The following is a 60,488-nucleotide window of genomic DNA, read 5'->3' as shown; positions in this document are numbered from 1 at the left end:
GACTGTTCCTGATCACTTTCCTCTCCTCGAAGTGCTTCAAAATTGATTCCTTGAGGACCTGCTCCATGATTTTTCCAGGGACTAAGGTGAGACTGACCCCGGATCCTCCTTCTTCCCCTTTTTAAAGATGGGCACTACATTAGCCTTTTTCCAGTCATCCGGGACTTACACCAATCACCATGAGTTTTCAAAGATAATGGCCATTGGCTCTGCAATCCAGTTGGGACGAATCCTGTGTTCTAGCCAGCTCTCTGCGAAGCACCCAAGTTTGGGAACTTGGGCAAGGGCCTGTGTTTTGTCCATTTAGGAAAGAGTGAATCATAGTCTAGTTTTGCTCTTTATTTCACCTCTCCCTCCCATCTGTGTCTCCTCCACCCCACACCCCAGTGCTTGCTCCCCTTTTCCTCTGTGCAGGTTTCCGGACACTTTGTTCCCTGTGGCCCAGAGCATTGTGTGGCCCAGGATTAGCCCCGGCTAGGCATTAGGACCATGTTCTCCAAGGGGTTTGGTGAACACACCCACCTCTGCCAGCTGCCCGATTTGTGTATGGGGAAAATTCTCCCTTTTGGTTGGCGGCTGGTCACTTGCCCTTGGAGCACATGTAAATGTGGGTGTCATGTGTGTGCAAACAGACATGCCTGCAGCAGACTTTGCCGTTGCACTGTCGGAGGCCCTTTGGAAACACGGTGCCACATTTCCCATCTAGCACTAATGGGAGAAATCAAATTGCTGGTGTCTTTGGCCTCCAGCAGTTGCGGTATAATTTGAAAGCATTTTCTGTGGCCCGGCCCTGCAGTTTGCGCGAGGCTTTTAGAAGAAAAAATAAGGTGAGGAGCTAGTTTTCAATCTAAAAAATGGTCTCAGGTTCGATTCCTTCCCAGTGGGGGTTGGTCAGGGGATGAGCTCAGCTGCTAGAAGCCATCTGTCGGCTCAGGATGGCCAGCCCTGCTTCCCCTTAGATGCTGCAGTGAGGAACATGCGCTGCAGCTTAAAAATGGGACCGACCTGCATGGACACACTGTGTGCTTGTGGGCCCCGAATTCATCTCAGCCAACGAAACGGAAGGTTCCTGATGCTTGGTGCAACCTGGGGCACTCCAAAGGCAAAGGGTTGATGGTCACGCGTGTTTTTGGGAGCCCTATCCTAGCAGGGCTGATTGAGCAACACCCAGACAAGGGGGGGTAACGCCATCAGAGGCAGGGACATCACCCCAACCTTCCTTTCAATCTGCTGTCAGAAAGGGGATGGAGGGGCCCTTCAGCTCATCGCTAGCCCCCTCTTTAACCTTGTTTATTTTGGCCAGTTGAGAGAGTGAAGGAGGCAGTGCAAGCCGATTTGCCCTCGGGTAAGAGGTGTCATGGAATGACAATGGATTGTTTTTAATATGTATTCCATGCAGGTGAGACACTAAGCATTGGCGAGAGCCAGGGAGACTGGACATGCTCCTCAATCCACCTCTGGCTATTTATACTGTATCACCTCCTGCTTTTCTCCCATGCTAAATGCTTTGATCTCCCTCTTTCTTTGCCAGGGACTGGACTGTCCATGCAACAGGGTAACATCGGCAGTTTCCACTCTGTCCCGGGTAAAACTCTGTCACTCTCGCTGGAATATTGGTCAGCAGTTGGTGGCTCTCCAAGAGCAGAATGGACTTGGGGAGGCTTGGCGGGTATTTAAGTCCAGCAGGAATTCCAGGTAGGAGGAATTGACTAAATGTGCACCAAGTGGCATGAAGTTTAACTCCTGGAAGCAGGTGGGGGGGGGCAGATTCCTGACCCCCTACTAAAGGCAAATTCTTTGCCTCTCTGTCTGCCAATGCTAGAGTCCTGAATATTCTAACAACGTAATAATAACGCTGCTATCCTGTCACCGTGCCCAACGTCCCCCACCCCTGCAGTTTCAATGGGATATGGTGTCTTCCTTCTCTTCCTGTCCTACAGCATTGTGCATCGTTACCGTGGACTGCTAAACCCTCCGTGGTGGTGTGATCTGTATATGCAGTAGAAGGGCTGATCCTGCAGTCCTTATATGCAACTTCTTGGGAAGTCAATGGGAGGTTTTGCATATAGACTGTAGGATTTGGGCCTTATAGACCCAGTCTGATGAGCCCTCCCCGTGGGGAACTCTTACCAAAGTCAAGGGGAGTTCCATGCACTGGGAGCATGTAGGATTGGGGCCACACTTTGTTGAGCATTTTGGAGCACTTTGAGGTGGAAGCTGCTGCATAGATGGAAGAAGGAACATGCGGCTGCTTCTCAGTTTCTCAGAGGGCGTCTCAAAGAGCAAGAAATAAAACCAACTGCATTTGAAAACCAATTACATTCTTCTTTATTTCTTACATGTCAGGAGAGTTACACAATGGGCTGATAAATGATGACAATAAAGCAACAATGATAGTATGGAAATGAAGTATATTACAACACAGCGTCAAACCAGCTTTATGGGCCAAACTCTCCTCTCAATCTGGAGAGGCAGCACAGTTCAGTGGCTAGTGCACACAGCTGAAAAGCAGATGTGTGTCCTAGTCCTAGCTCTGCTACTGATCTCTTGTGTATCTTTGGACAAGTCGATACAAATCACTGTGTGCCTCAGTTTCCCCACCTGAGACCTAAAGACATTTCTACTCACACACCTTTGTAAAGCACTTTGAGATCTTGGGCGGAAGGGTTCCTTGGTATTAATTATTATTATTATAGGGTTGCAGAGCTGTAACAGAAAAATGTAGCCCCATATATAATTTAGGAGGCATTTTCTATTGCACATATTACTCTAATTTTATTAACAGATTTTTTTGGCTGATGTACCCATGTCTAACTTCAAATAAGTAAAAGCGGGAGGGCTGCACATTAGAAATAAAAAACAAAACGTTCCAAGTGCACCTCAGAAAAAGCCAAACGCAGCACCAGGCCCCAGCAGAGGATTCATAGCTTTTAAGGCCAGAGGGGACTGTTATGATCACCCAATCTGACCTCCTGTGTAACACAAGCTAGAGAACCTCACCCACTAATTTCTGCATCAAGCCCAGAATTTCTGGCTCAGCTGGAGCGTATCTTTTAGCAAGCATCCCCTTTTGATTTACAGACTTTAGGTGACAGAGAATCCACCACGTCTCTCAGGAAGGCGTTCCTATGGTTAATTACCCAGCATAGCCCTCAAACCAGAAGCTTGGTGTGTCACTGCTAACTCCTTCTGGGTTTTACATTAAAGACTTAAAGACACTTCTCTACGTTGCAATGACTATTTCATCAGGGAGTTTTTTAAAATAAAAAATCCTAAATGGTATAAAATGATCAACTAAAAAAAAAACTTTACAGCTTTTCCTGGGCTCGCCATGAGTTTTCTTTCCACGGGCAAAATCTCTTGTAGCATGTTTTGCGGGACAAATCATCAAACCAAAATTATTCTTATTTCCTTGAACAAACTGTTGTGGGTCAGATCATTAGCTGATGTAAACTGGTGTAGCCACCAGAGCTTACTGATTTACACCAGCTGAGAAACTGATTCTGTCTTTGCTTCAAGTTCCAGTGTCATCTGGGAAGCAGCACTTGGCCTCTGCCATTTGAATTTTAACACACGCCCAACCACTCAGATACTGGGGGAAGAAACACTTTTTGCTTCACTCTGTGTCATTCAGGTGCATCCTACCTGCTGCCTGCAACCCAGGCAAGCCCCACATAAAGACTGGGTTATAACATCACACCTGCCAGGCAGGTTCTCATCTAGCTGGAGCTCCACTGTAATTAGCAAGCTTCTAATTACCAAAATATATATCTATATGCCAATTCCCAGCAACAAGAGCAGCTGTCTGATTTCTGGCAAAATATCTAAGTTGGAGACTAACATAATCCCTGTTGTTTTAGCACCTGTATAAGGATTGCGCAGCTGCATCAAATTACACCATCTCGCAAGCTTCTAGTCAAGTTCAGGCTTCAATTAAGATCTCACCAGCTCATGCTGAGGATAATTTTTTGCCCAGACACTGAAACACAAGAGCTATTCTTTTTTTATCTTTTCCAAATCACTGAGTCCACGTAGGTGCCTTCGTTTTTTTATCTGTACCCACTTTCCTGCCTACAGCAATGACTCCCTACTGTTTATGTCCAATTAAGATCATGACAATGTCATCTTCATTAAACTAATCCTAGGATTTCTCTCTGTCTTTGCTGCTAAAAAAGGAGGAGAAGTCATTGTAGGTCCGATAGCCTATAGAACTGTTAACAATAACAATCATTCACTTATGAACAATTGCACTTGGGAGGAAAAACGGCCAAAAGGACTCAATCAATGGGACTGCAAATACAATAAAACGAACTTTCTGGCAGCTTTCCTATCCAAGCGGAGAACATAAATCACAAGGAAAGGATCATGCTTTCACTGTTCCAAAGTCAAAACCACCAGCACCAGATAATACTGATTTCAAGAATTAAAAATAAAGGCCCTGTTGCTACACAAAGCTCTCTGGAAAATGTTTGCTTCCAAAGAGCCGAGCCAATCTGGGACCAGCTGGCATTTAACGTAACCCCTTTTTAAGGTCACCGATGTAAACTGTTGCCTTGTTTCCAAACAAAAGATTACAGTCTATAAAATCTTAACTACCCTACCAGGCACTTTGCATTTGCTGCCATCAACTTGCTTCAGAACAGGGGAAGCAATCAGCAGACAAATATTAAGGGGTTTTATTATTATTATTATTATAGTGAAATGTGTTTCTCAGGAGTCAAAGGAAACTAGAAGGGTGCAAAGCTTGACAACAGTCCATAAATCAAAAGGGAAACCTGTCTGCTAAAGATTAAATGCAGCATCTGCTCAGTGCAGTCTTTTTTTTTTTTTTTGCACTGCTATAGAGACATGCATTTAAGGTTCTCAGAGTGCTTTACAAATATTAATGAATTGCTCCTCTGTGAGCGAGGAATTATTATCCCCATACACTGATGAGAAAACAGAGCTGCAGAGACAACAGCCATATTCCTTCAGGCCAAGGGGAAAGACCAACAATATACAAGAGCAAACATGCAAAGGAGCTACAGCTAATGGGCTGCTCAGTGGTGTCAGAGCTGAGAGCGGTCTGCCCTCTCATCACTCCTCTACACCATCCAACACAAGAACCTCCCCCTGCTGACTCCACTTAGTGATTGAACAGTGCTACGAAAACACTAACCAGATTGTCCTGTAGTCTTGCCTGGATCGCTTTACCTCTGGCCTTTGACCTGGTAAATCACACACCTGGCACGTGTCCCTGTAGTAGGGCAGCAATGCATGCCCTGTCCGGCTTGATTTTCTCATTGATTAGCAAAAACCAACCTTGCACTAAACCTGTTCAGATCTATACAGGACACTTGATGTGCCAGTCTTTAATGCTGCCATTTCTGTCGGTTTTTCTTTGAGAGGGTGCAGTCCTCCAAGAGACCCTCTTTATAAAATCTCCTCCCCCCGCCCCACCACGGCCTGGGAACTTTTTATTGTTTACTATTAAGCTTCAGTGGTGTGCCTGGCTCTGGACCAGATATGGTCCCTGCCCCAAGGAGCTGGCAGTGGAAACATCACAGTAAGGTCTCTGTCGGGACATGATTCCTTCAAGAACCATCACCTCTCTTACCACGCACGCGGAAAGGAAGGGGTTGCTCTCCTGAGTGCTCCTAGACCCTGCCAGCATGACAACCTCGGATCTTCCCGTGGCAGGCCAGAGATAAAGGAGGAATTTTGTCCCTCCATGTGCAGCACAGTGCAAATGGCCAGGGAATTGCACCTTCTTTTGAAGCACCAGGTAGTGCCTGAGGCAGGTTACCAGACAATGGCCTGATCCATTATGGCAAATCCTTTGTTCCTGTGCTGTCTGGCGAGACGTCCAGTCTGGCCCTTCGTTTGTTTTTTCTTAAAGTGGCCTGGACAGTGAGGGACGTCTAACAACTGCCGGGCACAATTTTCCCTGGCCAAGTTTTTGTGTAATTCTTCTCAGCCAGCTTTGGGCCCAGGCTGAAACTCAAGTCAGCTGCACCACGTGGACTGTGAGAAACGCAGTTTGCTTTGAGTATCTGCATGTGCAGAGATGCAACCACGATACATGGCACAAGCAAAATTCCACCCACAGACGTCACAGGAGTCTGCACGGAGTCACACACAAACACCTCTTCCGAGTTACTGATTCATTTGCTTGCTAGGCGGGCCCAGTACCACCTCGAGCAATGTAGGGTTACACACACCCCAGGCTCGACTGCTACCCACATTCACACTGGAGATCAAAGCAAAGATGGGGAGCTCTCGAAGCCCTGTGCCTAGTTCAGAAAACATGTTAATTTTTTCCCCTTAAGCTATTTTGCAGCCTAGAAGACAAATGAAATATTTAAACTCCTCTGGAGCTTATGAGTAAGTGACCCCATTTCTAGCCTGTGTCTATATAAGCTGCGCTAAGCAATTTGAACCGGCAAGTTCAAGGTCCAACCTTTGACTCACAGACGTGAAAGAGAAAGAGAGAGACACATTAATGCTGATTGCTTGAGACTGTGCCGTCCTGATTGAATAACCAGTGCTTCCTCCTGCACCTGCAGAGGTGTGGGTTGGATTTCACTCAAGCCCCGCAAAATGCAAGCCAAGAATGGCTCTCTGCTTTCTGAGGCCGGGCAACTAGTGGAACCTAGGGCCCTGATCCTACCAGCTGTGTCCCGCGGGATCAGGGGTCTGCCTTCACCGAGCAGCTTGCAGGAAACGGGACTAAGCGAGGATAAGGGAAGTTTCTCAAAAATCACAGGATCTCTATATGGGGCCCTTGGATCTCTAGAGGGGTCCAGAATAACTGGAGGTTAAAGAATTACCCTACTATGTCGCACCAGTGTTTTTTCACACGTCTGCTGTTTAGCTAATGTTGCCCTAAGAGGCTACATTAAAGTAGCACTCTCCCATAGAAAATGATTCTTCTGTAAGGAGACGCCCACCATCAGTGAGAAATCAGAGCCTACGTGGGTACTCATGATGAACCATTTTCCTTTACACACTCCTTTAGGTACAAAAAGCCTCTCATCCTGGCTTCTAAGTATGTACGAGGGCCCCCCGGCATTGTGACAAGATTGGTTGGGCACCATCCATGATCCCTCTGATGGAGCTTGAAGAACTAAATTCAGCTTTGGTGTAAATGGATGCAACTCGACAGCAGTTGAGTTGCTTACTCCAGGCCCAAATTTGGCCTGAAATGCATTCTTGCTGCAGCCAGGCATCTCCAGAATTCAGCCTCTGCCAGGGAGGAGAAAATGGAAACCGAACTATGGCAGAATCCACCCTGTGATTTCCAACATGCAAAGAGTTGACTCAGAAAGAGATTCAGTTTTAAACCTGAAATACCAGCCCAACAGGCTATTTATTTGCAAAGGGCTTCTCAGCCTACGTCCCCTACTTCCAAACGTGAAGTCAACATCCACAGAACTGATCCTGTTTCCTTTCCCTCCTCAACCTTCCTGCCTAAGAATTAGCACCCTGAAATGGCCCTGTAGCCTGTTTTGAGAGTTTGTTGACATACACACCCTGTAGCCCTTCTGAATCTGTTCCTCCTTCGCTGGGACCTTCCAAGTCTTATGGAAAAACAAAGAATGCTCCCCAGAGCAACTCTATGATGATAATTTACCAGTAGGAAACAGACGGTGGAGAATTTGAAATGCCAGCCAAATCGTCAACTGGATGATCAAGGTGCTGAATGAGCACTCAAGGAAGACAAGGCCATTGTGGAGAAGATCAATGAATTGTTTGCATGAGTCTTCATTGCAGAGGATGTGAGGGAGATTCCCACACCTGAGCCATTCTTTTTAGGTGACAGATCTGAGGAACTGTCCCCGATTGAGTTTGATCTCAGTTGCTAACCTAAGGTCTCCGTTCACCCCCAGCATACTGCCTCTCTTTACCTCAGTGGGAGTTGTGCTTGGGGCTGGGTTTGGTCCATAGTGAAAAATTCTCCTCCCTGATCCATCCTGCAGCTAAGAGACCTATAGGGTGGAGTTAGGTCTGCACTTCACTGGATGAGTAGGACCCACCTGGCAAATGCAGGACATGCAGCAGAGAACCACCCGACGGATCCAAGAATTTTGCCTTGTTCATAGTAAGATTTCTAGTTCTGATCTAACTTACACTGGTTTTCCAACAACATAATGCATTGACTTCAAAGGAAGCTGTACCTGCTCATGCCAAGGTTGGATTTGGTCTATAAATTTAAAATAATAATAAAAAAATCAGGCAAGGTGGCTGAGAGGAATAAGACAGAGCTAGGTGTCCACAGCATCTGGGATCTAATCCTGGTGCTGCCACTTATCCTCTGCAAAATCACAGGCAAGTTTCTGCACTTATATACCTCAGTTTCCACACCTGGAGGAGGATGATAATATTTACTCACCCTCCTGGCAGGGCATGAGGATGGATTAGCTAACATTGATACCACATCTTGACTATGGAAAGTGCTAAGTGTCATGACTGTTCCTCCTGATTTACGTCAGCATACGGGAGATCAAAAACAGACCCTGTCTTATTCGCTGTTAAACACATTGCACGGAAAAGTACCTGACATACGGATGGCTCAGGGTCATGGTGCAGGTGGGGTTTATTTAATGCTGTTAAGTTAAAGCTAAACATCTGCTGGGGTCAGCTGAAAAAAAAACATTGATGCAAAAGAACAAAAAAAATCCAGAAAAGGGAAGGAAAAATAAACAGGAAAGGGGAAAAAGAAGCCACCAAAAACCATCTCCAAGATCACACAGCCAATCTAAACCTTTTTGTATGCAGCTGCACACACCTTGGCGCCCAACGGGAAGAAAGTCTAAATGAAAGCTCTACGGTAACTGGAAGGATGTTGTAATAAGGAATGCATCTCGTCTATTTTTAATTGCAGCTTCTGGTCCAGCCAGCAGCTTCCAAATGTCTTCATTTACAGTATTCCTTCCTGAAATCTGAAAGCACAGGAGGGGGCGGAGGTTAGCGTTTGCAGACTCATTCAAAATCACGCAAATCAAGCCACTGTGATATATACAGATGGGCAGCAGGGTGCTCACAGCCTGCCCGTCTGGTAAAAATCCTCTTTCTGAGACCCAGCTGGAGCTGGGGTATGTGTGTGCATGTTGTGATGGAAATGCCTCAGCTGAAAGGAGGGTCTTGTATTAAGGCACCTGAGTGCTGCTTAGAACACCTGAGTTAAATTCCCTCCTCCCAGGGCTCAGATCCCCAGATGGGAATAGCATCATTTCCCCACTTCGCTGGTTGAGCCAGATTTTTCCGCTCATTGGCAATTCAAACAAAAATGTCAGATTGACTCAAAACTGAATTTTTTCTAAATTTCTGGTGACTTGAAAGATAATAAGAAGAAAAAAGAATCATTTCAGGTCAAACAAAACATTTTGATTTTTTTCAGAATTTATCTCTCTATTAGGGTTTTTTTCAATCAAAGCTCTTCACCAAAATTGACGTGAATTTGCCACATGTTTTGGTGTCGCCGAATCTGCATTTTGCACTGAAAAAAAGTTTCAGTTGAAAAATGTCACCCCATTCTACTCGCAGGAGAATGAGGAGGATAAACGCATGCGTGAGTGTGAGGCACTCAAGAGTGAACAGAACTTTTTCCCTACTCTGTGACAGTGACTCACAACTTCATCCAGACCTAGGCGGGAGGGGGGAGGATTTGGGAGCTTTCCATCCACCTCTTTTTCTGGGGGGTACCTTCTCTCGTATAATTTCATCTCCATGCTTCATGACAGCCACCCGCATGATCTCATTCAAACAGAAGCAGAGCCAGGTTCCCTTTGGGAAAACTCTCCCCGGCTTTATACAGGGAATATTCCATTGTTCCAAATTACGCATAATCATTTTACTAGAGAGCGCAAAATGTCTCCTTCATTTGCTAGCAACTCCCCCTGGACTCTGCTTCTTTCAGTGACCTGGTATGGTCCTTTCACAGATGGGATCCAGACTGGTCCCAAGCTATTTAAATGAGATGCTCTGCAGAATCTAGGCAGTAGCATGGCAACACTTGCAGCTCCAGGGTAACTGATGTGATCACGGTGCTAATAAAGTTATAAAGCTGAATTACAGGAGGCCCGGGCCTGATTCCCTTCTCACTGGCACTGGTTTTACACCAGTGTAACTTTGTTGATTTCAGTGGCGTTGCAGGAGAGGAGATTCCGACTCCCGGGGGGTTTGTTTGCTTGCTTTGAATCAAGTGGATGATGTCCATAACTAAATTAGTCCATGGTATTTTCTTCCAGAGAGGGGTCATTCCTAACCTCCATGGGAGCACATTTCTGCTAGGAGGAGCTGGGGAAAGTACTATTTAAAAGACTGGAATAAACTATTCTAGCTCTGTGACATACTGGAGTGGGAAGAAAATTCTCCTCATCTGCTGCCAAGAGCTTTTAAGGCTCCTAATCACCACTTGTCACTTGTGGCTGCATGATGAGAGAACAGGAGCAGAACCAACTCCTCATTCCAGCGGCCACGTGTCGGGCTGTTTGGACATTCCCCCTTCATCTGTGGCTTGGGCTGCTGCAATCTTAGCACCATGCTCCCCGCCTCCCCCTAGCCCCCACAATAAAGAGCATCCAACCCAGCATTTAGTGGGTGGAGTGGGTCATCGGTACCTTTGTCTAAATCGATGATCTTTGCTGGGAAGCTCTTGGTCTGCTCGGCCCGCTCCTTCAGGATGTTGTTTTTGAAATCTGCGTGAGGAAAGAACGCAATTCAGAGGCCAGCCTCCAGCAGACCGTTAAAAGAAAGCTATGCTTTTCCGATTAGAGGGATGTGAGATTGTTCCTGACGGGCACTAGGTGCATCTCCAGATCGGTCATATTTGCAGAACTACTCAGATACTGGCAGGGAGGAAACATGTTTCCCCAGCTTAATCACTTCACTGGCATGGATCAAGTCTGAATACTTCAGCGTGCTGCCTTCAGTAACAGCCATGGATTGCTTAGGTCTGTAGCGAGATGCTCTGGATTAGCTGGGTGAAGGGCTCCCGGGAGCCTTTCCTGATGTCGTTATTTAAAGAATTTTGCTCCTAGGAAAACTCTCAGAAGATGCTGGCCCTCGGCAGGATTTTATCAGAGTTGTAGGAAGCCACCTGGTGCAGCCTGCCCCACCCCCCTGCACAGAATTATATCCCATCCTCTGCCCCCGGGGAACTCCTCTATTCTCTGTTGCTGCATTTCACACGCCTTCTATTTTTCTGGGGCCCATCTTGGGATCTCTGAAGCTCAGCCTCTGACTCTGTACCCCATGATTCTCCAAGCAGTCCCTCCCTCCAGAGGATAGACTATGGGTAGGCCTTTATTTGGACTGCATAGAACAAAACAGAGAAAGGGCCAAATTCTTCCCTGAGGTACCAGTGAGTCCACTGACATACCCTGAGACACGCTGGGGGTGAGTTTGGCCCCCTATGCTCAGCTTGGTACACCAAAGAGGAACAGGATGACTTTAAATGCAATCTTCCCCAAGCTTGAACAATGAGAAGGACCTCGTCTGGGAGGAGGACCTGATTAACCACCCAAACCAGGAACTCCAGGCTTCCATTTCAAGCTCCTGTAAAAAGAAGGAGGATCTATCTCCAGCTTTGTTACGGGATCCCCCGGGTATGCCCACACGTCCATGCAGTGACCCTTATGTAAGCCATCACTGAGCCTGGCTTGCATCCCTTTACTTCAGCATAGAGTCATAGACTTTAAGGTCAGAAGGGACCACTATGATTGTCTAGTCTGACCTCCTGCACAACTCAGGCCACAGAATCTCACCCACCCACTCCCGCAACAAACCCCTAACCTACGTCTGAGCCATTGAAGTCCACAAATCATGGTTTAGAGACTTCAAGGTGCAGAGAATCCTCCAGCTAGTGACCCGGGCCCCACGCTGCAGGGCTCTGACCATGAGATCCAACACTGGTTTTAGTCTTCTATACTCTAGGGACCCAAGAATCAGCCACTCCCAACTTCACCTCCTAGGATATTCCTCGGGGTCCTTTTGCCCCTGTTTCTCCTGAACCTCCAAAGAAGAAGCCCATGTCTCAGCATGATGGTTTGCAGCATCCAGGGAGGACCTGATTGCAATGGACTGAATAAAATTTGCTACAGTGGAAGATGGGAGGCAGGGAATGGGGCTGGCTCATGACCTTCCTCTTTCTCCAACTCAGTCAACTGCTGTTCATACCCTCTTCTGGGAGGGGAGCAAGGTCAAGTGGTTAGAGCAGGGACCTCAGAGGCTGGATTTTGGGATTCTATTTCTATCTCTCCCAATGACTCACTGCGTAGCATTGGACACGTTATTTAGTTGGTCTGTGCCTCAATTTGCCCATCTGTAACATGGGGTTAATGACCAAGTGCTTCGAGACTCTTTGATGGTAGACCCTAGAGAAGTGGCTTCGTGATTATCATCCTTATAACACCCCTTCACAGAATGTTGTGCAAATTTTTGTCCTGTTTTTGCATCACATGGCTTCGCATTCCTGTCCATTTTGCTATGAACTGCAGGGTTCAAAGAAGCCCAAAAGTTCAAAGGGAAAGTAAAGAGTTTTGCCCGGTTTCCCCCAAACCCATAAATCAGCCCCGAGGTCATCCCAAAACTCCCAGTCACCCAAAACTCAAGCCCCCAGGTTCAGTCCAACATTTTTGGCAAACTTGGCCCAAGTTTTAGGTTTGTGGGCTGAGATTTCCAAAGCTGTGTACAGATTGTGGATGGACAACTCTCACAGAAATGAATGAGAAATCGGACAACCAACCAAATCCTTTAGATGGCTTGGGAAATCTCAGTCGTAATTCGTTTTGATCCAAGGGTTGAGAACTGCTGCAGGAAACATCCTGCTGATTCAACACATACCCAGCCTTATGTCTTCGCTTTTGTACTGGGTCAGGTCGGTTGTGTCAACTGAAAACTCTTTGAGGTTCATGTCCTTCCTGACAAAGGGAACGAGAAAAAAAAAATCACAATTTGCCAGATATTTTCTACACTTGGTTCCTTTAACTCTCTTCATTTTTGCAGGTTGTTCCCCATTTCTCTCACATCTTTCCCATCACCTCTGCTCCCAACATTCCAGCCAATTCCTGATCTTCAGAGGGGGTAATTTCAGAGCAGTGTACTGGGGGATTGCTGCTGTACCACGCACATTAAAGCTAAGGGGAGCGCTGTGATTAAATCATCACCCACTGCTTTGAAGATTTATCCTTTAACAATAAAGACCCAAATCACTAAGTTTTAACTGTTCTCTTTCATCACACTTTCCTTTAGGTGTAACCCAGATGGAAAAGCCCAAGGAGATTTCATAGGCAATGGTAACCTTTTCTATAGGTGTGACGCTCTGTACCTCGGGGGGACACCCTACACCCCCATGTTCATCTTTATAAAATGATTGTGTGGGATCCAATGCCAAGTTTGTCATGTTGGGTGTCTTCGGAAGGCTCGTGAGGCCCTGAGCATGGTTGTTATAGTGATGTTTTAGTAATTGTTACAGTGATGTTATAGTAAGGTTACAGGTTATAATTTCATGTATATAGTTATGAGGCTGAAAACGTATCCTCATGGCTTAAAGCAAGCCCAGGGAAAAACTCTCCAAGAACAGAGAGTCAGTTCACACCTCATCAGGGCATGGATGGGACAAACCCAGCCCAGCCTCACAGGAACAATGGACACTGGCTCATGCAGCAACAAAAGAATCTGTTAGACCCTCAAGGGAGTCACCACCTTCCTTCGGGCAGTATGGGACTGCGATGAGGTAATGCTCACCTGACTCTGAAGGCGGAGGGGGGGGAGAACAGAGGGAAGAAAGGACATGATAAAAGAAGCATCTAAGTCTGTAAGGACTTTTAAAGTGTTAAGATCAGCTTAGAATGCGTTTTGCTTTTAGTTCATTTGACCAAATCCGACTTGTTGTGATTTGACTTATAATTACTTACAATCTATCTTTATAGTTAATAAATCTGTTTGTTTATTCTACCTGAAGCAGTGCGTTCGGTTTGAAGCGTGACAGAGACTCCCCTTGGGAGAACAAGCCTGGTGCATATCAATTTCTTTGTTAAATTGATGAACTCCTATAAGCTTGCAGCGTCCAGCGGACGTAACTGGACACTGCAAGATGGAAGTTCCTAGGGTTGTTTCTGGGACGGGAGATATTGGCTAGTGTCATTCGCCTGCAAGTAGCTGAGAGCAGCTGACATGCCAGAGGCTGCGTGTGAACAGCCCAGGAGTGGGGTTCTCACAGCAGAGCAGGGTAAGGCTGGCTCCCAAAGTCAAGGATTGGAGTGGCCTAGCAGATCACCAATCTGGATAACACCAGAGGGGAACATCACAATAGATTTTTGGGTGACCATTCCAGAGAATTTAATCGAAAACGTTGTACACCTTTAGAATGGTAGGAAAACCCTGCACAAGGAGCTCATTCGCTATTAAATAGTAGAGGTTGTAGGGTATCTTCTGCAGAACCCTACCAAATGTCTACAGAACCTTATTGGTTGCACTGGAGGCAGTGTGATCTAGGAGATAGAGCACAGCATTGCGAGTCAGGAGACCTGGGCACTAATCCTGGCTCTGCCAGGGTATGTCTACACTGCATTGTAAACCCAGGTTTGTGGGACCTGGGCTTGTGGACCTGGTGTTTCCAAGCCCATGCTTGAGCGTCCAGACTGCATTGTAAACCTGGGCTTACAATCACCAGACTCAGGTCTCACAGCTGTGCTAACGCTTCCATACTGCACAATGCTGACCGTCTGATTCGGGTCTGAGGCTGGAGCTGAGTCCACACTACCGAATGACAGGGCTTGGACCCAAGACACAGGGCTCTGACTCACACCCCTAGCAGGGTCCTAGGACCTGGGTCCTGTGTGCTTGCTGGCCCGAGGCAGACTGGTTTATGTCTGGACAGAAAGGGGGCTTGAGTTCAAACCTGAGTCAGAGCCCAAGCTTAGTGTGAAGTGTAGACGTATCTCCACTGACCTGCTCTGTGACCTTCTGCAAGTCACTTGGCCTTGTTGTGCCTCGTTTTCCTCCCACCCTTTCTCTGTCTTGTCTATGCAGACTGTAAGATCTCTGGGTCAGGGATGGTTTCTTACTATATGTAAGTACAGTACCTAGCACAATGGGGCTATGATCTCAGTCAGGACCTTGAGGTGTTGCCTTAATACAGGTAATAAAATCCCTAATACATTCTATCAGACTTTTCTCATAAAGGAAGTGAACACACGACAAAATGGTCTCACACAAGGGAATCACGTCTCCCACTGAAGTCAGGGGAACGTCACCACCTCTCTCGCTCTCTCTGGCCAAGGGAAGAGGCACCATCCTCTCCCACAGCATGTCAGCCAAAGGTCTCTTCCTTACAGAGAAATAAACGGAGAAGCACAAGTCCCAGAAATGGGACCAAGATGCAAAGAAAGTTGAAGGGGACTTAGGCACAGGCGTGTGTCCAGGACAACCGCAGCAGTGTTTGCCCCAAACCTGTGCACTTTGTGCCTTTAACATGAACTCCTGGGGGTATCTTTAATGAAGCGCTGTTTATTTTAAGGCTCAGTTCCTAGCGTGTAAGCAGAGGAAATCCAGCTACTGACCCAGCGCTCCAACGACCGCTTGCCCATTTTGGTAGGGTTCAAGCTGCTCACCAGGGATGGGGATCCCAATTCTTGTGTACAGCACCAAGCACATAGCAATGGCCATAATTAGGGAGTGAGCTGCAGGAGAATCAGCGGGAAGGCAGTGAATAAAGCCTGTCAATCAACATGCTTGTTGCATGACTATGCACTTCACAGAGACACCGTCAGCCGGTGGACAGCCCTGGTGGCATTACGGCACGTGACAGCACTGAGAATCTGGGCCCATATTCTTCAAGATGGAGCCTTTCGCTTTGTTCAGTGCTCATTTACTACAGATCGGGGATTCCTACTTACTCTTCGTATTTCTTCACGTTGTACTCGTAGCCTAGATGGGGAAAGAGACACGCAGTGAGCAGGAGCAATGACGTCATTCTACCCAACCCTCGGACTGGGGCTGAGAGGACGGCTCACCGTGGGCCTGGCTTTCACAGCCCAACCACATGCCCGCCCGTGTGCATCCCAGCTCCATTGCCCCAGGACGCCATCCCAGCTACCCCTTCTCCCAACCCACTGACCAGTCATGTTTTGTTCCTAAATCTTCACCTGTTGTTCCACCCTTCCCAGACCAGCAGATGACTGGCGACCAAAAGCTTTGGTCTTCTTTATTTGTCACGTCTTCCTCTGGTATTTCAGCCATGGACTTTTCGGGGGTCACTCCCTGCCCCATGCCGCTGCACTCACTAGGTCCATGGTACATCCTCCCAGGTAAGACAGGACAGCCATTGAGAACTGTGTCTATCGTGGGCCACAGGTACCAGGCTACAGCCATTAGGTCTGTGACCTTTCCAAAAGGTGGGTATCAGGCTAGATTTCTTCACCCTGCCTTGGATGGAACTATGATCTCAGGGGTCCTCTTCTCCTTAGGACGACCTTGGCCCAGATTCTGTTCTCATTTGACACTGAGGTGAACCCAGTGTAACTCCATTAAAGTGAGTGGAGTGGCTCTGGATTTACAGCAGTGACACTGAGATCAGAATCTGGTCCCCTGGTGTTTGGGTCCCTACCCCACACAAAGACTGGCAATCCAAGGGCACCACTGAGGAGGCCGACACTGCTCCCCACCCCTGCTCGCCATAGTGTACGTGGCTATTTCTGTAGGCACGTATCTCCTTCTGCAGGGGGAGAGTCACCCACGGCATAGGGTCCACACAAGGCCGAAGACACCAATTACACCTCACTTCGCCCCTAGGTGGTGCATTGGGTTTTACACAGTTTGGGCAGAGGCAACGTGTAACTGTTGATTGTATGTGTGTGTGTGTGTGGGGGGCAGTTTAAAGGTTCGGAGGGGGACGTGTGACCGCCCCATGCTCTGATGACTATCACACCCATCTTACTGAATGGTCTCTCTTCAGGCCCATTCCTGCAAACCCACCACGAGCCCCACTGCCTTCAGCACGATGCTCAGCAGCAAGTGCTGGGTCCTTAAGCCGGGTAACACCCCTGGAGACTTTCCCATTGGCGCCCTTTCCCTGCCGGCCAGGCGCTTACCTCTCCTCCGGTGTTTGCGGGTAACGAGCACCACAATGATGAGGAGGATGAGGAAGAGGAGCAGCGTTGCCAGGATGTAGCCCAGCTGCTGGAAGAAATGCACCCGGCTCTCAGGGATGATGACGTTGATCACGTTATGGCCCCTGCCTAGGTTTGGATCTGGCGTTGGCGAGAGAAAGCAAAGCAGAATAAAATGGTAGCGCCCACGTGTCTGGAGCAAAGCAGAACACGGACAGGGTGGTGCCTGGTTCAAAGGTAAATCCTTTTTGGTAACGGCTTTGGAACCTAAACGTGCCCCAGCGTGGGGAAGGAGAGAAGTTATTCTTCACACCCTCTTTTAAATGCTGTTGTGCATCGGGGCACAGAACGGCGGCCATTTCCACCCCAGAAATGGCTGCATTTCAGTGAGGAATGAGTGAGCCCCATAGATACAGGCTGTAACGTCCAGTGGGAGCCTTTTCGATGAAAGGGGTCCCGTTAGAGAGAGGCCTGAAGCTAGCCCTACCTCCGAACAGCCTCTCATCACGTTGGAACTGGCTCCAGCGCTGGCTCGCCTCATTTCCATGAAGGGACGAACTAAAACCCCAAAGCAAACGCACTGCCCCTGTTGGGCCAACAGATTTACCTTCCCTGGGAGCAAGTTTATGGAGTGTCACAATAACCGCACATGCTGATGGAAAAGGTGCAAAAAGGGGATCAGGGAGACTGAATGAGTCCAAACTAAAAGGCCTCCTGCTATAATTTAAGGGCTGCGTAAAGCTCATGCCTGGTAAACGAGAGACGTGTGGGACTAGAACTCAGTGACCCAAAACCGGGGTGCTGGAAATTACGTCTAATTGGTGAACAACATAATAAGGGGTGGGGCCACTCCACCATCACTCCCTTTTGGGGCTCTTAACAAGAAGAGACCTTTGTGGGGAAATAAGTGCAGAGACGGATGGGCAGAGGGGGCTACTGCAACATGGGTTGATTGAAAGAAGGGGACGGAGCAAGCTTCACCACCATGGCTGCTACCCCCTCCACATCTCCCCCCACACCCCTTCTGTGTAATAAGAGTCTGGCTTAGCTGGCCACATTTTGCAACACTGCTGTCAGCCTGTGACCAGAGAGGCAGATAAAAGCAATCCCCGAAACGGACCGATGCTCATTACGGTTCGCCAGGTCTCGGAGTGGTTGGTAAGACCATGCACGCATGGTGCCTGTTTTTTCCCAGCAGTGAGATTGCAAGTGAAAGTCAACAGAGGTGCTTTTTCTGTCTGTCTGATTCTTCTCTTTTCCTCCTAGTACAAGTTTGGCTTGTTTTGTCTTCAAGAAGCCGGATCGGACTATAACAGCAACAACCGCTCCAACCCCCCTCAACAGGGCCGGCTCCAGGCACCAGCCTGGCAAGCAGGTGCTTGGGGCGACCGCTCCGGAGAGGGGCGGCACGTCCAGGTATTCAGCGGCAATTCGGCGGACGGTCCCTCACTCCTGCTGGGAGCAAAAGACCTCCCGCCGAATTGCCGCCGCAGATCACGATCGCGGCTTTTTTTTTTTTTTGGCTGCTTGGGGCGGCCAAAACCCTGGAGCCGGCCCTGCCCCTCAACTAACTTCTTCTCTTTCCCCCACAAGGACAGTTATCACCATCTCTGTCACCATCTCCGACTGTCAGACACGGGCGGTCCCTTTCTAAGAGCTCCCTTCAGCTACCGGAAAAGGGAACAAGGAACGTTCCCTTTCCCTATTCAATACGGTACATTTCAAATGCATTAACCGTCTTTCCTTCTTCTCTGGGTCTTTAATGAAAGGTTTCCATGGATAATTAGTGGTGATTGCCATGCTGCTAAGCAGGCTGAGGTCTCTGGATATCAAACCCTGACCCTGTTTCATGTTGGACGGTGGCAGGGTCATAGGCTCACATTAACACCTTGGGCCCCTTGATTCCATCTAAATTAACACCACACACCCCTCTGGACGTGTGGATTATTATTTCTCTCTTCTTCTGAGCTTGGAGGCTCCCAGTTGAGATCAGGACCCACGGGGCTGAGGACTGTGCACACCCATGGTAAGAGACAGCCCCTGCCTTTAGGAACATATGATCCTAAGGATTATTGATCCCAATTAACAGAGTGGGAACTGAGTCACAGCGAGATTCAGTGATGCGAGCAAAGTCAGGCAGGGCCTAGAGAGCAGAACTAGGAAGTGAACCCTGCTCCCCCGAGAGTCTGGCCAACTCTCTAATCACTAGAGCATCTGCCCTCTCTGCTGCACAAGGCATTAATAATCATTCTTTAACATGTGCTCATGTTTAACGTTCCCAAGCCTTTCCAGGGAAGCAAACATGCTGTTAGTGACTCTTACCGATTATCACTGCACTGCTCCTGTCTAGCAAAGAGGGCGAGTCCAGGGAGCAGCAAGGAGAGCCCCAGGTGCCTCTGCATGAGAGCCGAGCGAGCTTTTCTGGTCGCTTTAGACATGCTCTGCACTGCTCCGGCTCCAGACGGCTAACGGGTGAAGCAGCCCGGCCCTGCCAAGTGGTATAATTTATGGAGTGGAAGGAATTTGCAATGCCGAAGAATGAATTTTCTTTTAAATAAAACAAAATAAATAACTAAGAACACAGCGAAAAAGCCAGAAATCCATTCCATTTCTGGGCGCAGCAGCTTGTCGATTCCAGTTGCTCGTCTTCCAAGCAGGGAAGGGAAATAGAGTTTGTACATGGAACGTTTTTCTAGAGCCTGAATAATTGGGTCAATGCTCTCTCCCTCCCTCCCCCCGAAAAAAGAGAAGGAAATATTTGTTTGCAAGAGTCGGGGGGTTAGATAAATCCTGCTGAAGGATAGATAGCAAAGCCCTGAGACATACCATGCTGTGGGGGACTTCCCTTTGAAGCAGAGTTCAAAGCAATGCCGTCTCCTGGAGACTGGGAATGTTCACATAGCACCAGACAAATGCCAACTGGGAATTCTAACCTGAAAGCTGCTTCAGAGTTAAATTCCTATGTTAGTGAGAGAAAGTAAGGGGGAACATCTAAAGAGCCATCGTACCCTGCAGTATATTTAGGCAGAATTCCCTAATGGTTAAAGCAGGGACCAGGAATCCTGGGTTCTATTCCTGGCTCTGCACTCTCATACTCAAACTTCCTAAGTGTTCTGGTTCCTTAGTTTCCCCAGTGTCTATATAGTAATTAAAAAGGCTCAAATTCTGCTCACTGTTATACCAGAGTCAATCCATTACTTTGGATTTACACCAGTCTAAAGGAGAGCAGAATGTAGCTCCCTCTTTTCTTTGTAAGTGTATTTTGGTGCTCATGAGAGTGGGGGGCTAATAACAGAGACAAATGGCAGGCACTGAGCAGCAGACTTTTCCCCCACCATCCCCGGCCCACCATGCACAATATTGCCAAGAAAGAACTTCCATCTTTCTGCCAACACTCCTGTCCTAAGCAAAGGCTATGCTATGCCAAACTGGAGGGTGATTTTGCAGTGTGGACCAAATGACCATCGAGACTAGAATGAGACCACCGGGGCCTGTCTCAGCTGGGACACGATTGCCCCTGGTTTGAACCCAGCTCTCCGTTTGTGTCAACCTTGCCTGTGCAGCCAGATCTCCCCAGAGCCTTTTTAGTCATTCCCCGGTAAGTGACGTGACACCTCCAGAGTATCGGTTAAGCGCAGCGATGATCGGCTGTCAGAGGAATGTCGCTGCTGAGCGAAGCCAGCGAGTTCATTATGACTCCAACAGCTGGTTTTGCTTTTCGGGCCATTTGAGAATGTTATAAACTATTCCGTTCCATCAGTACAGGAACGCAAACGCAGCCAGGGTCCAGAAACTCCACATTCCCTACGATCAACGAAGCGCTGAGCACCCTGACCCAAAGGTCCAGGACCCCAGTTACAGAAGGGCTAATGGGCCAGAGCAAATAGCCCATTAAACCAATCAGCCAAACTTCAATTAAACACTTGAGTGACCCAGGACCCCTGGGCATTAGGAGATGCTAAACTGGGGATCAAAATGAAGAATTGAGGCAGCTGCTCAAGAACAGGTAGGAACCAGGAAACCCTCCAGCTGTCTCTGGGTTGGGTCCTGCTCTGGGAGGAGCAGGAAGTGGGACTAGAGATACATCCCCAGTGCATGTACTGTGAAAGTGACTCCTGCCAGCCAGGCCAGGATTCCGCAGGGCAGGCCCAGGCCGAGCACTTTGCTGCTGCTCCCAGCAAGAGTGAAATGCCAGTGCCCCCCGCTGATCACAGCATGTGTGATTGGACGGCTGGACACACCCCGGCCAGAAAAGCATGGCCCCCTGCGGGACATGGTGCCTGGGCTGGTATGTCCGTTGGTCCTGTCCCTTCATGCTCTGCTGGTTGTACTGGGGAAGAAGCTATCTATATCCTTTTCCTGTCCTCGTAGACCTGCATAGCGCAGGGCTGGATTCAGCCCTCGCTGTGAAGTCTTTTTGCCACGAGAGTTTGACAGCTATAATACTGGAACACACAGGAGTGGTCCACCTGGGAAGCCATTTGTTACCAACTTGGTAAGAGCAGCAGGGCATTCTGGGAAGGGGAGGTACAGCAGGGTGCAGAGTTCTGAAAGCCTGATGGTGTCTTCGCTAAGCTTTGTGGAAGAAACCCAGTTAGACCCGGTTCAGAACCTGAACACTGGATCTGAGCCCTCCTGAACTTTCGAGGAGCTTGGATCCAGATCCAAACAATTCAACCTGGGCCGCTCTCTTCAATGGGCCGGACAGAACATCCAGAACCCTCAGACTGAGGAGAAGTTCAGCTGCAAAGCCAATGGATGTGAAATGCACAACACGGCCCCGTCATTAATGAGGGGGAAGGGTCTTTGGTTGCCATGGGGTCAGTGTACATTCAGGGAGAGGAACAAGCCCCCGATAATAAGGCAAAGAATCTATTTAAACCACTCCCGTGCCTCAGTTTCCATATCTGTAAAATGGCAAAAATAACTGACTTGCTCCACAAGGGTGCCGCGCGTGTTAATTAATGACTGTCGAGTGCCCACGATCCTGCGGTGAAAGGCCTTGGTTATGTACATAGAGCTCCTGGCTTCGGGGCAGGTTGTTTTGTTTGTTTTTTTAAACATACACATCTTGGGAAACTGAGCCAAAAACCTAGAGCCAAAGATGACGCCCTGGAAATGCCAACATCACCACCGGAAAATCGAGAGGCTCGGCAAGAGCCCTGCGTGGTCTGATGGGTTTGTCCTCCAGCCCAATCGTGTATCCCTCTTTTACTACCATCGCTACCCACTGCGCCAACTGTTGCTGGCTGGCTCTATTGGGGGTGAACTCTTGTCACCACAGCCAGGCTTAAAAAAATATTAAAAACCATCAACATCAACTACTTGCTGCAAATCTCCACGTTGTTAAAGGCGACAGTAGCTGCCACACAGAGGAAGCAACCACACGGGCAGAGGTTTAAACCAGCGGACAGCATCCACAGCATGGCAGCTTACTGGTCTTTTGCCTTCCCCTGACATCGCTTGCTAGAGAGGGTTGGAGTTGGCTTAGCCTTTTGTAAACACTGGGGATTTCACTAACAGAACAAAGAATAGATCTGAAACAGTTTGGGGCCTCTTGTGGTTTATTTTATTAAGTATTATTTTTATTAATTATTATTATTATTAACACCTAGCTGTTATCTAGTGCTTTTCACCAGTAGATCTCAAAACACTTTACAAAGGAGATCAGCATTTTACAGATGGGGAAACTGAGGTACCAGGCAGTGAAGTGACTTGCCCAAGGTCACTCAGCAGGCCAGTGGCAGAGCCAGGAACAGTATCTCTATCTAGTATACAGTATCTCTTCCCCATTCTAGTTTTCCACCAAAGTGTAAGCTTAGGTGATGCTGCTTTATGCTACAAGCAAGAGCCAAACCTGCAATATTTCTAAATATCACATCCCCGTCTGCACTCAAGCCACTGCACTAAAGTTCCCTAAAATAGTCAATACTAGTTAACAAAAGAGGTGAGCTCTAACATAGCCAGCAATGCAAGAGTTAAGGCACTGATATTCCCACACACATGCTCACAAATCAGACTATAAATCACTGAATTCAGTGGAGTTACACACCGAGGCCTCAATCCTGCAATCTGATCCATACAGGCGGACCCTTAGACCCGAAGTCCACAGGGCTCGGCATGGACGTGAGGGTCCACTCGCATGGATCAGGATACAGGACTGGGGACCAGGCATGCACGCAGCCATAGTCAAAATCCTTTCCTTGTTTCTCGCAAATACGGTATAATCCCATTTAGTTCCCTCGCTCCCATACGACTCCATTTAGGACAAGGAGGAATAATTAACAGGCTTGTGTTATAAAGGCGAACCTACCTCACAGGCATGTGAGACTTGAGGGACTCAATGTTTGTAAGATGCTCTGAGACCTTTGGTTGAAATATATGACAAACTTGCATTTTCAAAGGGCTGCTGCTTTATTTTAACCCACTGATTTTTAGTGCAAAAAATTAAGTAGGAAACAGCCTCCCGACATTCCTGCCACCAAAATACCAGGGGTCGGATCCCCGGTGCTAGTGTAACTGCGTCTAGCTTCACTTTGCACCAGCTGAGGTGCTGCAGGCAGCAGAGGACTGAGCATAGTTCTGTGAACTGTGCTACAATAAATCCGTCATTGAGATAATGGCCGGATTCTTCTCTCAGTTACGCAGAATCATTCCACTAAAGTCAGTGGCTTCCCTCTAGATTTATGCGGGTGCAACCAAGAGCAGAATCCAGCCCAGGTTTCTATTTGCAGCAGGATGAAGTTTCCTGTCTGGAAATGGCTCCAAACCTTGGAGCTACGCCTGAAACTGGAGCTGGTCATTGAGAAAGGTCAGCGCTTTGGTTCTGTTATCGCCTGACGTTTTCCTTTTCTTTCATTTCTCCCGGAAGTTTTTTTACAAGGGTGCGCAAGGAGTGGGGAGGTTCTGTCACGGCCACTCCCGCTGCTATTGAAACAGGAGCCGCTCTGGCATGCTGCATGGTGTCGATGGGTTTGGAACAGGCACACGAGACATTCCAGCTTCTCTCAAATTCCCATTGATTCAACAAATCCTTAGCGTGGCGCTTTGCAGGCCAGATGAGCACTCACCACCCAGAGGCCCAAAGGGGGCAAAGCTTAGCAGCTGAACCGACTTGCTTTGCTTTACCCAAGGCCCACTAGGGCCTGATCCAAACCCCGCTGAGATCCGTGGTCTTTAGATCAGGGCCCGAGGGCACAGCAGCCAGCCCTCATGGACCTGTTTAGCAAAGGCTCTGAACAGAAAAAATCCAGCTTGTGTGTTCTTCAAATGAGGCGTGTGTGGGGGCGGTGATCCTGGGCCTGATCCTTCTCCCACGGCCATCTCTGCAAATTTTGCCATTGCCTTCAAAGGGAACACGTTCCTCTGTGTCGTTTTTTGCTGTTGGCCAGAGGAGACCAGTGGGGGCTATTCGCATGAGTCAATATTACCGAGAGTTGCAGGATCAGGACCCAGTTTGCCAAAATGGCAGAAGGCTTCTTCCCTTCTTGTACTAATGCTTTGCACACAGGGCACAGTTCAGGCTCTGTACCCTTCAATAGCACCTGTCATCGGAGGATCTCAAAGCACTTTATGAATATCAACCAATGATGGCTCATGTCACTGCTGCAAGACGTTCTCTCCATCCTGTGCAGGCACAAAGCGATTACCCTGCTACTCGTGTGAGTGCGCGCTGCAGGACTGGACCCTACTGGATTTGTCCAAAGTCACAAAGCCAGTCACAGAGACTCAGCCAGAAAGAGAACCCAGGTGTCCTGACTCCCAGTTTCCCTGCGCTGATCCTTAGACTTCGCTTTCTCTTAAGTTCCTCCAGCACACTCTGACCTACAAGACTGTGTTTATTAATCCAGCTGCAGACATTGTTATCATTCAGTTAATGGAACATAGTCGCTTTAATTTATTTAGTCCTGTTCACTCCAATGAAATGTAAAGGAGTAAAGAGTAAAACCTCTGGCAAAAGTTTACCAGGGAGAAACAAAAACCACTGAACACAGGAAGAACAGTCGTTTGCTGCTTAAATTTAAATTAGTGTAAGGGACGAGAGGGCTCCCGAGACTGCTTCTTTGATTGTAGTAATTAATCCTTTCATTCTTTTTGCCAGTGACAAACCCTGGTGCAGGACCCAGACTACTGATATTATTTTTTTTACTGATATTACTGATTGAGTCAACGGTGTGCCCTTGTTGCCAAGAAGGCTAACGGCATTTTGGGCTGTATAAGTAGGGGCATTGCCAGCAGATCGAGGGACGTGATCATTCCCCTCTATTCGACATTGGTGAGGCCTCCTCTGGAGTACTGTGTCCAGTTTTGGGCCCCACACTACAAGAAGGATGTGGAAAAATTGGAAAGAGTCCAGCGGAGGGCAACAAAAATGATTAGGGGGCTGGAGCACATGACTTATGAGGAGAGACTGAGGGAACTGGGATTGTTTAGTCTGCAGAAGAGAAGAATGGGGGGGGGATTTGATAGCTGCTTTCAACTACCTGGAAAGGGGGTTCCAAAGAGGATGGATCCAGACTGTTCTCAGTGGGACCTGATGACAGAACAAGGAGTAATGGTCTCAAGTTGCAGTTGGGGAGGTCTAGGTTGGATATTAGGAAAAACTTTTTCACTAGGAGAGTGGTGAAGCACTGGAATGGGTTACCTAGGGAGGTGGTGGAATCTTAGCAGTTTTTAAGGTCAGGCTTGACAAAGCCCTGGCTGGGATGATTTAGTTGGGGATTGGTCCTGCTTTGAGCAGGGGGTTGGACTAGATGACCTCCTGAGGTCCCTTCCAACCCTGATATTCTATGATTCTATGATTATCTTGCACGTATCCAGCCCCTTGTCTCCCAACGTGCTTGATAGGCTCCATTAAACTGAAACACACTACACTGGGATCACTTTCCCCACCACTGAAATACAGCCATCGCTGGGGTGAAACACAGCAGCTATGGGACAGCCCACAGCAATACTAAGCCAACAGTTTTGAAGTGCAAATGATGAATATGTACTCTATTGAAAGCCAGGGGGCAATGTAATTACCCCACATTAGAATGCAGTCAGCATACTGAGACTCTCTCTCAGTGCTATTTCAAATTGACCAGGACATTAGTTAGGTATTTCCCCTAGATGGCAAGAGGGGACAGTACCGCTTGAGCCGTTTTGGGGACTTGATGCAGGATTGAACGACTAGTGAGCTAGTCTGTCTATATTAAATTGGTTCTAGCTCCTCCCATGTTTTGTCCACCTCCTGCTCAGGTGGTTACCAGTTCACTGACTGAACAAACAAAGAGCAAATCTGGATTCCTAGGGGACCCCCCCCTGAAATTGAAATGTAGATCTGCAAAATGGCAGCTGAACGTGACTCCCCAAGCCAAGGGATGGCAGCAAAACGGCCATAGGCAGAGAGAGTAATACATCTCTACTCCGATATAACGCAACCCGATATAACACAAATTTGGATATAACGCAGTAAAGCAGCGCTCCGGGGGGCGGGGCTGCGTGCTCCGGCGGATCAAAGCAAGTTCGATATAACGCGGTTTCACCTATAACGCGGTAAGATTTTTTGGCTCCCGAGGACAGCGTTATATCGGGGTAGAGGTGTATTTGTGTCCCAGCCTCTCCGTAAACTCAGCCCCCGGGCAATCTCTGTTTGATAATGCCTCTCTTTTCTGGATGCCGACCTATGGCCCAATGGGGAGACGCAGGCCTCCGTGGCTTGGAAAAGCCTCTTGCTGAAGCAGAACGGAGTTACTTAAAGATTTATGAAGCACGTTTAAATTCAGTATTAAGCAGCCAATAAATATTAAACCATGATGAATATTTTAAAATGTTAATAAAGAACAATAACCCAGAAGGCACAAAAATTATTAAACTGGGGAAGGGGAGTTGCCTGTGATGAGTGTGATGGTTCAGGGTTTGAACAGGCTTCAGAGAGCAGCTCATCCAGAGAAGAAAATGCGAGATATGGTAAAAAAAAAAAAAAAGGGGGGGGGGGGGAGGGGGGATCTTGGGGCCTGATTCTCCACCGCCTGGCATGGACACCTGTTCAGAGCGGGTGTGAAATGCTCCCACACCAGAATAGTAACCTTTGACATGCACTTTGCACCAGCGAATATAGTGGCACTAGATGCGAGGCAGAGAAGAATCAGACCCATTAGCTCCAAAGGTGCTGAGCATCTTTAACTCCCACTGACTTCAGTGTGAGCTGGGGGCAGGATCAGGCCCTGTCCAGAGGTTCCCAGGGTTTACTTTAAGACTGCTCTTTGCAGATGTTTTTCCCCTCAAGCAATCAGAGCACCCATCACCCGCACAAAGACACCAACCACCCCTCAGAACATAGGGGCAGATTCATTCCTGCATTGACAGAAGGGACGTTGTTTGAGTCTCATCTACTCCTGGCTGCAGGGTCATGTGTGGACCCTGGCTCAGGCTGGGGAAGCTCTCAGAGCATCTTGAAGTTGCTTCAATGGCCTCTGCGGAGCTTTGCAGGGATGCGGTCACACCTTGGTCACATCCCCTCCCTCCTTCCGGCCTGCCCCAGAGTGTCTCCTGAGCCCAGCGCTGTTGTGAGGGCAGAGCCATCTCTGCTGGCTAGAAAACCCTCTGGAACTGGAGGCATTTCCTGAGGGCAGGACCCATAGGCCTGCTCGATAGCCCCTCTCAGATGGCCTAGCTCAGCCCTAGGGCAGGGCTGTAGCTGTTCACCTCCTCCCCGGGAGGAAGGACCCCCCACCCTCGGAGGGTAACCTACCTACAGCTGGCACGATGTTGGGGTTAGTGAGGTTCACCACCTTCTTCTCTCTCACTGGCTCCATCACGGAGACCCGGAAGATCCTGCGCTCGTGGAGGCCGCAGTAGTGATGGTGGAGGTGGCAGGAGTACGTGCCCTCATCGGCGTTCTCCAGGGCTGAAATCCGCAGCGAGAAGTCGCCCAGAGCGAAGGCCGTCTCGGTGATGTTCATCTTCTGCCGGATGAAGAGAGGCCCGTAGGAGCGGCGCTCGCCGGAGGCGTACAGGTCTATGAGGCGGTCGGCCCGGTCGTGCGGGACCCCCGGGGGCTGCCTGTCCCAGTGGACCACTTGCTGCTCCTCCTCGCTGTGCCGCTCAGTCCAGATCTGGTTCCGGTTCACGCAGGGGAGCACCACGGTGCTGTCCTGCAAGGCAACGATCACGGCCTTCTCGCCATCCCAGTACCTCTTCACTTCCCTGGCTGCAGAGAGGACACAGGAGGCAGTTGGGTAAACATATACAGTCCCATTTCATCTAGAAACAACTCAGCACACACACCTTATTATACCTGATTGCCCCCGGCAGCTCTGCGGTCTAAAGACACCAGCCTTTCCTATGCTAGGAACCACCGAGAATGCTTTTCTGCTCTGCAGGACCCAAGGATCTCAAAGTGCTTCACAACCTGAGGCACATGGAGGGGAAGTGACTGGCTCAAACCTCACACAGAGAGTCTGTGCCAGAGCTAGGAATTGAACGCAGGACTCCTGGGTCCCCGTTTAGTGCTTTAACTGTAAGCCCATCCTTCCTCCCTGGTAGCTGAGAGTCCGTGGCTAGGTCTGCAAAGAAGGAAGAGCGGGCGCTCTCCAATGGCTGAAAATGGAATAGCAATAACAGACTTTATCTTCAACGTGCTAGGTCCCATCCTCCAAGCGTCTTAGGCAGTCTCCTTGCAGGAAATGCCCCCAGTGCCCTAATTACTGGAGGAGTTACAGGATCACTGGCTTGCAGGCTGTTCATGCTGACCACTAAAAAACAGAAAAGCAGCCTGGGGACAGACTGGGCGTTTCTATTCTACGAACAGAAACTTTCAGGGAGCGAGAGCAGAAAGCAGAAGACGCTGCTTCCTTCCCATCCCACCACCCACTTATACGAGTTTACCCGGACGCTTGCTGAACAGTCAGCCCTTCGCCTCTTCCGCAGCACAGCCGGGCAGGGCAGCCTCAGCTCTTCCCCAGGGCTAAGGAGACGGGGACCGGCAGGAAAGCCAGCCGGCTGCTCAACCTGGACAAGATGGAGGTGAAGCTAGCGGGCAAGGGGGAACGTCTCCAGCCAAGTGGTGCCGTCGGTGGCAGTCCCTAGAAGAGCCCCCCCGGTCTACCCCAGAGGCTGTGACACAGCAAGACTCCAAGAGTAGAGAATGAAACCTCACAGCTGCATGGTTGCTAGAAGCTGCAGTGAGCACGGATGTCTTCTGAGGTGCAGCAACATTCAGGTGCAGCTCCCGTGACCCTATCCTGCATGGTGTTCTGCCTCTGTACAAACCCCCCCTGATTTCAGTGAGGCAGTGGGTGGGAGCAGGGGCTCAGGGCCCAGGGTGCTAGCCCTGGGTAGTACACCTGTGAAACCAACAAGGCTCTACGTGAGCCCAGAGTTCTCGGTCAGCCTGGGGCCCGAGGTATTGGGCATGGGACGTACTTGCCCCCCGCAGAGGGACCAATACCCATCATTTGCATCAGCATGCGCCTTTACCTTTCTCAGTGACCTCCAGCTGGATTTTCACCGTTTCGTACAAGTGGCAGTAGTGATGGTGGAGGTTACAGGAGTACGTGCCTTGGTCGCTCTCTGCAACATCTAGCGCAGGAGGAGAAAAAGACCATTTAAGAGCAAGGTGACGATTGTTTGCGGTTGTTTATGCAGCACGCCCCCAGGCAGGGCGGCACAGAAGGAGCTTTAGACGAACAGGGCCAACGTCTCACTGCAGTTACATGCTCATTGGAGCTCATTCTTGTTTGTTTGAATTATTATTTGGCATTTCAGTAACACCAGCCCCAGCCAAGCTTGTGCGAGGCATTGTAAGAGACCCAGAGAGCTCACAATCTGCAGACAAGACAGACAGAGAGTGGGAGAAAGGCAAGATTCTTATCATGTTACAGGTGAGGAAAACGAGGCACAGAGTGATTAAGTAACTCAACCAAGGCCACACAGAGAGTCCATGACAGTGCTGGGACTGGAACCCAGACCTAGTCCAGTGCTTTACCCAGAAGGTCATCCTTCCTCTTGACACACTGTGATTAAGACTTTCAAAGTGGTTGCAAGGCCCATTTCTCTTAAAAGGTGGTTACTTTACTAGTGGTTAGAACACTGCATTTCCTGAGTCTCAGATGACATCAGCCTGCCCTTCCCCTTAGGAAATCTCAGTACAAGAGCATGGAGCTGCAGCTCTTTAGAAGCAATGGAAGGAGAGATCCCTTTGGCTCCTGGTACCTTTGATCACCAGTGAGAAGTTGCCATCTGCGAATGCATTCTCGGGCATGGCTATCCTCCTTTGGTTGTAGGAGCTGTACACCCGCTGCTCCCCAGCTGAGTACATGTCACACAGCCTCTCCGCCTTGTAATCGCCATCCTGGTTGCTATACAAGTCCCAGTGGACCACACGCTGGCGGTCATTCAGACGGTCCTGGGTCCAGATCATGCGGTAACTCTTGCAGGTCAGGACAGTTTGGGATCCAGCCACGGCGCTGACATTCGACACCGACACCACCACGCTCTCGGGGTTCAACATGTCAGCTGGGACTGTGGGCAGAGAGAGGGAGAGGCCGGACTGATGGGGCATGAAGTGGGGAAGGATGCATGAAAGCAGCAGGTTGGTCATGGCAGCATGTTCTAGAATCTATGCATGTCCGGCAGGGGCTCTAGGCTCACGGGCAGCCAGGCAGTTCCCCGTTCCTGGCCAATGGGAGGTGCAGAGTTGGTGCTTGGGGTGGGGGCAGTGTGCAGAGACCCCTTGGCCGCGCCTCCTCCTAGGAGTCGCTGCCGGACATGTTGCCACTTCTGGGAGCTGTGTGGGGCCAGGGCAGGTAGCGAGCCTGCATTAGCCCTGCTGCACTGCTGGACTTTTAGCGGCCTAAAATTTCCCGGATTGGCTTTAGTAGCCTCCGGGAGATCGAGCCCAGTACCGGGAGGGTTGGCAACTCTAGTCAGTTCCCATACTTCTAACGATCCTAAAACCAGGACAGATTCAAAGGGTGTCACTTACCTGAATACAAATGAACAACAGACCCTGTCAAAGGAGAAGAGAAAATAACGTTACTGACAAAGTAAATGAGAGAATATTAAATATATTCATAGCCAGCAGCAAGCATCTTTCCTTTATTTTTATTATTCCATCCTTCAGCCCTTCTTCAACATTATGATTATTTAATATTTATATTGTGCTAGCAGTGATGGCCTCAGAGCCCGTCTGGGCCCCATGGTGCTAGGCCCTTTACAAGCATAAGAAATGAGAGTCCCTGACCCAAAGAACTTCCAGTGAATGGAAAAAACAAGCAGGCTGGAGCAGGAGGTGGAGACACGGGGTCAAAAATATACTCGGATTTGGTCTTGGCTTTGCAGAGATAACCTGAGGCATCAGATTAAACTATGGGCCAGTAGTTTACCATGCTAATTAACTCTCTTCACCACCTTCAACCCCAGCGATCTGTCTGGCCCCTCCTCCCATCTTTTTCATTATCTGGATTCTCTTCTGTTCATTTTACTCGTACCCTGGTCTAGGTGATAATTAGAAAAAGGAGCTACGTGGATTGGAAACTTATCAGTGGCCTGGTATTTGTGGTAACTTTCAGAGGCCAAACCCTGTACCCACCAACCCCCCAACTGAAATGAATGGGCCATTCATGTCAGTGGAAGGAAAACAGGGATTTCTTCCAGTGCTTGCATTCACCTTTAATGTGCTGGTTGGACTAGAGGGGAGTTTATATCCCCAATTTAACTTCCCCTCAGTTGGTCCTACGGAGGCAACTTCTCGCCCGTTAAATATCTTAATTCTGTTCAGGAGCCACCAGAATAAAAAAAACAACAACTAAGCATGTAAATGCAATGCACCAGTTCCTCCCAAGATCAGGCCTTAAATGTGTATGTAACTTACGCCTTCTAATGGGTGCAGCCTACAGACAGGATTTGAACCTGGCCTTAAGGGTATGTCTACATAGCAACTGGGAGGCATGACTGCAACTCACGTAGACATACCTGAGCTAGCTTTGATCGAGTTATCTTGCTAAAATAGCAGTGTGGTTATGGCTGCCTGGGCAGCCACACAGGCGAGCCGCTTGTGTACAATCTGGACTGGGACGGTAGGTCCGGACTCAGGCAGCTAGCCCAGGCCAGGTGGCTACACTGCGATTTTCAGGGAACTAGCTCAGGTGTGTCTACACACCCTGTCCTGATAGCAGTGTAGACATTCTCAGCTAGCCATCCCTAAGGGTTTCTCCTGTTGCTAACAGGGCTGAGCCCAGCATTTTTGGAACCAAATGGCATGGGGTCCTGTTCTCAGGAAATCACTGGCCTTTCTGATGCCTGTACGGTGCCTTCCATCCTGGGCCAGTTACAACAGGGCTTTCAGCCAGATTGCAGTCACACACTGCTTCTCAGTCGTAGCTTGCCCAGAGAAAACTACAGCTGAGCCTCATAGCTCGGAGCTGTGATTAGGGCTGGGAACACACTGACAGGGGCTATCCCTGTGCCCTCACACCACAAAGCCTGCCTTTACACAATGGAAACAGGACCTTGTCTACCACGGGGCTTTTTCCTCCCTAATATTTTCCAACACTGCAACCAACGGGGCAGCTCCACCACCAGCAGCCACAGGGGGAATGCTTGTGAACACAAGGGGCCGACAGCTACTGGCATTTCGAGCAACTCACAACGCAGACTGGCTCTGGGCAGGGTAAGACGAGACAGCGGCTGAGCACGCCCATCAATGGGAAATTGTAGGGAATTACCAAAATACCCGCCCTCCCCCAGTGTTCTCTTGCTGAGATGGAGTGTTTATAATGGAACTGGCGTACAAACACCACCTTGGTCTCTCTCCACTGGCTCCAGCGGGTTCGCCAGTGGTGCTAGGCAGTGCTTCTGACCATGCTGACATTATATAATAGATAACAGAGACTTTTATTCGGCCTGGTGTATAGTCAGCCAGGGCGAGGCCCTCAGAGCTGTTCATTTGGAGGGGGAGGGGCCCTGGGGGTCTTGTAGGAGGACACCCAGCCTTACGTCTAGAAGAGAAAAGTTCCACCCTTCTCCCACAAACGGTTAGTAAGAAAGGGTGACAAGGCAAAATTGCACCTCTGCTGTTGCCACATGGACCAGGCTCCCCATGATGGCCCATTGCGATTCCAGGGATCGTCCATGGACTGTAGCAGCAAGGGGGTGCTGGATGGCTTATGGAATTAGCAATGGGGTATGGAGCCTTCCCCTTGTAGGTCGTCTATTTGAACCCTGCTTGGCTCTGTGCTACCTGTGTGAACGGCGTTTGGTAATCTCACTCCAGTTCCTTCTTAGAGGGCATTCAGACTGCTGTCCCAACAGAGACCAAGGACTAAATGGACATGGAGATTCAAGTCCCAGGTCAGAGCTGAGCTGGAGTAGAGTGGAGGGGAAGACCGCACTGCCACTCTTCCTGTCCTATGGCTAAACAGAGGGCTTTGGGTGTCCAAGTCTTCGAAGCTAGCACCTTTCAGGAGAAAGGGCAGCAGCACCGATGCTGGAGTTGATGCAACTGACTGAGTTCCAGTGTTTCATAAAAGGCAAAAAGCTGATGATCAGCAAAGCACGAACCTTTGGCCAACCTCACTGCACTCAGGCGTATTCCCCTGCACGCTCCTGTCACACTTCGCTGCCAGCACTAGTCAGAGAAACCACCTGTTGACATCAAGGGCATCCCCATTAAATCCTGTCTCCCTCACACGCCTGGCTTCCCCAGGCTAGCCCAGTGCAGCCTCTCCAGCCCACATAACTCAGAGCCATGTGGTGAGAACTACTTCCTGGGACATAAACAAATGTCTTCGTTTCCACCTTTGGGATAGCCCAGTACCTCCTACTAGTTGCATAGGATGGGAAGTCCAGTGGGCAGCGTGAAGAGCATGGCTCAGTATCGCAACGCAGTGGCATCATTCATCTCCATAAACCATCTGTTAACCATTGAAGCACAAACGGGTTACAGCCGGATAATTAGTCGTTTTGTCCTGCTAATGCCATGGGCACGATGCCACCCGGACAAAGACTGGAATTTATTTCTTGCAACCGGGAATAAATTAACTCCAGAATGGGGCTGCTTCAATAACACCCACAGAGAACACGCTCAGTAAAATAAACCACTCTTATTCTCTGCCTCTCGCAAAGCATCGGCCATGACACCATGGGGAGAGAATGGCAGTTTCCATGCAAGAGCCCCATTCAAAGATACTCAGGATGGAAGCCTTTTCTTCTGCATTTATATTTGCAGCTTTACAAAGAGAATACACTGGGGAACTGCCGATGTACTTTGCATCACTTCGTATAAAAGGAAGGGACAAGACATTCCCAAACAGTGAAGTGATTCCTTCGTTTCCGATCCCTGTTCTTGTGGTTTACAAAGCACTTGGCGCAGAACAATAATGTTCAGGCCTTCATTTCTGGAAGCTCAGATTTAGCTTGGGGCAACAAGGAAATGATACTTTGCCTTTCTATAGCACTCTCCTTCTGCGGATCCCAAAATGCTTTGCAAACATGGATCAAAGTATTCATTTTACTGGTGGAAAAACTGAGGCACAAATGCTAAATAATTAGTTCACGGTCCCACCTTGACTGCGGATTAGGCAGATCTTCTAACACCCAGGTCCATGCTTTAACCTCTTGATCATGCGCTGATGAACATGCTGGACCCAGACTACTGACCAGGGGGCACAGGTTCACACAAACCACAATGCAAACTCTGGGCAAGCCTGAGGGCCGGAACCGCAGGTGAGAACTAAAGTGCATTGTTCGAACTGTCTGGGAGAAGCTGGTCTTATGGTTGTCACTGATCTTGATCTTCGTAAGTGAGCCCTGATATAGCTTTGGGGATGGACCAACTGTCCCAGGGCTGCAGTAAGTGACTGAAATCGCTGGGAGTTACTCACACGAAGCGATGGAATAACTAGGACCTGGGCATATCTTCAGGTGTGATGGGACATCATGTCATCATGCTGTGTCCTGGCCCAGTACTGCCATACATCAGTGTTACGGTGTGATGCTAACCAGTCAGGATATGGTGCGGTTTGCATCCTGACACAGGGAGGTGATGTCATGATGAGGTGGTGCAGTCAAATGACCTTTGTCCCAGAGCACAATGTCTACAAGTTGGGGCTGCTAGCTGTCTGCACACCCAGTGTTGTCAGAGCCTCGTTTTGCTGTTCACTTAATAACGGATTGAGTTGGTGCTGCAAGAATCTCCTCTTGTGGGAGAGCCGTGGGAATGCATTTATTTTTCCCTTTCCCCCTTACAACTTAATGTAAAAACCATGGAGGCAAACTGCATAAATTGGACATCTGACAAAGCCATCCAGCTGAGCCTTCCAAACCCGGAAACCCGCCCTGTGCCCTACTCCACGGTCTGCATCGTCCATGAGCTAAGAATAGCAGAGCCCCTCTCCCCCCAGTTCTGGATTCTGTTATTTTGCTGGTTTTACCTACTGGCATGATCAGGACCACACAAGCCCTGATTCTCCCGTCCATCCACTGGGGCGTATTGCCAGGATGGCCTGCTGGAGCTCATTAACAGGCCATGTGTGTTCCTCCGCCACATTGCAAAACGTGGTTGTTCTGTGAAACAAGGCTGCAGAACGTGATCATCTGTAACATCAGGGCAGCAGCTTCCAGGAGAGAAAAACTTGACACGGCTCCTGCCGGCTTCCCTTTCATTCATCTGTTAAAGCCTCTGCTAGCAGATCCTTCCAGGGGCGGCACCAGTCTAGTGGTTTCTAGGCAACTGCACATCAGGACTCCTGAGTTCTCTTCCCAGCTCTGCCACTCATTGTAGGAAATGGGCAAGTCACTGTGTTTCTCTGTGCCTCAATTTACCCATCTGTAAAGTAGGTGTAATACCTGTCTGTGCTTTGCCAGGGACGTACTTCGAGCCTTTGGTTCTACGGTTCATCCTTACAACCCTGGACTGTGCGTGGCTCAGAGTCACCGACTCCCACCCGTCAGTACTGATCCTGTCAACTGAAAGAGGCTGCTTTGCCCACCTTGATCAAGGCAGTAACTGCGTCGGGGGGAAGGGGGCAGCATGAGAGGAGGTGCGAAGCCAGGAGTGGGAGGAGACAAAGGAGGTAGTGAGTTGAACTGATTGGGCAGGATGCAGGGGGAACAGTGGAGTGGAGTGAGATCAGGGATGCCCGTGGGCTACTGGGACCCAATTCATCAATGTGCCTGAGACTGGAGATGGGATGAAAGAAAAGTGGCACCTCCCTGATTCTGGGTCATGGTTTGGGGCTGCCCTGGGCCCCAGCAAAGTAAGAGCAGTCTGAGACACTGCCCTATGCTGCCTCCGGCCCCATGCAGCCATTGGGGCAGCTGGGAACAGCCAGAGCACAGCCGCACTGCGGCCACCCTCCCCCTGGACTGGAAGGGGCAAGGCCGCCCAGAGGATTCAGGGGGCCTGGGACAAAGCAATTTTGGGGGCCCCTTCCATAAAAAAAAGTTGCAATACTATATTCTCGTGGGGGCCTCTGCGGGATCTGGGGCAAATTGCCCCATTTGCCCCCCCGCCCCAGGGCAGCCCTGGGAAGGGGACATGTTGTAGAAGCATTGCACCAACTCTGCCTATGCTGGAAGAAAGGCCAGTGACCCATCCTGGCAGCCGTACAGCCCCTTACACTGACAAAGTTTGTGTGACGGAGGCAAGGGGCAGCCAGGAGCCCCGTGCTCAATTCACAGCACCGTCAATGAGACGTCCAGGGCCACGCTGGCGAATGGCTCCAGGAGGTGAAAGGGACGGGGAGGTTGCCCTGGTTTCCCTCTGCAACCATTAGGCCTAGAAACACGAGAGCCGAAGCTTTGGGACCACAACCTCAAGCCTTGGCCAAACTGTGTTCACTGCAGTTCACGGTTCCGCTTTACAAAATGGAGGGCAACTGCTCTGACCCCTGTAGCTACATCCCCCAGCCCCATCCTCAGCTCCAGATACAAGTGGCACTAGGGAGATTGGCTGACGTAGTGGCCCCTAACTTTTCTTTTACTCTAGAGGCAAACACAGGGTTCTTCCCACTGAGTTCCTGAGATATCGTGCTGGCCAGTCCAACAAAGATCTTGAGCTCCGCTGGATGAGAAGAGGGGAACAGCCTACATTTCAAGATCCCCCTGTAAAATACACACCCAGGCTCTGGCTTCTATAATTCCAGGGCAAGCTTCTCAAATAGGCCAAGAAGAAGCTGGGCAAACAAGAAGCAAGCGCCCAAAGCTCTGAGGAACGTCCCACATCGACACTGCTCCGCAGACTGCCTCCTCTGTGTGACCCAACTAGGAAAGCACCTCTCCCCTTTCCTACACATAGAACACCACCACTGCTTCCGGCGGAAGGTATGTGGGATGCCGAGGAGAGACTGCTGCTCTGACTGAGAGGCTGAGCCCAAAGCTAATCAAAACACCCGGCATCCTGTTCAACGAAGGGCTAATAGAGGATGAAAGGCAACGGCAGGGCTGAGCCAGGAATCTGGCTGACATCACAGGAGGCAGCGTGAATGGGGCTGTTTGCTGGTAAGCGGGTGTGTTCATTACAGAGTCCTGTGACAGCAGGTAACCTCCCCCCGCAAGACCCCGATTCTGCCATCCTTACTCACACTGGTTCTGATGCTGTCCCCGCTGAAGCCAGTAGGAACTTTGCCATTGATTTCAGGAGTTGCCGGATCAGGTATAGAGAGAGCAGTGCTTTACAAGACAAGCAGTGCCGCTGAAATCCATGGAGCCACTTGAGAAGCAAGGGACTCCCCCTAGGAGTAAGGGCAGCAGAATCGAGCCTTCTTAGTGCTCTACACCCAGCATACATGAGCACTGTCTCTTCCCAAGGCAACTGAGATCAACCAGGAATTGTCCATGCTCTTCTCCCTCCTAATGGTTCAGCTGATACAGGCTGGAGGAAGGTCCTTCTGAATGCAGGGGCCTCATCTCTGGCCCAGCCTACCTGTGTCCCTAGACAAGGCCTTTCAGTTAGAGTAAGTTCAGCTCTGACCATCTCTTTTTCAGTCCCTTTTTCTTTGCCCATCTCATTGCCCATTTTCCAGGCCACTGAGTCTCATAGACTTTAAGGTCAGAAGGGACCATCGTGATTATCTACGTCTGACCTTCTGCACATCACAGGCCACAGAACCTCACCCACCCACTAGTGTAATAGACCCCAAACCTCTGGCTGAGTTATTGACATCCTTAAATCATGGTTTAAAGATGTCAAGTTACAGAGAATTCACCATTTACATTCGTTTAAACCTGCACATGACCCGTGCCCCACACTGCAGAGGAAGGTGAAAGCCTCCCTCGCCCCGAGGGTCTCTGCCAATCGGACTCGGGAGGAAATTCCTTCTCAACCCCAAATATGGCGCTCAGTTAGACCCTGAGCATGTGGGCAAGACCCACCAGGGAGACACCTGGGAAAGAATTCCCTGTAGTAATTCAGAGCCCTTCCTCCTGTTTAGCATAACTGTATCAAAACTGTGCAGCATCCCGGATTCTAAACGATAGCACTCATGATCTCGGCCATAGTCCTTTCAGCTTCAAAGTGCCGCATGACACCGTCATGAGCGAAGTGTTCTCACTTCTAATCTGCACTTCAGGAAATTGAGCTCTGGAGAGGTGCAGGCCAATGCTTTTGAAAGTGGACACTGATCTTAGGTGCCTCTGTTTTGGGGTGCCCAAACATGGGGCACCTTGGGGCTGATTTGCAGAAGGGCTGAGCACCTGTAGTGTGCAGGGACTTCACTGGACTTGTGGGTGCTCAGCGGCTCTGGGAATCAGCTCCTAGGTGTCTCCGGTTGGGTAGCCTAAGAAATCAGACACACCCCAAATCAGCAGCCGCTTATGAAAATTTCAGCCTACCCCAGATCATACAGTCAGACAATCACAGAGCCAGGACTAGAACCTGGGAATCCTGCCTCCCACTCCCTCATCTAACCATTCACACACCACTGTGGTGCTGTCTAGATGCCTGAGCATACGTCCAAGAAAGTGACACGACTGGCCATTAAACCAGCCTCCATTGACAAAAAGGGAGCTGCCGCTCCTCTTGCTGGAGGGGTGGCAGCATCACGGTCCGGCTGGAGTGAGTGGGTGGTGGATCAGGCCTTGAACAAGGGGCTTACTCAAAAACGGGAGTTTTTTAAAAAGTTAAAAATAAGAAGCATGTGAAAATACCAAGTTCCTCGTTCTCCGTCGTCACGACCTCTGCGTCAGCACTTTTAAGGGCCTCCCTAGAGCTATTCCCATGTCAGTGCAAACATACCAGATGCTGCTACTGACTTAAGCTCATACTTTCTTGGAAAATGGTAGCAACTTCACGCTGGCTCCTTGGGGGCCTGACCCAGTGTCAACGGGACCATTATGGTTTACCCTGCAGGCACTGTACTAGCAATAGTCACATGGAATAGCTCAGCTTAGTTCTGGGAATAGCTCTATTCGCCAGCTGACACAGCAGAGGGAGGCGGATCTACGCCCCCCTTTTCAAGTCACCCAGGTGGGGCATCAGCGAGTAATGCAAGTGCTTGCTTCCTAGTGGCTAACCACACTGCACCCCTGCGGCTCCTATCTCCTGCTGGCCTGGGAGTGAAAGACCGAGGCTAGATCTTGAATGAAGATCCCCTCACAGGCAGCCACTTGATTGCTGAGTCAGCCCTTGCACTGGTGTTTTTTTAAGTCCCCATTTAAAAAAAAATAGCTCCTGGGATTTAATTTCTCAACAGCAGATTTCTGTTCTTGCTTTGAGGGGATTTTGGGACTCCCAAAAGGTTCCCCAGCCATCCGACTCTAACAATTCCAACACCTTCCCACAAGTGGGAACATGCCTGTCAGACCGGAGAGAGACAAAAATGTGCCGTCTCGGCAGAAAGAAAAACGTCCTCCTTCTGCACGAGGAGCCAGGAGAAGCTCTGCCAGCATTTGCCCGTCGCCATCTTGGCTGCTGTGCACACAGGCCTGCTTCTCCCAGACAGCTCAGATATGTGCTTCGCTTTGCAAACACGTCTCAGCCGCGTATACTGTGTGTTGGCCCACGGCCCGCTACGCAGAGCCATTCGGAACGGAGCCGGTCTTTCCCCGAGGGATGAACGCTCCAGGGTGGAGATCAGAACCGCATCTCATCAAAGATTAAAGGAGCTGGATTTCTCCCCCCCTTGCCTCCAACTTTATTTTCGTGGGAATTTGGTGAAGTCAGCCTGGAAGTGGAAGATCTCTAAATGTCTGCTAGAACCCCTCAACCCTGACCTGCAGGTCTGAGCCCCACACAGCTCTACTGCTGACGAGCAGCAATACAACCTGCTGTTCCTGTCCCACGTGCTCCTCAAGCACCGCCAAAGCACCTGAATCGTGTAGGGTAACAACCCAGCTGGTGACAGTCCCCTCAGTTCTGCCAGTGCTTCTCAGGCATGACACAAAACCATCCCCTCCTGCTCTGGTCACGGATCCCCACGCAGCTCTCCCACTGCTTCTCAATCGTGATCTTCTCCTCTGGCGCTGAGTTCCTCACAGCTCTGCCCATGCCCCACAGTCCTCACCGGCAGCTTTCCCTGCTCTGCCAGTCCTGAACCACACCCAGAGGCACGGCAAACTGTGGATGGCTTGGTGAGGTGGAAAATATCCACCAGGGACCAGACTGAGCACAAAAACTGAATTCACCTGTCACCTGAAGGAGCTATGAAAGGCAGGTGTGGGGGAACCCCAGCCACTGGCTAATGGGATTATTTGGGTTTATGAAGTTGGGGGATAAAACAGCCCCAAAAGAGCTTGCACCCCACATTTCCCAGATGGGCTGCACTGTCGTCCTTCAGAAACTGAGCTGTTCTGTGCCCCAGAGAGAGCCAGCCTTGCTCACACCCAGCTCTCCTCAGAGAAGAAGGTGTTGAAAGGGCTGGTTTGGGTTGTGTGACGTGGGCTGCTTCCTTCTGGGGGGGCTGCTATTTACCCACAAGTCTTTTCACTTCATTAGAGCCAGCTGAGGCCCCCTCTCTCGGTGCATTGAATCTGCCATTACCCACCCCCCCCCCGAAAATTTTGCAACACAGGAAATAACATAAACAGTGCCACGTTTCTATAATAACCCCTCGACCATCCTCCCCCTTCTCCATCTCCACCCTCCCCCGGGATGTCAGGTGAATCCTGTTTTTACCTGGGCAGCCCAAACCGTTTTAGTATTTCCCCCCTTATCGCCCACAACAACTGCCTGCTCCTGCCTTACAGCACAAAGTCGCTTGAGATCAAACGATTCAGAGCGTTTCAAAGCTTTGGGGCAATACCAGGCTATGTTCCTTCCCTTCCTTCTGCACACCAAGATGATCAGCAGCAAAACAAACCAAAGTACATAGATAACGACCCAGAACATCCTCTGATCAACCCCTCCCCACCAAGCATTCCTCCTCCAGAAAAGCCAAGAGAAATCCCTTTTCCCCATCCAAACCTTTTCCCCCACCCCACCACACACACACTCCAGAAAAACAACTAGCTACAAGAATCTAAACCCAGACACTGAACTGACAGAGCCAGCTCCCCCAGGTAAACTCCAAGCCCCCATTCTCTCGGGGTGCAAGAAAGACACATAACATTGATGCCAATCAGCTAGAAGCTTACTTTGCAGAAGCAAAAGCTGCCACAGAAGGAATTTTGCTACTTGCTCCATTTCTTCAGCCTCTGTGTGTTTCTCTCTCTCTCTCTCTCCTGAAAAACAAGTTGAAGTTGTTGTTTTTTTTAACCCAAAAACACTATGACCTCATCAGCGTACAGCCGGGGAGCCAGGGACAGCAGCTCAAATTCTTGCAGTATTACTCCACCTACAATTTATAACACCCCACCTCCCCTCTGCACTGCCCCCTCCAAAACACTCTCTCCACCTCCTTCCCTTCCCTTCCTGCTCAATTTCTCCAAAACACGAGCTCTCTCTCTTCCCCCCTTGGTTCCTTCTGCTCTGCTCCCTGACTTTGATGTCAAAGTCTTATCTGCTGACTTTCGCTGGTCCCGCACAGCTCTGCGCTCCAAAATCCAGCCCCCCTCCCCCCACTTCCCTTCTGGGTATGGAACTCATTTTCCTTGTGCTGTTACTGGATCCAGCTGTTCCTCCCTTTCTTTTGACACTCATCCAGCTGTCTGCCGGGGACAGGATTTTTGAACCTTCGTGGTTTTTTGATCTGTGTCTCCTCACATGGTTTTACTTTAAAAACAAGTCTCAGAGGATGACTTGGGAAACAACATTGACTTGAGTTCAGGGCAGTGGAGGCAAAACAGACTAGATTATAACTGTCCCCCCCAAATGTCTCCTGATGGACAGGACCCCTCTCCAGCCTTGTGCCAGCTTCTCTTCTACGTAGAGACAGGAGAGATACGGCCAGTGGAGAACCTCTACATTCAAGCTCCGTATACAACAACGGAACAATGCCACGGGCTGATTGATTTCCATTAAAAGAAAAAACAGACGCCTTGTACAGTGGATCTTGGAGAGTCCAATATACCGCTCTTTGTTTCCTTGGTCCGCTCGTAAGCTGTTAGATACAAGACTAATAGGGCCATGATACAGCAATGATCTCAGGTAGTGATGGAAAAGCAGAGTTCTTAATGGGCTCCTGCTCGTGAGAAAGATTGTTATGTTAGGCCAGGTCTGTACATAAAGTGGTACCAATGTAACGAAAAGTGTGATTTTATATCAGTTCAGTTACCGGTGCAACATTGTTCATGGACACGTACATCCATTCAAACCCGGCTCAGAGCAGTTTAGCTTGCATCAGTAGATGCACAGACCCATGCTAAACCAATATAATCAGTTTTAAACTGATATGAAAGACCACATATGAAAGCGGCAGCAGTTTAACTAAATCGATTTCAGTCAAACCAACGCAGGTTTTGTATGTAGAGAGTCAATTCAGAGGAATAACTGAGAACTATCTGTGGATAATTCCCTCCATCTGAAAAGAAAATCTGTCTGGCTAGTTTCTCCAGCATCCAAGCGCTCCCTGCAGAAATCGGATGAGTGTTCCCAGAGTTTACACAGCTATTTTAAAAAAAACAATCAAACATACATATTTTCAAATCCAATGTTAAAACTCCAAGGCAAGTTTTCCATTCTCCAGGAGTAACTGTTACTCTGCAGAACGTCAACCCCTTAGTGACAAGAATAGATGCCTGAGAGCCAGTGGAGTCAAAGATGCAGCTGGTACGGGCAACAGAACGCACAAGCTCCTGCGCTGTTAACTCTCAATGGCGGAAAATAAATGAAAACGGTCGGAAGTAACAGTAAGGCCTCGGCCTGAAATCCGTAAACCCTCCATTGTGAGCGGAGACTCTTGCTTCATCTCTGCTGAACATCTCAGCGGATTCTGTGTCCTTTTAGCACACCAAAGGGAGCTCCCGCTACCAGACCGCACTGAAGACAACGTGAAAGAGAAGAGAAAGATTCATTTCCAAACGTGAAGATGACCCTAAAACTCAAGCCAGCAAAAAAAAAAAATACCCAACCCTTGCCCTAACGTTAGTGAGGAAGGTCTTTCTGTTCCATACCAGTCCGTTTTTTTAATCGGAAAATGAACCCCAATCCTAAACTGGCGAATAATACACCTTAGTGGGTGACATCTTGAGTCAGGACTCCTGGGTTCTCTTTCTGGTTCAGTATTGATCTGTCATGTGGTGGCGTGGGCACCCACAACTCTCACTGAGGTCAGTAGGTGCTCATGATCATCGCAAATCAAAGCATAGCTCCCCATGCCTTGGGCTAGCTACTTTGTGACTCTGCTGTGTCAATACTTCCCCTCATCAGAGGCCTTGGAAGCTTAATTGCTTGGAAAGCACTTTGAGATCCTTAGATGGAAGCAGAACCAAAAACCTGATCCCAAACTTCGGGGAAGTTGATCCATGTTCAAGCTTTGCAGCTATATCTATAAAGGGATGAACAACACACCCAGATTAAAACACCTCTGTCACCTCCCATTCTTCAGATCTAATCCAATTTTCAATCTCTCTCTAGTACCAAGGCTGTGTGGAGATGTAATCTGACAATGTTTATATGGATGGATGCCCTGGCTCTAGTCATGTGCCTTTAACATTACACAGCAAAACAATCTGAGCTGCCATTCCCCATGCTAGGGAGGTCAAAGACAGCAGCAGTAGAGGGATTTTTCAATTCCGTGACAGTTCCAAAAATGGGGGGGTGGGGGGGGAAATAATTTTCGGTCAAACCAAAAAAAAAAAATTTTTGGTGAATCTAAAAATCAGGAAGAAAATTCATTTTGAGTCAAATGAAAAGTTTTGTTTTGATTTTTACCCCTTTTCAACATTTTTGATTTTTAAAAAATAAAATTCAAGGAGATTTTGAAGCGAAGTCATCGTGAACCAAAAAAAAAAAAAAAAAAAAAATCAAAACTTCTTGTTTCAAAAAGGTCAAAAATTTAGCATTTCCATTTTTCCAGAATTTTTTTAAAGTATTTTATTTGGCAGAAACAATTCAGCACAACCAGCACAAATTTGCCAAACATTTTGGTGAGTCCAAATCTGCATTTTTCACCAACAAATAGTTTTGGCCAAAAAATTCCACCTAGCTCTAATCAGCAACATGGGCTACCATCGGCCCTGATGTTCTTTTTGCAGATTTCCTTTATGTAGCATTTGACTCAGAACAATGCCCAGACATCTGAAGGAAGCGGACTCAGAAGAATGCACATTTCAAAGGTGGTTCTGTGCCGGGAGTGGCTTAAATTCAAATTCACAACCTATTTGTCGCAGTGGTTCTTCTGTTTGCATGCTTTCTGATTTTTATTTAACCCCTCCTTTCACCTGCATATATTGCCAGAGTCAATAGCATACCTATGAGGTTCCACCAGAAACTGACACATGTACTGGTTTGCAACAGAGCATGGATAGCTTTGCTTATCTCTGGCTCCTATGTACCACAGATAGTGCTCAGATAGTAGCACTTTTGCCTCAGGGGCTGAAGGCTGGGGGTTCAAGTCAATATTATTTTTTTATTAGAGTAATACCTAGAGACCCAAGACAAGATCAGGGCCCCACTGTGCTAGGTGGGTCCCCGATCAGTGTCTGTGCAGGCAAAAAGTATTATTATACCCATTTTAAAGACGGGGAACTGAGCCACTGAGAGATGCCAATGAAAGTCAGTGGGAGTTAGGCACCTAAATCCCTTAGGGGCTTTTGAAAATATTACCCAAGGTCACACAGGGAGATCTAGGAAATGGACCCAGATCTCTCGAGTCCCAGTTTAACGCCTTCACAAGATCAAAATCTTGCACCCAGATTTGAGTCCAGGCCCAGTGCTAATGCCAGAGAAGGCTGCACTTAGATGGGATGTTCAGCCTAACACGGATTGTCTCTAAGGGCTGTGACAAAGGAAGTTACAGACCCCAGGGCACTTTCCCAGACAGCAGAGGGAGAGGACTTGAATGTCCCCCCTCAGTAGGAGCTAGTACATGAGGATTGCCTAGGGCAGAGTAACTGGTGGTACTTGCTCTCACAGCATGTAGCATGAGTAACATAACAGGAGTATGAAAAGTGCTTAGATGTTATTTTAGGACTTGGGCCTAATGCTCAGTGGGTGTAAGCTGGTGCCGTTCCATTAGAATTTGGCCCTGTGCTTTGAATGATTTTGTACTTTCGGGAACTGTTTAACTGCCTTCTAGAATTTAGCAGGGGATTTTACCCTGGTCTAGGGTTCCATTTAAACATTCTGTTGCAAGCACATCATTCTCTCTGGCTTTCGATCGGACTCTTCCATGCAGGTCCGATGGGCATCTCCTGCCTGACCAGGCCTATGCCTGCAAAAGGCAGGGCGTGTTAGGGCAGCCCACTCCTACCTCTCTCCTCGCCAGACTGGGTGAACTCTTGAATGGTACTTTCCCAGTAATCCCCTCGGATCTGAACAGCAGGGAATGACTGTCTCATTTGCAGTTTAGATTTTTTCAGTAGAGAAGTTCAGTCCCTGCAAGCTTGGCTCCCATCACAGTCCTTCTCATCTCCCCTTCCCGTTGCCCCCTCCGTGCCTGTCCCTTTCAGACGTTCCTGGCCTTCCACTGAGGCCTGCAAAGCACACCAGGCACCGAGAGGCATCTCAGACCTCTTTGCCAAGCACCATTCGATACAGCAATCAGTTTCCCAGCCTTCCTGTTTGGTAACTTGTCACGCGGCCTCAGAGAGAATGGAAATCTTTAGCAGTTGGCAGCCTTCTCCATTTTGTAGACAAACATACACTTAGTCAGCCATGAGCACTGCCCTTTTCATGTGGGTTTCAGATTGGGCTGTTTGATGCACTGTAGCTGATTGAGCCTATAAGATGGCTGATGAGATACTCAGTGGCAAAGCATTGTGTGTTCAAACACCTGGATTCCCTAAAGCCACATGTTTGAATCCTACCAGGGCTACCACATCCCTTTGTTCTTCCAAGGGAAATAAACACATAACCCTAGAAAGTGAAAAGTGTGTGGATCTGTCCAACGAGCCCTTCGAACCAAAGGATATTGGAGGTCTCCGTAGCATTTCTATCAGAGAAAGTGTGTGCCCCTGGTCAATTTTTCCCGTCACAATATCATACCCTGTCCTGTGTGCTACATGGCAGCTTTCCCCCACCCTAGAAGTGGTTGCATTCATGGAGCTGTGTTTCTCTAGCTGGATAAGTGCTTTAGGAGGAAAGGTGCATTATGAATGTAACATTTTATTACAGAGACCTAAACACCAGGACATAGTGTGTGCACTGCAACAAGCGTCAGCTGAGGACAGAGGTGAAAGTAAGCCAAGTACGCCCTGGTACGGCGTACCGGCAAGAGCCCGTGCGCCGTACCGGGGCGGATCGGCTTCCCCTGGTAGCAATTTAAAGGGCCTGGGGCTCCCAGCAGCGGCTGGAGCCCTGGGCCCTTTAAATTGCCACCAGAGCCCTGCTGCCGGAACCCTGGGGAAGCAGCAGGGCTTGGGCGGCAATATAAAGGACCCGGGGCGCCTGCCGCAGCTACCGCCCTGGGCCCTTTAAATCGTCCCCGGAGTCCTAGGGTAGCAGCGGCGGAGCTCTGGCGGCTATTTAAAGGATCCAGAGCTGTGGCAGTGGCTACAGCCCCGGCCCTTAAAATAGCCGCCGGAGATGCGCCGCTACTGCAGCGGAGCCCTGGGCCCTTTAAAGCTCTGCCAGAGGCCGGGGTCCCCTCCGATGGTGATTTAAAGTGCCCGGGGCTCCACTGCGGTAGTAGCAGCTGGAGCCCCAGGCCCTTTAAATCACCCCTGGGGCTCCCAGCCACCTCTGCAGCTGGTAGCTCCGCGGGTGATTTAAAGGGCCCGGGGCTCCCAGCTGCTGCTAACACAGCCCCGGGCCCTTTAAATCCTGATTTAAAGCACCCAGGTATTTAAAGGCCACGCCTCTTCCAGTTGAGGCCCCGCCTCTCCTAAGGACTCCAGAGTACCGGTAAGTCCTTTAAGTTACTTTCACCCCTGGCTGAGGGGCAGCTAGACTAGATCAGACCCGTGGTCCATCCAGCCCAATAGCCTGGCTCCAACAGTGACCAGCACCAGGTGCTTCAGAGGAGGTGCAAGAAACTCCAGTGATTATTATTCAATAATCTGTCCATAAACAATGGTTCTTTTTAACAGATATAGACTCAGCCCAGTGGAAACAAGCCACAGCAAAGCTCCAACCCAGGCGGGATGCACTAGTTTGGCTACAAGAAGATCCCACTGAAATTTGACCCCGAACTTGAACTGAACCACTCTGCTGGAATATGGAAGAGTGGGGGTAACTTTGCTTGTGTTCCTGACTCTCTGCTCTTCCCAGGATTAGAAATCGAGAAATACCAGCTCGTGCTGGTCCCAGTCCCTACCAAATCCAGGGAACACTTCAGCGTTAGCCAAAGGGGAGTCACAGAAGCTTGGATATATTCAGAGAAGCACCTGAGCCAGTCATTTGGAGGTTTGCCTCTTGCTAACTCCAACCTGACCCCTGCAGAGATGGGTCGATGACCCTCTTTAGAGAGGAACGCCAAAGTGTCAGTGCTGGCAGGGACATCACAAGGGCACCGTGAGGAGGAAGCACAGTCTAGTGGGTAAAGCATAAGACGAGAAGCCTTGCTAGAGGAGTTCTATATATTGGCTGTACCACTACTGGACCCTGAAATCATTTCACCTCTCTGTGCCTCCATTTCCCCATACGGGGACTCAACAACCTGCTTAAGTCAGTCATTTTTGCAAAGTGCTTTGAGATCCTCAGATGGGAGGGGCTAGAAAAATGCAACGTGATTAGCCCAGTTTCCAAACCTCCTGCCTGTCGCACTTTCCCCCCCGCTCCGAGCTGAACACCAGCTACCAGCTCTCCAGCTGGTATCCATCACCACGACTCCATAGACGACACTGATCTCCAGCTGAGACTCTGGCTCGTCATCTCTGCCTGAGGAGAGCGGGAGAAGGAGCCTTTCCTGTCGTATCCCGTTGCCTCCGTGGGTCAGAGGAGCAAGATGAAACGGTTCTGAACCCACGGCCCTCTGCCCAGCTGTGTCATCAGAGAGCAGTGCCTGCAAGACCTGCCTCGTGCGACTGCCGCACTTCTGCATCTTGCAAGCTCGGGACCAGCCCCACCCTGCTCCATTCTTTACCACCTCCTGCTGATCAACCTTGGCCTTTCGAGCATCGACAACGGGTCCCTTCCCTCCCCCCTCCCCTGTTCTGCCGCCTGGGTCTGGCTTTGCAGAAGCTGCTGGCTGTGCCTCGCATGACTTCTCTGGATGGCTGTGGTTGCTGCTGTTATGAATCGGCTATTTCCTGTCTGAAAGGAGCCAAAATCCAGGCAGAAGCCACTGAGGTCTGCAAAGGAAAACAGCTAAACTGGCGAGAAGAGGCGCAGCCTCTCTGGGGCTCAGGCTGAGAGAAGGGGAAAGGAAGAGGGGGGCCAAGGCGTTGATAGGACATCCCTCTCCAAGCGGGTGTGGCTCGCAGGCCCTTGCTATCCCCCATGCCAGACCCTAAGGCCCCACGCTGGTCTGGCCGGCCTTCAAAGCTGAGGCCAACTGGGGCCTCTCTTGGGTTGCCCAGCCCACGGTTGTTACCCAGAAAGACCATGGAGATGAGGTAACTGCCTCAGCTGCTCTCCCTGGTACTTGTCAGGCTGGGCACGGAGGGGTGAGCTTGGGACCAGAAGCTAGATCCTCCATGGAAACCATCTCAGCCAGCTTGTCCCAGGTCTCTCCTACGCCCGCCCTTCTAGTGGTATTTGGGGTATTGATTCTCCAAACAAGCAGCGCTGCTCATTTGCTCCAAGTGGCATGTTCCAGCTGCCTGCTCTGACCACGGGGATGGCCAAAGAAAAGCAGCTTCACCCAGGGAAAAAACACTCTGCTTCATCATTTCGACCAACCAGCCACAGGCCTCTTGCCACCCAGCGCCCGCAGAGCAGATCAAGGCATGTTACAGGGCAGCCTGGCAAGACTCTTTGAGCGCTGGAGGAAGAGTTGGATGTGGTTTAGGATCCATGCAGTTGCAGGTCCTGCCAGGGAAGCAGATGACTAAGTCCACTCAGTCTTACTTCTTGTCCAGCCAATCGCTCAGGCAAACAAGTGTGTTTCCATTTACGGGCGATAATGTTGTCTGTTTCTTATTTACAATGTCCCCTGAAAGTGAGAACAGGCATTTGCACTGGCACTGTTGTAGCTGGCGTTGCGAGGTATTTACGTGCATATGCTAAACATTCGTATGCCCCTTCAGGCTCTAAAGTTTGACATTGTTTTGTTTTTGAGTGCAGTTATATATAAAAAAACTACATTTGTAAATTGCACTTTCACGACAAAGAGATTGTACTACAGCACTTGTATGAAGTGAGTTGAGAAATATTTTTATTTATCTTTTTTACAGTGAAAATATTTGTAATCAAAAATAACACTATAAAGTGAGCACTGTACACTGAGTAGTCTGTGTTGTAACTGAAATCAATATATCTGAAAATGTAGAAAAAGATCCAAAAATATGTATAACACATTTCAATTGGTATTCTATTATTGTTTAACAGTGCGATTAAACCTGCGCTGAATCGCGACTATTTTTTTTATCTCGCGATTAACTGCGATTATTTTTTGAATTGTTTGACAGCCCTCCGTTAAATCATTTTGTTTAAAACTTGCACTACGTTCTATTAGTGCCAGAGCAACTATCTAGAGTGTTGACGTGACCAAACACCGATATAAAGAGACACAGCACACACCTATTTGCTATCTGAGAGAGCCACCACGCTAAGGAACGAGCGGCTTTCACAGCTGTAAGCAGGTGCATAGTTATTAATAAGGCACGGCAGGAGTAGTTCCCACTGGACAGGAAGACACAAAATAACATAGCATGAGACATTCCCAAAGCCCGTGTCAATGATCCATGATCAAACTACCAATGATCCTTTTAGGTCTGTTCTAACATGGGATTGGATGACATCTCATCACAATCTGCTCTGGGCGATCAAAAGCAAGGAAAAGATTCCCATTGGACAGCAGAGCTGGGGGTTTCCAGCGCAAGGAGCGCTACAGATGGGAAATGAAGCGTAATGACAGGTGCATTGGCAAAGCAATGTGGGTGCTGCGGGTCAGGAGGGAGAAGCATCTGCAGAGCTGTGCCTGGGAAGCCCAGGGCTGCCAGTCAGGATTAAGGTGCACTGATGCAATTCTTTGTAGCAGGAATTGCTCGCATAACTCTTGTTATCCCATCAGTGCCATCAATCTGACACATTCATGAGGACTTGCATATCGTCCACAAAACTCCCTTTTCTCAGGACAATTTGATTAGAAAACCCGCCTTTAGCGCTGTCTATTGCTGACGGGCGAGAACAACGTAACACAATCCCACGTAAGTCACTGGAGAGTGCATGTTTCCCAGGAGGTTTCATTTGGTTGCAAAGCTTCTCCCATTAAAATAGATCTTCCATCTGCAATGAATCCCGTAAGCGAGACTGAAATAATACAACATACACTTGGTTCCGTGAACTAAGAGGACAAAACTGAAATCTAGCCGCAATGACAGGCTCGTCAAATGAAGCCTATCATTATCTCAGTGACCTAACGAGCAGTGGCATCTCTTCGGGACTCCATGTTACAATGTTTCTTCTGTACTGAAATTACAGAGCTAAACCCCCTGATTTGCCCTTTCTGAAGAGTTTAATCAAAATGAAAAGTCCAGGGTTCTGTGCCGAGGTTCCTCTGTGTATTCCTGTTCAACTGCAGAACCTGAACGCAGAGTCTCCAGCCTGCCCCAGCTGCTGGCACAAATCCATGAGCCAGCAGGGTGCAGGTACCAGACTGCCTACTGGAACAGGCACAGGTCAGCCTTTCTCGTTAGTTATATGCACAGTAAAATCATGGCAAATCATTAGCCGGGGATTTCGTCTATTAATTCCCCATCACGCTCCAGTGACAAACCTGTTGCTGGTGAAGAGAAAAGAGAGAGAGGCCTGGATCGAGTCAGTGGGGGAGCTGAGGTCAGATCAGCAAGAGGAAGGATGACCCAGCGGTTGGGGTGCCGGCCCAGGACACCTGGGTTCATGTCGCAGACTTTGGACAAATCACTTAGGGTTGGATCCACAAAGGCATTTGGGTACCTAAACCACATATGGAGATGCCTTAATCACTGGACTAGAATCCCTCCCATTCTGTCTGGCTGTTCAGGTATTGCTGGCCAGTTAGATGTCCTCGCAGGCACCTTTTGCCATGAAACCTCTTGGGGGTTCTGGGCTGCTGTAGCTCCAGTCACTTTAACATCTTGGGACGGCACTATATTTAAACACCCGTTTTCACTGGGCGGCCTTCAGGCTTGGATTCCTGGAATTCATTTCAAAACCAGGACTAGAAGCCAGCTAGAAAAACAGAAGACTTGCCCAAGAAACCAACAGAGATTTTTTTCCAGACTTTAGTTTGAAGATTCTGTTTCCAAGATAAAAATGCAGGACTCAGGCTGACGGTGAACGAGTGGAGAGAGAATCTGGATGGATGGGCTGATTTGTGGGCTTGAAAATCATCAAACAGGGGCAGATCTGCAGCTGGTGTAAGTCAGCGTGGCTCTGTTGACTTCACTTGAGTAAAATGTCAATTTACACCAAAATTATGGTACTGTTTAAAACTTTCACAGTAGTGATGGACAAGATCTGCTGGATCACTGAATCCTATTGTAAGGGCCCCAGGTAATCGATTAATTAATTAATATAGCTCTTCTATAATGGGTTTATCCACAGACCTCAAAGCACTTTACAAAGGCGGGAAGTATCCTTATCCTCATTTTACAGATGGGGAAACTGAGGCACAGAGAGGGCCGTGACTTGCCCAAGGTCACCCAGCAAAGCAGTGTCAGAGCCAGGAATTGAATCAGGTCTCTTAAGTCCCAGTCCAGTGCTCTGTCATTCTTCTGGACAAGCCTCTATTTGTGCTTTTAATTATAAATGGAAGGGAAAGCAGTAAAAGGAACCGACAGTTACCTGTTCCGTAACTGGCGTTCTTCGAGATGTGTTGCTCCTGTGCTTTGTGGGATTTACTACCCATTGTGCCTATGGTGGACCTGGCATCACAAAATGCATAAGAGGGGATCTCTATGCCGCAAGCCTGGGCTCCCTTTTGTCAGAGAGGAGCCCACCCTGGACAGCCACAGTAACACAGCATAATCCATCTGGGTCCCCTCTGCATCTTAGCAAATCCCCTTGTTAGCCAAGTCTCACGGGTCAGAACTCCACCGTGAGGGCAGGGAACTAAAACCACCCACCACAAACTCTTGGCCCTGACGCCATTCGGGTTTGCAGTCAGAACCTCCAGAGCTGCCCCATTTGCCAGCCTGTTGGGATATGAACAGGAACCAATCAAAACCTACCTTCTCCATCTCGGCTCCGAACCGAACCTTACGCTGGGTTCAAAACAGGAGTAGGATATAAACCAAGGCTTATTCTCGAGAGATCTCCAGCCCAATTTTGCAAGCTCAAGAGGTTTGGAACGTTCGGAGGAATGGCCAAACCTCTAGATTCTTAGCCAAACCGCTGACCTTTTTTGAAGTTCACCCATCACTCCTACCAGGCCACACAGCGCAGCCTGGCCTGGGGAAACATGGGAGATATGCTGGGCACAGCTTGGCGAATTATTGATTGTGGACAAGTTATCCAGTGATTGATGTCTCTTTTTCTGTCTGTTCCCAGCCAGGCCAGGACTTCCATCCCGTTGTTCAGGGTCCTCAGGTATCCGACAAATCTTCAGTGCAGCCACACTTCAGCCCATGGGATGCTCGCAGCTGTTCAGTGCAAGTATGCAATATTCAGGCTATGTGATTGGTCACCTAAATCACGTTATTGCTTCTACTCTCTAATTGGATGGCTGAGGTCTCTATAAGCTGAAGAAAGGCCTGAATAAATCAGTGGGGTTTGAATTCCCTCAGGGGAAGGGGAACTTGAAGGAGAGGGCGCAGAAGATAAACAAGCATTTGGGAAGTGGGGGCTTGTAAATAATGCACTGGACTGGGACTAAGAAGATCTGAGTCGAATTCCTGGCTCTGCCACTGACTCCTTGTGTGACCCTGGGCAAATCACTTAGTCTCTCTGGGCCAGATTTTTAAAGGTATTCCCAGGAACGCTCATGGAAATGAATAAACAAGGCTGCAGACACGGTCAAATCAGATTAGAATCAGGGTCAGTGGCAGAGCCAGGAACAGAATCCAGTGCTCCTGAATCTCAGTCCGGTACCTTCTCCCCTGGACCGCGCTGCTTTTGTCTTATCAGAGAAGTTGGAACTAAGACCTGGTGACTGCATCCACGTACGTGGGACTCTTGCAGTCCCACAGAGCTCCAGGGGAGTCAATGGGTTTCCACACAGCCACAGGGCTCTGCCGGCACGTGCACCAATGCATTTGTGGCATTGGGGCTTACCCAGTTACGCAGGGGAGAGAGTGCCGCCGACGATACACAGCGCTGCCCCATGTGCAAAGTGAGCTGACTGCAAAAATCAAGGTAAATATTTTCTCTCTCATTTCGTTCATCCCCAGCAATCTCAGGGCTTAGGCGTCACCCATGACTATGGTGAGTAACGTGTGTTCAGACAGGAAAGTGATGGTCAGGTTGACGGTCTCCCCACCAAAAGTTCTTTGACTCTCCCTGATCCCCTAAGCAAGGCAACATTCTTGCCATGTGTGTTTCCCCTTTCCTGTGGGTCTCATTCAAACAATACATACCTCATTCCCCTGCCAGCTCAAAGAGCCAGACCAGCACGGAGCATGTAAAATTAAGACATGGGTGTTGAACTGAAAATGGTCCATCAGGTTACTCTGGGGCTGTGGAAATATGAAGTGGAAGTGGAAGTGAATGGGAGTTTGCCCTGAATAAAGACTTCAGGATTTGACCCTATGCACGGACAGGAATCAGTTCACAGGCAGTCAACAGGCACATACTGGGGCAAGGGGAAAGCTGGACCAGGGCACCCAACTGCCTTCAGATCACTCGTGTCCATACAGAGCAACGGCTGCTTCATTTGAATGCAAACTGCATGGAAATTCAATGTGCCCAGCTCACGACGGGCTGGGTCACCCCCAGCAGGAGCTGTGGTTCTCAGGAGTCTCGGTATTTCAAACTTACATTTAGACCACTAAGCCACCCCTTCAGCATATATTTCGCGCTTGTCCATCTCTGTAGATCACAGACAGCACTAAGAACCAGGAGGAAATGACAGCGGATTCGAATCAGCCAGTTTGTTTGTCTTAGGCATGCAAGACAAGCCAGCTTCCCAGGAGCCTGACATTCCACTCACTGTTACTCATCTCTGTTTGTTAGTGATTTGAAAAAGCTCTTAAAGACAATCAGGGAAAGAGGAGACCCTGATGTGTATCAGAATAGGCAGACTCAGGTCCCGTCGACATTCCTGGGGACTCAGTCATAGTCCAGCAGCCTCCAACACGGTTACAAGACAACGAATTGTAAAATCCGGCTCTTATAGAGAGTTTTTCCTCAGTAGGTCTCAAAGCACATTACAAAGGAGGTCAGTATCATTTTATAGATGGGGAAACTGAGGCACGGAGAGGAGTACTGACTTATCCAAGGTCATCCAGCAGGCCAGTGGCCAAGCCGGGGAAAAAACCCAGGTCTCTATCCACTCGGCCACACTGCCTCCTCGGTCACACCCATTAGATGGGGCCATATCAGGTGGTTGGCTGGTGCAGAAGTCCAAGGCGTAGCACAGATCGAGAGCCCAGTCAAGACACCCTTCATTCCATCTTTGCATCACAATGAACCCTCTCCTAACAATGGCTGCCACCCTACCACTAGAATCTCATGGTTGGAACCCCGAAACCACGTGAACCTGACTGAAGCCTATGATGGGAGACGGCTGTTCTCAGCAGGTTCCCCTAGCTGTAATAGCCAGCAGCACCGAGCCTTATAGTTCTGCTTGTCTTTATTTGGGGTGACGGGGTTCAGCGTGCGCACATCGACTGCCAAAGTCTGCCACTGACTTTGGATCAGGCCCGGAGTCCCTCTCCCTTCTCCTTGACCCCTCTTTCCATTCACTGGCGAGCTGGGACACCTCTAACAGCCGTTAGGCTGCTCCTCCTCACTGAAGCGTCCCCTCATTTACCTTTGGAAATCACCACTGCTGAGCGCATGAGTGAATTTGGTGCTGGTGAAGCGGGCTGAAGCGCCAGGCCTCTGCCACTCCGTGGGTAGCAGCAAGCCAGTCTTCCACCACATAGACCTCAGGGGCCACAGCCACGAGCGCTCCATGCTATTTCCGTGACGAACGGAAGCAGGCGGGACTCAAAGGTACCCAGGGAGTGGACCCCGTGCTGCAGAGAGGTGTCATTTTCAGAGTCACTTTTCTGACCGTCAGCCTGGTGCTTGAAACCACATTGTCTAGCCCCTCTCCACATGAGAACCAGGCTCTGGTGAAACCGGCTTTTGAAGGGCCTCTGTTCCCCATGCTAATTGCAGCCCATCAGCTGTGCCTGCCTATAATAACGAGGCAGCAGCACTGCAAGGCCAGCAGCTTATTTTGAGATTGCAAATTACGGAGAGGGAGCAAGAGGGCTGGGAAAATCAATAGCTCTGTCCTGAGAAGAGTGCTGGGAGGCCGCCTCCCAAGAGGTCTGATTATTTTCCGAGGGTTTCCAGACCACTTCATTTACAAGAAAAGAAAACATCATTTGGGCTTCAAGGCGGCTGCCCTCCAGAATGCAATCTAAGCCTGTTGCTAAATTCAGAGGCGTAAACACGGAGCTGGGCCAGTTTTTCAGACCTGGGGCCGCTTTGAAAGGGCAACTCGGATATACACCCTGGGCCCGATTTTCAGAAGCGCTGAGCATCGCCAGTTACAGCGGAACGTAATGAGGAGCTGCTGCTGTTGACCCCCTCTGGAAATTGGATGCCCCGTGTTTATTTGCTTGGAAACCTACATCCCCCCCACTTTTAATGATCATCGTTTGCACCTCTGTTGCCCCTTCCATCCCAGGGTGGCAATGCCCTACACAACACCAGTGGATTTAGTCTCACAACGCTCTTGTCAGGCAGATGAGGACGATTATTCCCAATTTTAGAACTGAGGAAGCTGAGGCACAAATTGATTAAGTGACTTGCCAAACGCCATAGAGGGAACCAGTGTTCCTGGCTCCTAGGCCCAGTTCCTCTAAGGTATTTAGGTGCCTAACTCTCATTGGAACCAATGGGAGTTAGGTACCTAAATACCTTTGAGAGGCAGGGCCATAGTATCTTACTCAAACCTTGTTTTAGTAGGTCCTGGATGTTGCTGCGGTAGTTAGCAATGCACCAGCTCCCCTGAAAGGAGCACTGTCATGTGGAGCCTCACAGTGCACTCCTGTGGGTCTGAGGATCTAGTGTTCTAATAAGCTTCATTATCATCAGTTTCATTTGTGAAACCAGCCGGGGGTAATTTTACCCGTTCATGATCCACGCAGGCCCATTGAGAGCAGCCAGCCGTTAACCAAGAAATTAATAGTTGTCATAAGTCATTGTCGCCTCGGAAAAGTGCAGTTTCTGAAACTACGGCTGAAAACCACCTCTCCATCATTCCTAATCTTTGTTGCACAGGTTGATTGCTCTCCGAGTGGCCCTGGAGGACCCATGAAAGAGAGACGATGCCCTAGAAGATGGGTCTAGCAACATTAACTTCAAAAGCACGCGGGTCCGGGGGGATGGTTTGGATTTAGAGAAATACATGTCTTGCCAATTTACAGAAAATGGGCTTTTTCAAGCCAGGAAGAGTAGGGGGGCTTCTGCCAGAACCACTGTAGAAAGTGTGGGGGAGAGCCGCAGTCAGTTCTTTGCAGATGGGCTGCTTGAACAGGGAGCTGGGAAGGGGAGGTGAAAAGCAGAGAGTTTGGTTTACTGTGCAGGACAGCAAGCAAGGCATTCATCCAAGGCAAACTGAAATGGGAAAATGTTGCGTGGGGGATGAAAGAGACATTGACATAGCAAGTTCATCCCAAAGCGCTGTGCACAGCAACCACTGTCATGCATTACTGAAATGCAGCCACTTCTGAGGTGGGACATAGCAGCTAGTGAACAGCACATGGAAACACTGCGCAATAGTTTAGAACAGGAAGTGAAGAAGAATCCCATATCCGAATAAAACTGCAAGGGAATTTAGGCAAGTGGAAATGGGAATCTGGCCAGGACACTGGGGCTAGCACCCCTATTCTTGTGAAAAGATACCAGGAAATCTTTAATACTCTGGAGTGGAGGCCCCTGACCAGCAGTCAGAGCTTACAGATTCACAAATCCTCTACCCCCAGCCGTTACAGAACTGAGATTCCACATTGCCTGAAATGGGGACATGAAAAAAGTGTACACAAAAAGGGTACACTCTAGGGAAAACCCGGCCTCGTGCATCAAACCTACTGCACCCCTTGCACAGCAGCTTGCAGAACAGTGAGAAGGCCAGTAACTCTGATCAGGGTGAGGGGAAAAGCGAGAGTCACTCACTAAGTTCAAGTCAAAATTTATGAACACATCAGAGCTGATCTGGACTAAGATCCATACTGGACAATGCTCCTTAAATTCACATCAAGCAAACTACTTCCCCCACCCCTTACTTTTTGTTCTAAGCTGGCATCCCCCTTTAAATGCAGGGCAGAACTCTCCTCTTGGCTGCACACATCAGATCCCAGCTCTGCACTGAGAATTTTATCCTGTGCTAAACTTCCACACAGGAAAACAAGGGCTAGGTTTGCCTGGAGTGGAGTGGCTCTGTGCTTGTTCTAAGCTTAAGGCAGGGATGCTTTATATTTCTTCTTGCTGTGTCCATCCCCTTGCGACTGCTCAGCATAGCATAGGCCCATAGAAGTGCTGGGCAAGAAGAGTGCTTCCCAAACAGTGCAACAGGCTCTTTTCATCTCTTCCAACAGCCGCTCCGATCAGGAGTCTGCCGAAAAAGCTCTTTAAAAGTTCCTGCTCCAAGATGGAGGAAGCTTGTCTCTGACTGGACACCGCAAAGAGCAGGGAAATCAGCGAAAAGCTGGCCACCCATCTGCAAACCCCAGAACCTCCTCATGGCAGGAGGTAGGCAGCCACTCATTACATCTCCTGTCATTCATCCAAGCACATTTCCCCTTCATTTGCCCCCTTCTATTTCCCTGCTGTGGCTGATTAGCCCCTTACGGCCTGCTGGGGGGAAGCCCTCCCGCCGTGACTAGCTGTCTGGAGCTACAGTAGGGAGTCTGTTTTCACCAAGCAAGATTTCAAAATTGCTTGTGAGCAAAGCTAAGCTAAACCAGTAGCAACTGGGGGTATTCTGGGGCAAAAATGAAAATGGGTGGAACCAACTGGCACAAAGAGGGTAGGAGTTTCTCATTCTCCTCTTGCTTAGTCTGGTTTTACATCAGGAGGCAGTGCTGCCTAGTGGACAGAGACCATGGGGTCCCTTTCCTGGCTCTGCCACTGACTTGCTGGGTGACTTTGGGCAAGTCACTTCACCTCTCTGTGCCTCAGTTTCCATCTCAGGTTTACTGATGATAGAGCTGGGTAGTAAGGACTTCAGTGGCATCTCCCTGGTTTTCCCAGGGTAACTGAGATCAGAGTCCAGCCCTATGTGTTTGCCTGCCTCCTATCCCAAGGAATTTCAAGGCGGAATTAGGGGTTTTTACCTTCTCCCCTACTTTCCAGCTGGACAGGGATCACACGCTCGGTCCCAGCCTTTACCATGGCTCTTCCTCACCTGCTGGTTCTTCCTTCTCTAGTCCCTTTTCTCTTTCTTTTATTGACATCATACCTGCTGATAGCTGCTCCCTGCACCACAAGCTGTCTTTGCAGAAAGAAGCCAAAATGGAGGACAGTCCAATATAGGAGCCCCACCCACAGGCAGGCCTATGCTAATTAGTAGGAGGAGTTTGTGCCCTATAAATAGGGTTGTCAGAATTCCATTTTTCCTAATTTTGATGGATAACAGTTTATTTTAAGCATTTTTTCTACTTGTATCGATTTACATTTTCACAGCTGTGCAAAAAGATGGGTGTTACGCCTTTTTGTTTTATTTGTATCCATTTAAATGTTCGCACTTGCGGGAAATTATGCGGGGATCAGACAATGAAGGGGTCAGTCAATAATTACCGAAGAGGCTGAGATTCAAAAAAAAAGTTGAAGCTTTATAACCGTTAAAACGCAGATGCTCAACATCACATGCATATACAGAGTAAACATCCTGAACTCAAACTCTAAGACGTTCTCAAGCAGCATTTTTCTTACTTTGCTTAGCTGCAAATTTTATCAATGGAAATATTTTTTCGTCAGTTTGTGGGTGTCGTTGCCATTTAACGACATTGACCAGTAAAAATGTCATCTTTCCAAACCTACCTACAAACAGCTCTGGTTCTGCAAACTGTTACTCTTTGTTCGCCCGAGAAATGAAAGGACCAAAACACAGAGGGCAGCACAGCCTGGATTGGGGGTGATTTTAAATTTGGGTCTGAATTTTGCAGCTCACCCTGTGGAGATGGAGAGACGCCATAGGCCAGACAAAGCCCTCTTTGTGTGCATTCTCTATGTAGATGTGGTTTGCTGGCCTGTACTTCTTTCATTCACCCTCCCTTGTGTTCTGCAACGCCATTGTATAATAATAAAAACCACTCCCGCCCTGTGTGTTGGGGATAGCATCCTCATTTGCCACCCTCTTCCTCTCTGTATCAAATGTGGACCCTGGCAGGAATCCTCCACAGATTCCTGGTGAGGAAAAGTTTCCTGCTTTTCTGGAGGGCCCAGCAGCCCCCATCCCTTCCCCAAGGAATAGCTGCTATTATCAGAAAGTAGGAGATTTGGCTCTCCCTATCTTAGGACAAGCCAAGGAAGACTGCCTTACACATGGCAGGATGCTGGTAACAACCTAGGTCATTCCCCTCCTCACACATAAGAAAGGTAAAAGGGCTCAGACAATGGCAGTTCCGTGAAGGCTGCACGTTAAGCTACCTACATTAAGCAGGTTTGAGGTTGCAGTGCAGCAACGACTTCTGAAC

At 49.2% G+C, this 60,488-nt stretch overlaps 1 protein-coding gene across 2 annotated transcripts; it reads right to left on the bottom strand.

Annotated features, from left to right (window-relative positions):
* Positions 1–2,304: 2,304 nt before the first annotated feature.
* MXRA8 (matrix remodeling associated 8) lies at positions 2,305–42,028 on the bottom strand. Of its 2 annotated transcripts, XM_005292911.5 has the most exons (10): positions 41,649–42,028; positions 31,063–31,086; positions 30,291–30,599; positions 29,556–29,657; positions 27,829–28,287; positions 17,076–17,234; positions 15,882–15,912; positions 12,826–12,902; positions 10,602–10,679; positions 2,305–8,921 (listed from the first exon to the last, which is right to left on the bottom strand). In XM_005292911.5, the coding sequence occupies exons 1-10, from the start codon at positions 41,695–41,697 to the stop codon at positions 8,896–8,898; spliced, it is 1,314 nt and encodes a 437-aa protein (XP_005292968.2). In that variant the 5' UTR covers positions 41,698–42,028; the 3' UTR covers positions 2,305–8,895. The 2 variants fall into 2 exon arrangements, with proteins under 2 accessions (XP_005292968.2, XP_065431353.1); XM_065575281.1 differs by lacking the exon at positions 12,826–12,902 and having other exon boundaries at positions 41,649–41,832.
* Between the last annotated feature and the right edge of the window lie 18,460 nt (positions 42,029–60,488).

This window comes from Chrysemys picta, chromosome 21, assembly GCF_011386835.1.
Source record: "Chrysemys picta bellii isolate R12L10 chromosome 21, ASM1138683v2, whole genome shotgun sequence".
NCBI classification, from domain to species: Eukaryota; Metazoa; Chordata; order Testudines; family Emydidae; genus Chrysemys; species Chrysemys picta.
The sequence above is the reverse complement of the archived record's forward strand: the minus strand, read 5'-3'. Positions and strand labels throughout refer to the sequence as shown.

Excerpts from the sequence above, each read along its gene's own strand:
- MXRA8 (XM_005292911.5), bottom strand. The coding sequence starts at position 41,697 with ATGGAGCAAGTAGCAAAATTCCTTCTGTGGCAGCTTTTGCTTCTGCAA. Across the intron at positions 28,288-29,555 it reads GCTGGAGGTCACTGAGAAAG|CCAGGGAAGTGAAGAGGTAC; the intron begins GTAAAGGCGCAT and ends TCCTCTCTGCAG. Across the intron at positions 8,922-10,601 it reads GATCATCGATTTAGACAAAG|ATTTCAGGAAGGAATACTGT; the intron begins GTACCGATGACC and ends CTGTGCTTTCAG.